The sequence below is a fragment of the Akebia trifoliata genome, chromosome 8, assembly GCF_017979445.1.
Source record: "Akebia trifoliata isolate Shusen 1 chromosome 8, ASM1797944v1, whole genome shotgun sequence".
NCBI classification, from domain to species: domain Eukaryota; kingdom Viridiplantae; phylum Streptophyta; class Magnoliopsida; order Ranunculales; family Lardizabalaceae; genus Akebia; species Akebia trifoliata.
In genome coordinates this window covers 10,736,575-10,797,593 of record NC_141382.1, presented here as the reverse complement: position 1 = coordinate 10,797,593, position 61,019 = coordinate 10,736,575, and the positions used below count along the sequence as shown (strand labels likewise).

The following is a 61,019-nucleotide window of genomic DNA, read 5'->3' as shown; positions in this document are numbered from 1 at the left end:
GTGCATGGTATGCTTAATGTACCTTCTCGAAGAGCATTATATCCATCATTTGTTTGCAATTTGAGCCACTAATCCTTATTAAGATAACTACCAAATTGAAGTAATAATGAAGATGGTGGTGGTAAGTAAAAAAATTTACTGTACTTTTACATGAAAGTGTACACCATTTCACTTAATGACTTAACCATTAACGAAATAAAATTTATCACATTGATTAGGTTAGAGTCTCACTTTGGTTCAATTTTGTTAATCTACCTTTGTTAGATAGTTTTTAATTAATTTTTATTTTTATAAAATATAATAATAGATAGTAAAAAAGTTTTTTTTTTAAATATATTTTTCATATCTGCCATCTCCTAAAACGAATCCAAATTAGATATGTCATTTTATAAGATAGTTGTATGACTAATCATGTTTTATGGAACTGAATGTTGGACAATCAGGAAGTGTCACGTTCACAAATTGAATGTAATAGAGATGAAGATATTAATATGAATGTGTGGAAAGATTAAAAAAGATAAACTTAGCAATAAATGAATGCATTAGAAAAATATAATACTGGTAACTCTAATAAATAATAGATTAAAAGACAGTCGATTGAGATGGTTTAAACATATTCAAAGAAGATCTGTTACAATCTCAATTAGATGAAAATTACAAGTTGAAAATATAAAAACAGCGAGAAGGAAACCGAAAAGATAATCGAGACAGTGAAATCTATATGAATTCACTCTCATTATGAGAAAACTTGACTTTGGACAAAGTAAAAAGGTGGACTATGATTTGTTTAGCCACTTTATTGTTATTGTTGTCACGGTGGTTATTATTTTTTAGAATGATATACAAATAGCCTAAGATTTACTTAGCTTGAAAGATAACTGTCAGTTTTTCTATATAAAACATTGATTTCTCTACTTGTCGATCAGATGAAGTCATTGTGCTTCGTTTGTCCAAATTGTTTTTTCTTCCCTATCACATGACTAGATTTAAAAGATCGAAAACACCAAGAAACTTTAGAGAGAAAGTCTCAAAGTGTTTGGTTTTAGACAGCTCTATTTGGATTGATTTTTATCAATAATAATAACATAAAGTGCTAATCCACTTTCTTGACTTGAGGGGGATTTGATTAGAAGGGTGTGAATTTCACATGCTCTTCCGAAAGGTTCATTTTTCATAATTTGCAGGCATTTTTTTGTGTGTGTGCATACATTTAGAGATTAAAATGGTGGATATTTAGTCAAATATTGGGGAGAACATGTAAGAATTAAAGAATGAAGAAATTGATAAAAAGATTCTTTGGATTATATACAATTCAAACATAATCAATCCTACTTCATAGGAGAAAAAAAAAAGTGTTTAAGAAGAAATCTTAGAAAATCATAACACAGTTAAACTAAATTTTCTTGCTTCAGTTTGATTGTATGTCTGTCTGTGAACTTCGATTCTTGAAGCTCATATATTTATAGGTCTCAGTGTCTTATAAAGATATCTTCATACATTCTGTTGGATTTGTCCAAATATTCATGTTCAATTACACATTAATAAACAATTGATACACGTGCAAAAGGGAAAATGTACCCCAAATCCATTACAGTCATGTATGATGGCAATAGTGGCAGTAGTCAAAAGAACAAAAAATACGATACATAGTTCACAAATGACTCAAATTGAGGTGGGTGAGTCAAGTTCTAAATTAATATATTGATAGGACTTAAAATGGGATGGATTTTATCCGAAATTCGAGTGCATTGAATCCAAATTTAGAGGGTTTGGTGTCACAAAGTATGTATGAATTAAAATATAGTTCGGTTATGGATTGATGTCCCTTGATTTGAGTCAGATCTAGATTGGATACATATCCATTCTTATATCCGTCAAGATCTGAATGATATATTATTTTGCAAGTTATATTTTTATATTTTTCAAGTTATCTTCCTTTAACCAACAATAATTGATTATAGTGATTAAGATTTCTTTTCAAAATGGAAATCCTTGAGTTTAAATCATTATTTTACTATGTTTTTTCAAATAAAATAATTTGACATTATTCGACCTGAATCAATTAATTTAATCGGATTAGATCTAGATATAGATGAAAATAAAATAATTCGGATATGATTTTAACTATTAGGATTTGAGTTAGATCCAGATCTAGATATGAATTCGAATAAAAGATTTAGATATGGATATGAACATACTCATATCTAAATCATATCCAATCTGTTTTAAGCCCTATACATTGATGGTACAAGCAAACACACTATGAATCAATTAAATCAAAATCTTAAGAATGGCTTTCTTAAACATTAAAATCTTAAGAACGGCTTTCTCCGATAATTTCTCATCTTGTTTGGCCTGATGAATTTAATAATTTCTCCAACAGGCCAAGACTATGAATCAATTAAATCAAAATTACCCTAAGTTCAGCAATATATATATATATATATATATATATTGATGCTTTGATGCTTCTATGCAAGTTCAAGAGAAAGATGGGAGTGACAGCCCATAAATGTGCGCACAAGACATTTTCAAGGTGACCGACATCGAGTTTTTAGTGGTGATGGCATAGTTATTTTCGTAAAAGGGGTCTCGTCAAAATTATTCTCATTTACTTGGATCTATATATTTTGATTTAAAAATATACAAAATCTGATCACCTTATGATTATCAATTTTTATGACTCCTGCGACTATGTAACAACTACAAAATATAAGTTGGATGGTATACAAATTAAAAGCAATTCTAACAACAAAAGATAGACTAATATAAGACTCCTTTGACCTCTTAATATAAGACACGATCGATCCTAAAAATATTCAAAGAAAATCATGTATTAATTCAAGTAAATCCATTTGAAAACTAAAATTAAATCAAATAATAAATAATTTTGAAAGAATATTATCAAGTATATTCTCCTACATAAATAATTGTGCATGATAATATATCATCATTTAACTGTTTTTATAATATTTCTTTTTTCTATTGATGTTAGTCGAATATTTGATTTTCTGCATCAATTTATTAAAGGTCTTTATCTATATAGATAGTAGATAGATACATGCACCATAATAACCCACATAGTCCAAGTTCTTAACCAACTTTACCATTGATGATGCAATAAAACATAACTTATTATCATTCATCGTTGATGCACCGAATCACTCACACACAGACACAGAAACAAATACAAATAAAAACAACGCAAACACGAAGACCTGGTCAACACAGTCCACTACGTACAACTACTGATTCAGTAAACGAAATGAGGAGACACGATAACGTCGTCAAACAACCACATATCCAACGACGACTCCGATTCACCACTATTTGATGACTCGCTCGTGTTAGTCTCTAACTCCAGAAACGATTCCAAGCTACATATCCGCTCCTTCAGTTCAACATCACTCCCTTGTTCACAAACTTCCTCCTTAAATGGGAAACCCATCATTGATGTTGGTCCAGTGGGTTGAAAACTCGGACGATTCGACTCGGAATCCAAGCGAAGTCGCTTGGGTGGAGGTGATTGTGGGTTTTCAGAGAAGTTGAGCTTAGCTTTGTTGCCTCTTATTCGCTTGGCGGCTTCATCATAAGCTTTCGCGGCTTCTTCAGCCGTGCTATAAGTTCCGAGCCAGACTCGGACCCCCTTCTGTGGGTCGCGAATCTCAGCCGCCCATTTCCCCCAAGGCCTTCGTCTGATTCCTCTGTAAACGTTCTTCCGAGTTCTTTCTCCTTGTTTCTTGCATTTGGGTTCTTCTGAGACGACTCGGAACGCACTTTTAGCCTTCTCTTTCGTTATCTAAATAACAATTCCAAAAAAAAAAAGACCCTAAAATTTAGAACATTAGCCAAATTTATAATTTAAAAATCTCACCGTTTTTTAGATTTAGGGTTGGAAAAAACCCACCCTTTTATCCATTTGTGTTGTTGGGTAGTCTTGATCGTTGATGAAATCATACCCCAGGAGGTTAGAAATGGTGTCTAATTCCGACCAAAGTTCTTGTGTCGTCAGTTTCCGGCCACGTTTGGCCGCAATTAGACCAGAAATTATCGCTCCTCCACACATCTTCCACACTTAAGAGAGAGAGCGTTGCAGAGACTCGTCTCACACCGTCTTGTGTTTTTATAGAGAGAGTATTGGTCATAATTCACACGTAATCATAGTAAAACGGACAAATCCGTAATTAACTTATTTTTATTTTTTTTATTTCTATTATTAGGACGGTGAGGAGGAGAAAATCAGTAAAAGGAAGATGTGTGGATGTCGACATTAAAAGCGACAGTCACCGTACGATTCTTGAGATTTCGAACGAAAGAGAGAGTGGGCCCACTTTATGTCTTCATTTCCAAGTTAGGTCATAAAGTATTCCTGTGGCAATTTTCTGTTGGTTGGAGTTCTGAGGGAGTTATATCGTGTTGCTGAGCAGCTGTTGTAACGGACGTCCAAGTCCTTCCAAAATTTAACGGCTAAAACAAGAAGAGAGACACTTGTCACTTCTTTTTTTTTTTTTCTTTCAGAGAGTTCTTATTGCCCCACCAACTTTTGCTAACGTCACACCACTGTGTGCAATTCTTTAAACATTTATATAGGAATTGGTGTGGCATTAGTAAAAGTTGGTGTGGCAATATAAGCGCTCTTTCATCGAAATTGCGCTGCAATTTAGGCGGGTCAAACCCGAATCCTCTAGGTTGAACCTACCGTAGGTTTGGAAAATAAAAAAAATGTACCTAACTCAAATCAGGTTGGGTTTGGGCATAGGTAGGGGCGGATTTACAGTGGGGGCAGTGGGGGCAATTGCCCCCACAAGAATTTCTAAAATCAATAGGGAGGTATTAATAATTTTAAATTTTTTTTAACATTCTACTGCTTTGCCTCGACAGAAGTTTTGAAAAAAACTTTATTTGTAATTTGCCCCCACAAAAAATTTTAACATTCTACTGCTTTGCCCCCATTGAAAATCAGAAAATTTTTCTATTTGTAATTTGCCCCCACGAAAACAAAATCCTGGCTCCGCCCCTGGGCATAGGTACCAACCATCCGATTTGTCTAAACCCGAATTTAATATGGCTAACAGTATTTCAAAATGTATGCTTTTGTTTATTTATATGTCAAAAATAATGTGTGATTATTTTCATTAAATATATAATTGTTACGATATTAATGCTTTTGTGTAAGTGTAATTCCTTATTGTCATATGATGATTATATTAAAACTTTAAATGCTTTTCTTTTGTTGAAAATTACTATTATCTGTAAAAATGATTATTTTAGTTAATCTTTTTATTCTTCTTCTCTCTTCTTTAATTTGTTTATAATTTTATGTATAAATTTTAGGACAAATAATTGTAAATTTTAAACTTTTACATGTCACTTATCTTTATATAAACCCTTTCAATACTAGATTAACTAGTATTAATGAGGAATGAATTGGACTAACCCGACTTGAGTAGGATTTGGGTTGAGTATTTCCTACTTGAGGTGGGATTGCGTTAGGGTTGGATGCAAGTTGATCCCCAATCTGACCAAGTTAAAGCCCTCCATCGAAGTATGTAAATTACCCCCATATCTTTTGGCTGAAAAGCTCCTTAACCATCATCTTAAGAATAAGAGTCATGATAATCCAGCTTACTCACGTGGCATACTCAATCGACACCTCTGACATGACAGGCTCGAAAACTGTAGATGTGTTTTCCTCGGGATTCAAAACCACACCTTTTTAAAAGGTACCGCAGTTTTGTATCCCGAGGAGAGTAGATCTACAATTTTTGAGCTTATCACGTCAAGGGTGTCAATTGAATATACCACGTGGGTAAGTTAGATTATCACCATTCAAATAATAATGATTTTCTGATGCTCCCTCTGACACACGCCCCCTAATGAGGTATGTGCTAGAACCATAAATTCTTTCTTTGGGATACACAATTGCACATATTTTTGGGGATGTACAGTCGTATATCCCGAGAGAAAAAATCTATGATTCTAGCCCATGTCACATGAGGGAGTGTGTGAGAGCGGGGACATTCAAAAATCACAACTCTTGTCCAAATTGATTAACTAATCCTTGTATGACTTTTCCCCTAAAACGCCTCAACTTGTAACCTAAAACTTTACCTCATTTTCAACTTAAAGTTTCTATCCTCTTTAACCATCAAATCTCAAGAAGAAGATCCAATTTTGGGGAAGAAAAATTATGGACTTTATAAGAGATTGAAGATTATATGTCAAAGACAGGTTTGACGAGGTTCAAATAAGTTAAAGAAAAATTATCTTAGAAGTTGAAGAAACAGGCTTTTGAAAGAAGAAAAGAAAAAAAAAAAAAAAACCCTTGAAATTTAGGACATTTTGATCATTTTATGCTAATTTCTGAAACTAGACTGAATTCAAGTGATTATGACATCAGTTTGAAAACATTGGAAGGTCTCTTTACTTTTCAATAAGGCTGCAACAACCCAGGCTCAACTCAATTGAAAGAACCTTAACTTTTGAGCATTGAACCTGAGCTCACTAACCCAGACTCAACCTCAATTGAAAGAACCCTTAACTTTTGAGCATTGAACCTGAGCTCACTAACCCAGACTCAACTCATGTTGTGCATAACTTGGCCCAGGCTCGCCTATCATACGGTTTGAGCTCGGGCAAGCCCGCCCAAGTTGCAGCCCTAATTTTCAAACAAGGTTCTTCTATTGCTTTATGTCATCTTAATTTAATCTTCGAGTCGTGATACACCCACTCAAAAAAAAAAAAAAAAAAACCTCATAGTTGAGGAAAAAGATCAATGGTCTTGTGTACATTCCACGTCAGTTGAGCATACAAGTATGTTTTTTTTTTTTTTTTTGAGTTTGTTTATCATTATTCTTAATCTTTCCCTCCCTACAATCCTTTTGAATAGATTTTTTGTTTTTTTTTTTTTTTTGAGTGACACATAGCCCTTAGAAGTATCAAGAACAGAAAGGGCAAGGGCATTTTGGAAATAAGAGGAGCAAAACGAGGGTGTTGTTTGGGAGAGAGCATGAATTTGGAAGGATCTAAATGAAAACAGGGCTTTTAAGAAGCAGCCATAAAAGAAAACGTTTTCTGTTTTGTCTCCCCATTCCTTGCATGTCTTCTTGTGGAGAAACCAACCAAACACTTCTGGTCATCTGATGATCTCTAGTTTATGCAACACAGCTTTGCTGCGGCCCCCACCCCCCTTCTCTCTCTTTTTTATTTATTTATTCTCAATCTGCGTGGTTTTTGTCGATCCAATGGTTTGGATCCTCCCCACGCCCCATTCGGCTCTAATGCCATAGAACTTAATCCCTTCTCCCAAAGAAATCTTCAAAGAAACATCTTTTTCGAAACATGATTACTAGAGTGCACCCAACTCTTTAAAAAAAAAAACGAAAATGTTTATCACCCCTAACGAACGAAGTATACCAGCGAGAAATCTATTGAGTCGAGTCTACATACGAGAGTTACGAGTATGTAAGAGAACTTGGAACCACATGTTATAAATGAGGCATCTGTGAGGTGTAACTTTGCTGTTGGCAAGCTCTATCAATCAAGAAGGAAAATAAAAGAAGCCTTACCACATTTCCAGTCCTATCATACCCATTGATCTACTACTAAATCCCCTCCTCCCTCCTTAACACACTACCAGGAGAAGAAATCTTCCATGTCATACCTCATGCCTTGAGCTCACCACAACTATTCCAAGACTTAGCCCCTGAATCTGTAAATTAACAATAATACATATTATCAATTAAAAACATTGCAAGAGGGAATAAAAACGGTTGAATTACATTTTCACCATTGTACAACTTTATGACCTGACAGATTCTATGAAGATGGATTGGATCATTACAAACTTGAACTATCAGAGAAATCATGGGTGTTGATGTGCAAAACCCACCAGACAATAAGATAATGCAAGAACACGTTATTTTTTTGTCTTCCTATCGCACTTTTAAAACTTTTGCAGGTTCCTTAGAACTGGGATTGTAATCAGCCATGCTGCATGACCAAACCATTTCAATCAACTTTCTCTTCATTTATCATATATTGGGCTACTACTACATTTTCATTAACACATTTGTTTCTAATTCTATCTTTCTTGCTCTTTCCACCATGTTCAAGCTATGAACATGTTTCTTGATGACTGCTCAACATTCAAGTCCATAAAGCATAGTCAACGTTATTCTTGTCTTGGGCAAGAGTCGAATACGTGGTACCAAGTAGTATACCTCCACTTTAAAATGTTAAAATATCCAAAAGGAAAATCCCATACAAGCCTCACTCTCTCCTAGGTCAAATGGTCAGCAAGTCCAATAAAATCATGTGGTAATGTGAAAAAATATAAGATGATTAATGAGAATGTAGTGGTTTAACTCTAGCCCATGAAAGGTTTTGTGGATTCAGGCTCCATATGCTAGAAAAGAGATGATGCTAAAACTAGCAATGAATAAACAAACATGAATTACGCCACAAAACCTCTACTAGACCCCATAACCCACAACGTCATTCTCGCAGGTTTACATAAGGTATTAACAAGCTCTCTGACACGTGCTACAAATTCTAAAGCTTGTTGAGGGAGATGGTATACATGTGGGAAAAAAGAAAGATAGAATGAGAAGACAAGAGATTTGAAAGGCTTTGACTATATTTATTAAACTAATAAGTTGCATATACTATTTGTGAACGATATCTAATTAGACTCATGTTGATTATGGATGCATAAAACTACACTTAATTTCGACCGTACATACATTACCTCGAGATATATAATTCTGATTCTAAAACAATTCCCCCAAGATAGAAGTTGGAAACCAATATGGACATGTCTCACCTTGAAATGTTTGTTAATGTTAGCTAAAGCCAAGATTAAAAATCACATCCTCTTCTAGACTGTCAATGTAGCAACATCTAATGCATGCTACATTGCACTTGGACACAAGGAATGTATGAATTATAATCATCCAAACATGATAAAATCCTGCTTTTGGTAAGATCATTAGTATCCCTTTATTTACCAAGAATTTTATACTAAATAACCCCCATCCCAATGGTGATGGGAGAAGGATGGGGAGGTTTGTACAAAAAGAAAAAAGATAAAAATAGAAACCAGCCAATGGCTTGCTTGGAAATGTAGTCAGGCTTTTTCAACATATCTTGTAAAGGAATCTCGTTGACTTTCTATTTCATCAACATTATTGAAAATTGAACGTGTTGAAAATCTTGAGTCACTCAATGACTGCCTTCGGGATTTTTGAACCTATGTTTTGATACTGTCTAGTAGTAAGTAGAATAAGAAAACCCTCCTCCAAATGATTCTACGATGGATATTTATGTAACTGGAAAGACGTGATGTGGTTCATAGTCCTTTCCTATTAAAAACATTGACTTGATATTCATCATAGCACGGGAACATGATAATAACAGTTCTTAGCCTTCCAATAATGTTCAGATTTAATTCATATCAATAGTTATTATAAGACCACCACAAAAACGACTTCAAGCCTTGACCACCACACCCCATTCATAAGCAGGTTGTAGAAGGTTTTCTAATTGAATTCCCATAAACACCATCAAAATATGGATGCAAAAAATATGGGAGCCGATTGTCAAATGTCTCAAGATTTTCTTCACATCAAAATTCCAATCATTTAAATAAATAGAATGCTGGAAAAGAAAGAGAGAAGAAGGACGAGATATTTTCGTATGAGGTTCATCAGAACTCTAACTACATCCCCAGGCCATTGGCAAATTTCCACTACCATATTGTTGTACAAAGTTTAGCCCTACAAGGAAATATTCTCCATTCATGTGATTACACTAATCTTCTTAGCCAATGTAACTATCATACCTTAATAGTTCCAATTCCCAAAATCTTACCTCATCTTCAAGTGACACGTGATGTCCAACAAATGGTGACACGTGGTCGATCTAGAAAAAGATGTGATTCCTAATCTCAGCATCAAGCATTTGCATATATCTCAAGATGACACATGTCCATCTCAGTTTTTGACTTCTATCTAGGAGGGTCATCTCACGACCAAAATTTTGTATCTCGAAGTGACACATGTACGGTCCAAATTAAGTGCACTTTCATGCACCCATGCCCATGACCTCCTTCCTATAACCAAATTAACTATAAAGCTAGACAACAATTCTCCGCACATCGTGAGCAAACCTAACCTACCCCACATTGCTTCTTTAGGGTCTCCTCCGAATGTTGTTAACACTTTCTACTAAAACTTACTTATCCCAAAAAAAAAAAAAAAATGCCCCCCACCACCTTCATCAACTGCAAACATTGATTAATCTTCCCCCAAAACAGAATGTCAAGTCTCAGTGCATCAAGAAGTAAAGGACATCACAAATGCATGAGGCAGCACTGTCTCCACAAACCTTAACACCAGATCACTATAGAATTGATTCCCTGATGAGAAATCCTCGACTTGAAGGCAATATGTAGTATATTTTTAAGAGTATTCAAGCAGCACACGTCAATGTCCCATGAAAGAAACCACATCATCAATATACATCGATAAGTGAGCTGATACATCATGGATCCAACTAAAATCGCATCCCAGATAATAAGTTTTTAATCTTCGAATTCTTGATACATACAACCTACTTCTTAAGTGAGCAAGTTCACCGCAAAGCCAAAAAAACACACACCGTTAACAGAGTGCGAAACCATCCGTCACCTATGAGCAGAAAATGAGTACATAGCTAAAATCTCACATGCTATCACATAGATAGAATTCATTTTCTAGTTGTCATCTATGAGAACATTTATCTCTTGCTTGAATTTGAACTTCATTGTTATTTGAAACTCTTTCTGAGGGAGGAAACTGTAACACATACTTGGAACTTGAGCATCTATGGAAGATCTTCCTTGAGTCTTATCATGAATTCTCATTTTTCAAGTGGAAAAAAATAAATAAATAAAAAATTGCACAAGACTTCAGAAACACCTCTACTTTGAAAGGAATTAAATTCTAAATCAACAGATAGGCGGAAAATCTCCAGTGAGAATACTGTATTTTATTTAATTGGCAGATTATAACCTTTAAGCATTTAAAACTTTAAACTAGGTGAGATGGGTTGACACTTGATAAGAGCAGATACTAAAGAAGGTGCCAACTTAGCTAAGTTGGTAAAGGCATGTGGAGTGTCAATCCCATGATCTAGGTTCAGAACTTGTTGACCCACCTTCACACTGACCTCTAACCACCCTTATTTGCCTGGCAAAAAATAAGAGCAGGTACTGAAATCCAGCTTTTGATAGATAGTAAAGATTACTGAAAGGTAGACTAGGACTTTTCATGCTCAACTTGATGATGGATTTCAAAGCATCAGGGTTTTTCTACATAATGAAACACACACACGCATACCAACACATACAATAAATAAATAAAACCAATTTCGGTAGCTTCTTTTACTAATGAAGAAGTGAAAAGCAATCAAAGTAATCATGAAAATTTACTAAAGCAATGAAATTTAACTAACAACACACAATACTACAGTAATATTAGTAAACTTAGTATACTCTTAAGTGCATGGAATGAAGACAACGGTGGCTCCAAGAAAACTGATATTCTACCATTACAACATACAAACCGTCTAACGGACCTATTGAATTCTAATGGGTCCATGAAAAATGCATTTTAATGCTAAGATGGAACAAAACCAAGAATAACCTACAGTTTCCAGTCCATGTATAGAAACTTGAATAGTGTGACACAGAATGATCTAATTAATATTCACATTTCTTACCTCCAACAAGACATTTGATATAATAATAATGTCAATGAAAGGAAACAAGTCCTTGTCTAACAATATAGAAGTCAAAATTCACACAAACCTTAGTTCACTTCTCTATGTTCTCATTTGATAAGTTGAAAGTGAAATCTCATGCACTGCCCCTACCAAATTCTGCCTGATTAAGAGATGCATCTCTCTCTCCATCCTTGAATGAATCTTGTCTACCCACAATGGTTGGTTGAGATACTGGGCCACTCCGTTCTTGAGCCCAACTGTCTCTTTGCATTGGTTCTCTCCTCTCAACCTGCATTGTTTCACGGCGCCTGTCGTACCGTGGACGAGGCCTGCTTCTAGTTTGCTGCCTCTGATCAAAACGAAATTGCGGTCTATGGATGACTTTCCCATCAATAAATAAATCCCCTAATAAAATCAATAAAATACAAATTTTTAAAGCTTTATCAATAAAATTAAACACAAATAGTTAAAATAAATTCCTTTTGAGGAATTACCCATTAACCCACCTCCATAATCTTTGTTGGGAACGTCGAGATATGAATCGGGCAATACCCAAAGAACACCAGGCATACCTATTCATCCAAGAAAACCCATGAAGACAATAAATGAGAGTCACCAATTTGCTTAACTATCATTTAAACCCTAATGTGGGACGGTTTTACAACAATTTGGGTATTTTCATCTGATGTGGACTAGAGTTTCAAGGCTTGGGTTTGGGATTAAACTTGGGTGTCTTTTGTTGGAATATTATTATTATTTTCTTGATTAAAACTATTTGTGACCCTTTCACATATACAAATTTTATAAATACTGGATTGTAATTTGTTCAAAACATAAAGGGTAAAATTGAAAATCATGCTTGTGGTCTGGCATTGGTTACCAACATCAAATATGATAGGTTAGTGAACATACTATCAAAGTTTAAGTGGTATTCAACTAATACAAGAATTCTACGATGGGTAGAAAACCTAGTATCCTCTTTTATAAATAAGTGGTCGTCCCCTCTTTCTCTACACACAGATTATTCTATTATTGAGATAAAGATTCCTAACTGTCACGGCCGTGTTCTTTCGAAGCGAGGTCGTGCGGTGCAAGGGGGTGCTAATTCATAAGTAAGCCTATAAAAATAATTGTACACTACAAACGTACCAAGCAAACAAGATAACGGAGCAACACGAGGCAAAACTTGGAGGCAAGTTTGTTGATGTAATATTGATTACATGGGGTAACACGTTACAAAAGCAATAAGGTGTGTTACAATGCAACTGATGATCCTATGACACGCGGGACTTCCATGTAGGTTGGCGCAAGGGCTCGAGTCAACGCGGGTATAGGTCAGGGATTGGGAAACACTAGACACCCTTCCTACAAAGAGTACGCTAAGTCTTTCCTAAGTTTCCAAAAGGAAACATCAAAGGTGGAGGCCGGTCATACTCCCTTATTACTAAAATGCCACTAAGCTAACAGATATGCCCTAGCACGGGACTGATATGGCTTCATAGTGAGCCTTACATAATGTTACATGGGTGCTCCCGGGTGACTCCGAGGCGAGCTATACCTAAACTCTAGGTGTCAGAATTTATGGCTGTCACAGTCTCCCCCACCTATTCTGCAGACGTCATCGTCGCATTGCCCTGAAAAACTCTTCAATCTTCTGCTTGGAAGGTAGTAGGTTCTCTGCACTCTCCTATTCAAAGGTGTAGGTAGAGTTGGGGTAGTACGCCTATTCTTCGCAGATCAAGATCAACGTATTCTTCATGGATTATTTGAAAAGTGAATCCAAGTATTTTACATTTATTTTTTATTCAATTATTATGTTTTGTTCAAGATCAAATCCTAGATCCATGTTTATTATATTTATGGTTTTTTCCCAACAATTAATATCAGAGCCATGATGGATTTATTCTTGTTCAAAACCCTGATTAAAATCTGAGTTGAACTAGATCTATTTTGGTTTAAGAAAATTTTCTTCAATTTTAAAGCCATTTTATTCCAAAATAAATTTGCGTTTTTTCTTCTTCAAAGAACATTAAAACCCCTGCTCAATCGATCGAATAACGAATCAAGGAACTTAAATCGAAAAAGAAACAATAGAAATTGACTTCTGTAAAGTCTTCTCTATAGAAAAAAAAAAAAAAAAGGTAGAGACAGACACAAACTTAGATCATCTTCTATAGAAAATAAAAAAAACCATATTAGTTTTTCCTAAAAAACACAACTCAGTTCGGACTCTCATCATTTTCTCTAATTTTGGCAACTTGTGAGACTTTAAAATTTTATGTTAAAATTTTAGTTGTTACTATTATCACAAATGATTGTACCCACATTCAAAACAAAAAACAATTAGAAAGTAAATTTACATATATTAGGGTATAAGTTTTGCCTATAGGGGTTTAGAAAGATACTTTGAGTGATCGTTCAAGAAACGTGATGGAAATAGGATAGTAGTCTGCCTAAAGGTGACCGTTCTATGATAGTTACGGATTCTTGAATTTTGAGACCTAGTATCTCACTAAGATCATTTTGTAGCACTCTTTTGCATGGAATCACTAACTTCTGCATAAAGGTGATTTAGGGATGTTTGTGTAAATCGAGTAGAATAGTCACAAATGTGAAAGAGAGATAAAGATAATCCTCTTGCCTAAAGCTGTGAATAGTGTATGGATCAAACTGGAGTATGAGCGGCTCAGGTCTATGTGCATACTTCAATGCAATTTTAGGGAACATACAACATATTGAGATGTTGGCCTAAAGGATGAGTCTTGATGATGCGACTTGTTCGTACTTGCAGAGTGGAAAATTTTACCCTTAATAAAATACTCTGAAACGATTTGACCAAAACCCCTAGTACAAATTGAAAGAATTAAATCCCACAGTATATATTAATGTTTGACTATATCTTATTGCAGTTATAGATGGGTCATTGATTCAAAAGAGTCTAGCAAGGATCGAGCCTCTTAATGGCTTTAATTACTCATCCTAGAGGATGAATATTGACATCTTACTAGGATGCATGGATTTAATTTTATTCTTTTTGAGGACATGCCACCGGCTCCACTACTAGATTCTACGGAGTTGATGAGGACCCATTTTGCTAAATGAGAAAAGGCTAACAGATTGTTTAAGATGATCATTCGAGCGCCTATAAGTGAGACTTTTCAAGGTGGTATTCAAACCACAGATACAACTAGATAACTGTTGCAGATCATCAAGAAACAGTTTGTGAGAACAAATAGATCTATTCAGTATGAATATTTTGGTCAGTTAATAAATCTAAAATATAATGGTAACGAAAATGTGCGGGAATACATTCTTAAGATGTCCAAGCTTGTCATTGGTCTCCGTAAACATGAGATTACTTTTGAAGATGATCTTCTGGTTCACATGACAGTTTTATCTCTGCCTAAGTCTTATGACACTTTTAAGGTCAATTACAGTGCACAAGAAATTAAATGGGATCTGAATCGACTGATTTCCCTTTGTGTCACTGAGGAGATAAGATTGAGAGGTTCGAAAGTTGAGTCAGCACACTTGGCAGTTCACGCAAGTAGCAATTTTTTTTTCAAGAAAGGCGGCAATAAGACTTCAAACAAGGAAAGGAATTCAAAGGTTTCAAGAACCAGAAAACAATAAAAAAAAAAGACAGAAGTTGGGAAAACAGATAATGAAGAATGCTGGTTCTGTAAGAAAAAGGGACACATGAAGAGGGATTGTTTCGCTTATAAGAACTGGTTGCAAAAGAATCCAGGAAGTACTAATTCAATTCTAGTTTGCCATGAGTCCAATTTAATTGATGTTCCTTCAAACTCATGGTAGATTGATTCAGGCGCATCTGTGTATATTTTTCATTCTCTACAGGGGTTTATCAGCAGGAGAAACCCCAGACTAGAGGATAGACTTTTTCTTGGAAATGAAGACGCATTGCAAGTTAAGGCTATTGGAGCTTATCGCCTCATTCTCGATACAAGACATTATTTAATATTAGAAGACACTTTTTTCATCCAGTCTTTTAGACAGAACATTATTTCCATTTCTGAATTGGACATTGTTAATTACGGTTTTACTTTTCGTGACAGTAGAATGCACATTCATGACATTGTTGGACATGATTTTTTATTAGATGGTTTTTATCAGTTATCTTTGGATAATACGTTTGCTTTTTCTCTGTTATGCTTATCTGTTAATTCGTATGCTCCGGGGTCTAAGCATCTAAGTTCATTAAAAAATTCTTCCATGTTATGGCATTTGAGGTTAGGTCACATTTTCAAGAAAAGACTAGAATCCTTAGTTAAGGAAGGAATTCTAGGTCCTCTAGATTTCTCAGATTTTGATGTCTGTGTGGATTGCATTAAGGGTAAGATGACAAAGCAATGGAAGCTTGAAACTACTAAAGCCACTGATTTGCTAGGATTAGTTTATATAGATATTTGTGGTCTATTTCTAATTCCTTCCTGAGACAGTCAACGTTATTTCATTACTTTCATCGACAATTATTTTAGATTTGCTTATCTATATCTGATCCACCATAAGGATGAGGTATTAGAAGTTTTCAAAATCTATCAAGAAAAAGTGAAGAAGTAGTTGGATAAGAAGATCAAAGTTGACAAATTTGATAGAGGTGGAGAATATTATGGGAGGATAGATAATAATGGTGTTAATCATGAGAAGTTTGTGGAATATTTGAGGGAGCAAGGAATAGTTCCTCAATATATTATACCTAGAACACCTGGGTAAAATGGAATTGCTGAAAGAAGAAATCAGACTTATTGAGAAACTGTTTGCAGTATGATGAGTCACTCAAACCTACCAAACAACTTTTAGGTTGAAGCCTTGAAGACGGTAGTTTACATTCTTAATAGAGTTCCCTGCAAAGCAACTCCAGAAACTCCTTTCAAGTTATGGATTGACAGGAAACCAAGCCTCGGCCATCATCATGTGTTGGGGGTGTTTTGTCGAGACAAAGTTATACAATCCAAATCAGAAAAAGCTTGCTCCTCGAACGACGCCTTGTCACTTTTTGGTTATCCCAAGAGGTCGAAGGGTTATATATTTTTCTGTCAGTCAAAACATATGGAAATTGTTGAAACCAATCGTACTAGGTTTCTTAAATATGATCAAAAAAGTGAGAGTGAAAAACGAAGTAAGGTTATATTTGAAGAGAAACGTAGTGATCCACCAATATGTTTTATTCTGCAACCTTTACCTCATTTGATAGCTTCACCTATCCGTACACTCGTTGCAGAAGAAGATCCAATAATCCAACCAGAACCCAATCCTCAAGCAGTAGTGGTCCCAGTTCCACAACCAATCATTCCCATTAGAAGATCTATCTGAGAAAGCAGACCCGTTATTACAGATGATTATGAGGTATACTTTTCAGGAATGAGCCATTATCAAAGGTGATGTAGATGATTCTTCAACATTTAAAGAAACAATGAACTCATATGAATCTCAATTCTAGCAGGAAGCAATGAAAGAAGAATTGAGATCTATGGAAAATGATGAAGTATGGGAACTAACAACACTTCTAGAAAGGTCGTAAGATAATAGAATGTAAATGGGTTTTCAAAACTAAAAGAAATTCAGAAGGTAAGGTCGAGAGATTTAAAACGAGGCTTATAGCGAAGGGTTTCAGGTAAAAGCTAGGTATTGACTTCATTGAAACTTATTCCCCAGTTTCTTCTAAAGATTCACTGAGGGTTATCTTAGTGATAGTGGCGCATTATGATTTAGATTTACATCAAATTGATGTAAAAACTGCATTTCTGAATGGTGAACTAGAAGAGGAGATTTATATGACACAATCTGATAGTTTTAAAGTTGATAAAAGAAAACATCTTGTCTACAAGTTGAAAAGATTAATTTATGGCTTGAAACAAACATCTAGACAGTGGTATTTAAAATTTGATCAAGTGGTGACTGGATACGATTTTAAAGAAAATGTCGTCAACAAGTACATATATCTTAAGATAAGTGGAAGTCGATTCATCATTCTTGTGTTCTATGTTGATGATATATTACTGGCAAGCAATGATGTCATCTCTTGTGTGATTCAAAGTTTTTTCTGTCAAAATTTTTTGACATGAAAGATATTGGAGATGTTCAATATATTCTAGGGATTAAAATTCACAGAGATAGACAGGCTGGGTTTTTGGGTTTGTCATAGAGGGCATACATTGAAAATGTGTTCAAAAGATTTGGTATGGATAAATGTGCCCTTGGTGAGGCTCCTGTTGTAAAAGGAGATGTATTCAGCCGAGATCAGTGTCCTAAGAAAAAGATTGAGAAGATGGAGGTCAATGCATTAGAATATGCCTCAACAGTCAATAGTCTTATGTATGCAATGATTTGCATTCGACCCGATATTAACTACATTGTTAGTATGCTTGGGAGATATCAGCAGAACTCAGTATTACTCATTGGAGAGTAGTAAAGAAAATACTTCAATATCAATATTTACAAAGAACAAAAGACTTTATGTTAATATACAGAAGATTGAGTAAGCTTCGAGTTGTTGGTTATTCTAATGTGGATTACGTTGGATGTTGTGATAGTTTAAAATCTATTTCAGGTTATATTTTCATGCTTGGGCATGAAGCTATCTCATGGAAAAGCTCAAAACAGACCATTCTGACAAATTCGACCATGTATTTATAATTCATTGAAAAATGCTGCGAAGCAACCCGTCAAACAATTTGGTTGAAGAATTTTATCGGTAAATTAAAGATTGTGAATTCCATTGATAGACCTATTATTGTGTATTGTGATAAAAATGCTACTACTGATATTGCAAAAAATGAAAGAGTGACCAAAAGTAACAAACACATTGAAATCAAGTATCTTTTAGTATGTGAAAAGGTTCGTGAAAAATTGATCAAGATTGCCAAGATAGATTCTACCAATATGATAGCTGACTCTCTCATAAAAGGACTTCCTCTAAAGATTTTCAAAGAACATGTTATGAGAGTTATCATGTCATTTGTTCAAGTTATTTAAGTATTGTGCTTCTTTTATGCTTGTTTTGATTTATTTATACTTTTGATAGATTATTTATTGTTGCTTAAAGAAATTAATTATGACTAGTCATTATTTATGCATTATTGTGTATACATGTTATCTTTACCTATGAGTAGATGCACTTGTAAAGTGTTGAAAATGCTTGGGATAGACGTAATTTGGCATCACGTTGATCAAGTCTTCATTCTGGATAGAAAGGTGATGGAACATCACATGATTGGTTGCCAGTAAAATATCAGAATGATATACGATGAGTATGCAGTTGGACACCTAGGGAATGTACATACAGACTACATTGAAGAGTGTACATTGTCTTAATACCACAAAAAGTTTACGTAAAGATAAATTCCTGAATTCATTGATGATATTAGTTTTGAAACCATGGAAGTGTCTTAGGGCTGACAAAGAAAGTTCATGTAAAGGTAAATTCCTGAATTCATTGATGGTACTAGTTTTGAGACTATGAAAGTGTCTTAGGGTAGACAAATGAGCACTTTTTTACATTCATGATCCATCATTAATGGTATCTTTGAATGAAGGTGACAGTTAAAGATTATCTGAATTATTTTGAACAATTATTTTTTTAAAAAGTGCACTCAATTATTCAAAAGGTAACAATCCAGAGAGTTGTTTTAAACAAAAGATATATGTGAAAGTCAAATGGGAAATAGTTGGAATATTATTATTATTTCTTGATTAAAACTATTTGTGGACTTTTCACATATAATTTTTTTTATAAATATTGGATTGTAATTTATTCAAAATATAAAGGGTAAAATTGATAATCATATTTGTGATTTGACATTGGTTACTAACATCAAATATGATGGGTTAGTGATATCCTATCAAAGTTTAAGTGATATTCACCTAATACTAGAATTCTACGATGAGTAGAAAACCTATTATACTCTTTTATGAATAGGTGATCGCAGTTATCTACACAGATTATTCTATTATTGAGATAGAGATTCCTATCACCAAAGGTGTAGGGAGAGTTGGGGTAGTACATTTCTTCTTCGTAGATCAAGATCAAAGTATTCTTTGCAGATTAAGATTAAAGTATTCTTCACGGATTATCTAAAAAGCGAATCTAGGTATTTTACATTTATTTTTTATTCGATTATTATGTTTTGTTCAAGATCAAATCCTAGATCCGTGTTTATTATATTTGTAGTTTTTTCCCAACATCTTTCTTGTACTGTTCTCCTTTGATTCTCATAGTAAAGAAGATCGAATTATTCCCATGGAAGTAAATTTCAAAGCCAGACCACATAAATCTTGGCGATCTTTAGCTTCGATCTTTGTTGTTTTTGCTATTTCTATTCATCATTTTGAACATTTTAACTCCAAAAATCTAAAAAATTATACCTTTAACTTTGAGAGACAACTCTTCCGAGATCAAAGCACCAAAACCAGTATAAGTTGACGTACAAACCGAGTAAATCTTCTTCTTTGCTTCCTCTTCGCTGAAAACCCAATAATCAGAAACCGATAAACAACTTTAAAAAAATCAAAACTTAAGAGCTAAAACTTGAATTAAAACAGTATAATTAGAGAAAAAAATCGAATCTAACCCTCCAACAACAGCAGAGAGAGTTCCAATATAAGAAGAAATCATTTCTTCTTCCGAGGGTTTTGGGTCATTGGGAAACTCCATTACGATGAGCCAATGTTCGTAATCGCAACCATCTAAGAGTATTGTTTCCTTGGGAGGTCTGTTGCTCCAGTTTGGAGAAGAATCATTCAAGGGGGAGTACCCTGACCCGGATGTTCTCGACCGAGTTGGGATTTTTCTGGACTCAGGAACGATTTGCTGGAGATGTTTGTCGAGGATTGCGAGTGTGGATCGAGAACGAAGAGAGGTTGAAGAAGAATATATAGTTCGAGAGAGAAAAGCAGAGAGAGTTCTGCGGGTGAAGAGCGCCATGGCTTGAGCTTCACTTGCTCTGTTTTTTCACCTCTCCTTCTTGGTTTCTTCGTAGTCTAGTAACTTTAACCAGTATGAGTTGACTCATCCGAGTCATCATGGTTTTGAAACTTTTTGTGTCTCTTGATCTTTAAACGAACGATTTTCTCTGCTTCAACCATCAACAAGAAGACTTATATTTTTGGGAAGCCCAATGGCATTCAATAAATTCTCTAAAAACAGAAAAATTTTAAAAATAACTTTTTAATTGTTTAATTTAAATTTTAAGATAGGAAATTCAATGATGGTCCATTTTCAAACCTTTGATCTCATTAAAAAAAAATAGAATTTTTTTAGGCTGTGTTACGAAAACATGCACTGAATTCATTTTAATTTTGAAAATGGTAAATTATTATTTTCAGAATTAAAATATTTTAATTAAAGTGGAGAAAATATATTGTTAATGAAATGGAATTTTTTAACAATTTACTATATTGTGAAAAAATATGTTAATTCATGTTTTTCACTTTAACCAAAATGGTTTAATTCTGAAAACAATAAGTATTTTAATTATTGTAAAATACCAAAAAGGGAAAAAGGTGTTTTACCAAAACAGTAAGTATTTTGTCCAAAATACTGTCCAATCACAATTTTCAAATATTTGTCAAAAGGATTATATACCCATTTTGGTATGTTATGTTTACAAAAATGGGTATCAATATTAAACTGAATTTATCTTTAAATTCTCCTTCAAAATTCATACCAAGGAACTGATTTTTCAAAGAAGGACCCATATAGCTGAATTTTCCTTTATATCTTTATTTATTATTAACCTGAAATAAGTCCTAATTCAGCTTTCATAATTTTGTAAACATGGTCTTTTATTTGAGATTCACTCCAATACTTAAAAAGTAATAGCAAATGTATTGTGCTTTAGACGCCCATTTTGATAAAAATAAATAAATACCAAAATGGGTATATGCCTCTTCAGATAAATATTGGATTGTTATATTTTACAACAACATAACTTTTTTGGTTTATATTCATCGTACCCAGCCCAGACAAAAAAGCTTGTTGAGAGAGAGAGAGAGAGTGAGTAGGTGTGTATGTATCTGTGAGTGTGTGTGTGTTACAAGAAATAGAGGACATGGCATATCAATCTTCCTTTATACTGTAGGAATTTTACATATTTACAAAACAAGAAAAAGAGAGAGAGAGAGTACATAACTTATAGCACACAGAGGGCCTAATAAGGCTTACAATGTGTCTTCTTGTTATGGTGATAATCTACAAACAACGTGCCACCATACTTTTGGGCTGCCTGATTAGACAAATCTATGGCTTCTTTTCTAAGTGGAATATGTGATCGAAGTTTGAAGGGTTGAGGAGGCCACACCTTGCGCCACTCCTCCACCATCCCCAAGCCTTCCATCCCCAATCTTACAAGCTCAGCCATTCTACACACACTAATAACTTAAACCTTTGGGCTTAGCTTTTGTTACACAACTCCCTCTCTATATATATGCTTCTTTCGGGTTGGTTTGTGTCTCGATCATTATCAAATCACAGAAAATATACTTTACTTATCAGGACCGAATACTTCAGATCATGGAATGCTTTTTGTGATTTATATTGGATACTAGATGCCCATCACTTTCCACACAATTTGAACAAGTGAAGAGATCATATATATAATCAAAGAACACATTCCAACCGCATCCTTTTTCTTTTTTCTTTTCTTGAATAGGACCTCTATTGACGAGAATCAAGTCCAGCTGAAAAAATATCTGCCACTAGTAGATATTTTGGTGTTCAAGATTATGAAGATTGTAATAAGGTGTATTGTGATATTAATACATGGTATATATATATATATACACTAGTGGATGCCCATGCTTACAACCCAAGTCATTTCGTGCATTTGTTCCTTACATGTTGAATGTTTCTTACACATAAAATTTTTAATTAAATCGATAAACTCATATGTAAAACACGAGTGTTTTTTGGCTCACAGTCCAACAACCATTTGACATATAGTGCAAATGACATTAGCAATAAGAGAGAAAATTTCTCTCTTCTGGCCATGGTGCAAAATCGAAATTTCCTAATCTGATTATCTTGTGGCAGCCAAAAACATGATCTGATTCCACGGTGTTGTAGAGGATGAAATTCTCTGAAGTTAAAATAAATAAATTAATAAAAATAAAAATGAAAGAAAAACCTTTATTTTTCATTGTTGAATTTTAATTTTAAGTTTGGGTACTCGGTAGATGTTCATTTTCAATTCCATGGATCAAGCTCGAAAAAACTTTTCGTTTTTTTGTTTTTGTTGTTGTTGTGAATATGAGTGTTTTCATTAAATTAGAAGAGTGTGGTATTATATTGACAATGTGATAATCCATGTAGTCTCAATGACTCATTTTAAATCTTAAAATTGAAATTTGTGGGGGTAGAGGACGATGTGCTTGCAGGATAGAGAAATTTTCTCTCCATTACTAATGTCATTTACGCCACATGTCTAACCAATGTTGGGCTGTGAACAAAAAATCTTTCAGGAAAGAATTGAGATAATTTGATTATCCTACATGACAAACTCAATCGACTATCTTGACGTGACAAGTTCGGGAATTGTAGATCAATGTTCCTTGGGATACACGATTGCACTTCCCCATAAAAAGTCTATCTTGAGGGAACCATGTATCTCGAATAGCGCAGATCTACGATTCCCAAACTTGCCACGTGGGGTAGTCATTATCATGACTCTTCAAGAGAACACTAGCCTCAACACACGATTTAAGTTCTCCATCAAACAAACGGTTGAGATGCTTGGAATTCTCAAGAAAACAAATATCCCTAGTCGTTTATTTGTCTAATGAACCTCAAATATTGGGGTCAGAGAAGTCCAAAATAAAATTCATATCAAAGGTAAGAAATAAATATGTCACATCTCCTTAGAATAAGATTAGTATTCCTTCTGTTACGTTGAACTCGACTTCGAATTATATTTTCAAAAAGATTATCCACACACACTTGTCTTTTCTTGCTTTTAATTTCCTTCTTAGTTAAGCTAAGTACAATATCTTCAGGATCGCTTAAAAGTAGATTATTCATCTTTTTGATGACATCATCTTTTGATATTATCATGAGTCACAATAAAATGATGTCATTGACGTGGTATGCATAGAACCATAGATCTTTTTCTTCGGGATACACAAGGAAAAGATCTATGGCTCTGTTCATATGCTATGTCAACTGTGTCAGTTTTAGCAAGTCAATTTATTATTATCCTATTATCATGAATGATATCTCATCTTGACATCATGCCAATGATGCCATCATTTAAGATTATTAGCATGTGCCTTAAGGGTACATGGTAAGGCACATTAAATGCATCTTAAAATTTTAATGGAAAAAATTACTTATAGGTTCTTGGTGGAGGATTTCTTTCTATATAGTCCACTTGGTAAACTTTTTATTTCTTACTAGTTCCTCATTATTGACGAGGTCAACACTTTTTATTTATTGTCGAAGTCGACATTTTTATTGTCAAAATGAACACCTTTTATTGTTGAGCTCACCACTTTTATTGTCAAATTCAACATTTTTTTTATTGTTGAATGCCACAATTTTTAAAAAATGTCAAACTTTGCAATAAAAAATGGTGAACTTGACAAGATAAAAAATGGTAAATCCTACCCATATTCGTCTTTTGAGCTTTTCTAACAAAATAATATGGAAAAATTGACTAAAAATCTGAGATAACGATTTGTCTAGATGATTTCAAATCAAAAGAACTATCCTTGATCCATGCTCATCCAAAAATGAAGAAAAAAAAAACCCTATTTTTGTGCTTACATTTCAAAAAGTTTTTAAAAAAAATCCTTAAAAATATTTTCTTCTTCCTTCTTAAAATCCTTTCCACTAAAATGGAGTCTTCGAAACATGATTGGGATGCCGAAAATATTTTCTACTTTTTTGACAAAAAGAGATGAGATCAAACGGTCAGGGCATTCAATCGTGAGATATGTGGTGAATGGGATTTAGGGACTGATAAGAAAAAGAAAGTTTTACTAAATGAACTACTAAAAGAAACCATAAAACTTGGGGACTAATTAGATAGAAATCCCTTTGCCAAGTCCTCTGAGTAATTTTCTGAATTTAATTGCATACAAAAAATGCCCTAAAAACTTCCTTACCCAATATACAATCAAATGCTTATTTCAAAGGTATTTTTAATTCACCTTAACGTGTGCCCTTAGTGGACATGTTAATAAAAAACCCTCCATTTTAACTCTTATTAATTCTGATTCTATTTCTCAATTCAATGTAACCAAAATTGAAATCATAAAAATATAAATATAAAAAAAAAATTAAAAAAAATCTTTAAATGATTTTGATTTTGATTTTTTATTTATTTTGGCTAATCGACTAAAATAAAAAGGGGCCCAAACCATCTCATTGATCCCGACTCCGATTAAATAGGTATCCCATTGACACCCCTGGGTATAAAGGATGATTTAGACATATCCCCCTCCAAGTTTTGGTAAATATTTGAGATGCCTTCCCGTTTTCAAATCGATGCAAATAGGAGTAGTGACAATCCTCTCTTGGTATATGTTATAGCTAATCTTAAGGACATTTTATGGTTGGGGCTGCCTGACCCACCCTTGTTCACAAGACCTACCAAGATTTAGAGGTTTGGACCATTGTTTAAGAAAATGGGCCATCATAAAAATCATTATTTAATTTGTAAATTAATTTTTTTTTCAATTTCATTTTATTGATACATTCCCCACCCCTTAATGTATAGAACAGCCAGACATGCTTTGGCCAGCAAGGGTATTCCTCTTCCCCACAATCAGGGGATGTAGCGCGCATCATAGTGTTGTTTCTTTCAGGACCACCATTAAATCCAAACCTTCATTATAAATCCACAAAGTCATCTAAAATGAGAATGTGTAAGATATGATTGTCAACCTAGCTAAAGGTTTGGCTAGCAATTGTATGGCTATTTATACTTATAAATTATTGAACATCAATTATCAACTTGTTTTTATATCTTCCCTTACTAGGTAAAAATGTTTCATGGGAACCTCGCAGAGAGAGTTGCTTGATTTGCCCCTCTGCACTTGAAGAGATGCCAAATTTCAAAAACTTGGTCTAAAATAATGTCGAATCAGATTCTGTAAGAAAGTCGACTTGGGATACGTGATCAATATTGTTGTATCTCGAGATAATTCTACATGATCTTAGAGATAATTACTGTTTGACCTTAAAATACGTACCATCCTATTTGATATATCTCTCTGGCATACACACATCTCAAAGTATATTGTATTCAACCAAGGTTAATTGCATGATACAATAATGTATCATCGAAAAAGACCCCGAGCTATAGACTTGTACCCAAAAGAGATTGAGAGAGAGAGAGAGAGACAAGCAAAATATAGTTGAACACAAATAATTACATAAGGCAACAAAGTCGTATCCCAAATATTTTGGGGACTATGGCTTACAACTAATGAGCAACGCTAACATCCAAGACCTCATGGGTACCTTAGCATTTTCTAACACATTTTTTTTCTTCAATAATACCCCTATCCAGTTTATCTTTTAATGAAAAATATAAGGGTATATTGGTCTTTTATATAATAGATATTTGTTTGCATTAATTGGCTACAAGCAAAAGATTTAAGGAAAATGCTGGAATGACATAGGGGATTTACTGCGATTCTCACAAGTCTGACATGGATGTACACATAACCATAGATGTTTTCCTCATGATACAAGTAAAAATCATCTACGGTTATGTATGCATCTCCACGTCAAAATTGTGAGAATCGTACTAAATCCTGTGTCATCCCAGCACAGCTTAAGATTTAAATCTAAAGAATAAATGCCCTTTAACATTTAATATGTAAGAGAAGTATTTATTATGTAAAAAGACATATATACCTTATCATTTTTCACTAAAAGAAAAAATAGGTAGGGTATTATTGGAAAAAAAATTGATGGAAAATGCTAACATTCCCTTGAGGTCTTGAACGTTAGTATTCCTAGTATATAATACAAGATGCATAATTACAATAAAGCCTTATATATTAATAAAACTTTGGAAGTTGTTTCTTTTGACAATAATCTACAATCAAGATACCACCATACTTTTGGGCTTCTTGTTTGCAAACTATTCCATCTATTGGGGAGGAGGAGGAGGCATTCTTTTACATAGCTCATCGACCTGAGCAAACGCTTCCTTCTTCATTTTTACAATGTCTGTCATTCTAAGCTAATAACTCAAATCAATATTAGTAGGCTTCGTTTTGGATACAAATTCAAGAGAAGCCTCTAACCCTTAGTCTAACAACCTCACACCATGTAAACTTTTATATTTTTTATTTTAATTATAAAAGGGTTTTGTTAATATGTGTCCTAAGGGCACATGTTAAGATCCATTAAAAACACCTTTGAAACAAGCATTTGATGGTTTTTTGGTAGAAATTGCTTTTTGAAATCTCTTCGACCCTTTTTCACTAAATAATTTAAAGGAGTCCGATTTGTAAATGAGGGTGTTTTTGAAAAATGAGAGTTGCCACCTAATTTAAGTTTATGAATAAAAAATAACTCTAAATGGATATGGATTGATCCACGGATAAGAGAAATAGGCAAGGAGTCAGATTATAGGTTTCAGAAGGTGTTAGACATCGAACCCGCTCGATCAAGATGATCGGTCTCTACCGCAATCCTAAACTATCCTATGGTCAACATACAAAGACTAAAGTCAAACTAGAGTTCAATCATCATGTATCTATATTGAATTTGCTAAACGAATCTTATAGCTAAAATCTCCCAATTATTTAGATTATTCCTCGAATTTCACATAAAAATGGAGAATTTATGAAAAATCCTCTTATATCCCATGATCTAAAGCCAATTATAAACCTACATGCAAATATTTTCCAAATTAATAACAATGGGAGTTTGGAAAAAATTTCTAAATTAAAAAAAATTAGAAATATGAAATTTCTAAATTGGTAACTTATGAGGTTTCAAAATTAGGAATATGAAACTACTTAAATTAGAAATTTACAAATATGATGAGTTCTCAAATTAGAAATTTATAAAAATAATTTTTCAACATTGAAAATTACCAATATGATGAGACTCGAATTAGAAATTTGCAAAATAGGAATTTCCTAAAATAGGAGGTTTCAAAAGAAAGCGAAATTCCCGAATTCACAAATTGTAAATCAACGTGGAACTTCCAAAAACACAAAACTCCTAAATTGAAAAAATAATAAAAGAATTTCTAAATTAGAAATTGATGGGTATGAACTTTCTCAAGATAGAAAATTATGAAATCTTTACATTAGAAAGTACTAAATATTAATTTTCTAAAATAGAAACTTAAGAACATAAGTTTTTCAAAATAGAAAATTTATGAATGTGAGTTTCCAAATAAGAACATATAAATGCATGACGAATTAAAAAATTAAGAATTAACAAAATAATGATGTACGATTTTCACATGTGAAAAATTCCATATTCTTTTGATTTTCAATTTAAAAAAAACAGACACATGTACACAATCTTTCATTCTCTCAAAATAATCATCACCCAAATATGCTATTTGTCAAGTAAAAAAAATACGCATCATTATACGGAACAATCATCACATATTCCTAACCACAAATTCAAGCCATCACGAACCCACACAAATCAAATTAAGCATTGGATTATGATATCATTGCAAAAAAAAAAAAAAAAAAAAAAAAAAAAAAAAACATAAATATTTTCTAACTCTAAAATAATACAAAGATCTTAAACTTCTACCATCATAAGTCATACAAATTCAATTTGAGCACAATGATTATAAAATTTTAATAAAACAAAAAAATATTCTCCTAATCCCATTAACATGCAAAAAAAATTAAAAAAGAATGCATCTCCCCTATTGTGAATTAATCGAAACATGATAAAACATTACATAGCATTGCTAACATGAAAAACTTTCTTCATAATGAACTCCATGATTATCATGATAACAAAATTAACATAATATATCAATAGAGGGCAGATACAACTATAAGGACACATGAAAACAAAAGAATGAAAAAAAAAGTTTGCCATGAAGAATACGTAGAAAAAGAATAAGACAAAATTTAAAAAAAAAACTTACTTATAGGTCGAGATATCAGCGAGTTGATTCCTTTAGATACGACCCAAGAGGCGTGTGAGTATTTGTTGTGATTACTGCTGCTATAAGAAGATGCTAATGCTAGTTGCTACTTGTTGTAGCTGTGGGCGTTTGTGTTGCGGTTTTTCAAAAGAAAAGAAAATAACGGATGGGTAGGGTGTTGGATGAAAGAGAAGAGGTGGTTGAGGCATTGGTACAGAGAGAGAGGGAGCTTGACAGAGAGATGTGAGAGCTGGGGTGTTGGTCCAGAGAGAGAGAGGAAGTTGGGGCGTTGGTACAGAGAGAGAGAGAGAGAGAGAGCTTAATGAAGAAAGAAGGGTCTGGACATAGAAAGGATGTAGGTCTGGGGGAAGAAGATGTTGCAGCAGCCAAAAAAGAAGAAGATGTCCAGAGAAGAGACCTCTAACAGAGGGATGTGAAGAAGAAAGGGGTCTGAGAGATTTAGAGAAAGGGAGTAGGTCATCAGAGAAAGAGGAGAGTCCAGCCAAAGGGGAAAATGTGAGGAAGAGGGAGAATGTCCAGTTGAGACCAAGAATGTGTGGAAAGTCAGCCCTTTTATAAAAAAAATTATTTCCATTTTACGTTTCTTCCCACTTATTTTTTATTTATTTTACTTTCTCTTCTCTCACGTTTTTAGAGGAATGGGAGTGGTGATCTCATGTTATTAACATCTTAACACTCCTCCATCAATTAAGTCATGATTGGTCAATTTTTATATCCATTTTTGTTTCAATTTTAAATGATTGCTTCGATTTTAATTTCCAATTTTGTGAGTTAGTTGATTTTTAATTTGAAATTTTTATTGGTCGATTGAATTTTAGTTTCAATTTTGATTATTTGTATTTTACTTCGAATTTGATTAGATTGGTCAACTGAATTTTAATTTAATATTTGATTAGTTGATTTAATTTTTGCTTGATTAGTCAATTGAATTTTTAATTTTTATTTTATTGGTTAATAAATTTTGATTTGAAATTTTAATTGGCAATTCATTTTTAATTTGATTTTGATGAAATTAGATTGCTTGGTTAAATTTGAATTTGATTTTGATTTAAATTTTAATTGTTTGATTTTTTATTATTATTTGAGATTGATTTTTAATTTAAATTTAAATTTGATTTTTTTATCATATTTTTCTAAGGATCAGGGTCTTTAAGTCAGAGTAGGACATTGAGGGGCATTTTGATTATTTTGTTGATTTCTCATATATTTCTCTGTTTTCGTTAATTTGGATTTCATTAGACTCGAAATCATATTCTAAGTGCAATGAAGGTACTTTCGAAATTTTTTGGATGTCCGAAATTCATTAGAGGTATTTTTGTTATTTTGATAATTTTTGTAAATTTTTATGAATTTTGGCATGAGGTTTCTTTCAGTTTCAACGTGATTATTTGTAAGTCCCGAGATTATATTTTCCTAGTGTAGCGAGGTCTCTAAGTTATCGAACTATGTGGTGAACCTAAGCGTACATGCTTGCTAAATCGGGTGTAAGTTGTCAATTTCTATGTCAAGTCGTAACGAATAAGGGAGATGAAAGGATTAGAAATGGGAAGATTGAGGAAAATACTCACAAGTCTTCAAGTTCTTTGCATTCATCACTAGAAATTCACCATAATCGATGGACGAATTATCGAATTAAAGATATGCAAAAATGGGTTGTCTACACTTTTAGGGCATTTTGGGTAGGAAAACTTATTTCCAAGATGCATTTAATGCATCTTAATCTTAACATTATAAAATTAAGGGACAATGACCTCAAAGAACTATTTTTTTGGAAATATGTACCAAAAAGTCTTTTCTTAAAAAATATGGACTCTTTAATACTCATTTTCTCAAATATTAGTCTAAAAAAGATTTTTGAAAACGAAAATGTTGTAATTATCTTTTCAACAAATATTGAGGTTTAAAGAAACTTGTTTATTTGAGAATATTAGAAGTAATCCCATGTTTTAAAAATTAGTGACATGCCCCTTGACTGTAGTCATCTCTTATATAGCAATTAAAAAAAAAGATCTAAAGTAAGAAAAATAAAAGAATTCCTTGTTTCCCTTTTCCCAAAACTTGTGACTTTTAACACACATAAATGATTATGATGATGGAGATAAGTATGGTAATGATCCTCATCAAACTAATTTGATCTACATATAATAGATTTATTAAAAAAATATAAATCTTCAAAACATTATTTTAGAAGTCGATTTGAATGTTCATAGAATTGATTCAACTAAAAACTTAGCAAATCTATTTAAATAAATAAAATAAAATAATATGAAATTTATAAATAGATTTTAATAAATACAAATATTTATTTTTTATTTGCATAAAAATATTAATAACTAAATAAATTGTCCAAATTTTTTATTTGACTCCATGTATTTTTAGATAAAACCACTTCATAAAATTGTAAAAATGTTATTTCAGGAATTTTTCATAAAAAATCTTCCTAAGATCCTTAATAGGTGAATATTTTATTAAGTGGGACTTAAATGGTTTGTATTTTTTTCTAGGGGACTAATCGATACATATTCTCAATAAAGAGTCCCTTGCAGTCATTGTCCCTAAAATTAACTGCAATTATTTTGTCTTCTTGACTGAGTTGGGATTTTTCTGGACTTAGGAACGATTTTCTAGAGATGTTTGTTGAGGATTGTAAGTGTGGATCGAGAACGAAGGGATGTTGAAGAATATAGAGTTCGGGTGAAGAGCGCCATGGCTTAAGCTTCACTTGCTATGTTTTTTCACTTCTCCAGCTTGGTTTCTTCGTTGTCTAGAAACTTTAACCAGTATCCCGAGTTGACTCATCCGAGTCATCATGGTTTTGAAATTTTTGTGTCTCCTCATCTTTAAAGCAAATTATGATTTTCTATCCTTCAAACATCAACAAGAAGATTTATATTTTTGGGAAACGCAATGACATTCAATAAATTCTCTAAAAAAGAAAATTTTTATAAATAATTCTTCATTGTTTAATTTAAATTTTAAAGCTGGAAATTCAATGGCCATCCATTTTCAAACCTTTGATCACATAAAAAAAAAAAGAATTTTTTAGGCTGTGTTACAAAAACATGCATTGAATTCATTTTAATATTGAAAATAGTAAATTATCATTTTTGGAATTAATATATTTTAATTAAAGTGGAGAAAATATATTGTTAATGAAATGGATTTTTTTAACCATTTACTATATTGTGAAAAAATATGTTAATTTATGTTTTTTTTTCACTTTAACCAAAATGGTTTAATTCTGAAAACAATAAGTATTTTAATTAGTGTAAAATACCAAAAAGGGGAGGGTGTTTTACCAAAACAGTAAGTATTTTGTCCAAAATACTGCCCAATCACAATTTTGAAATATTTTTCAAAAGGATTATATACCCATTTTGGTATGTTATGTTTACCAAAATGGGTATCAATATTAAACTGAATTGATCTTTAAATTCTCCAAAATTCATACCAATGAACTGATTTTTCAAAGTAGTACCCACATAGCTGAATTTTCCTTTATATCTTTATTTATTATTAACCTGCCATAAGTCCTAATTCAGCTTTCATAATTTTGTAAACATGGTCTTTTATTTGAGATTCACTCCAACACTTAAAAAGTAATAGCAAATGTAATGTGCTATGGACACCCATTTTGATAAAAATAAATAAATACCAAAATGGGTATATGCCTCTTCAGATAAATATTGGGTTGTTATATATTACAACAACATAACTTATGGGTCTATATTCATGGTACATAGACGTCTTGCACTCCCAGCCAAAAAAAAAAGAATAATTTACCAAAACGGTAGAGTTTTTGAAATTAATTTCGAAAATGGTACACTGTAGCAATTAATTCCGAAAATGGTAAATTTACCGTTTTCGGAATTAATATTTTTTACCAAAATGGTAAAAACAGTAAAAAAAAAACTTATACCGAAAATACCCTTTTTTTGTTTTACATATATATTTACAATTTTAACCTTAAAAAAATGAAAATCCAACTAAAAAGATCGATTCACTCTCTTTCGGTAATCCAACAATCATACGTATTTTTATTTTTATTTTTTATCGAAATCAATTTTATTTTTGTAATTTCAGTCAAAAAATAAAAAAGGGCATTTTTGGTATTAAAAAATACATTTTACTGTTTTGGTAAAAAAATTAATTCCGAAAACGGTAAATTTACCGTTTTCGGAATTAATTGCTACAGTGTACCGTTTTGGTAAATAAACGAAAAGTTGTGCATGTTTTGGTAAATCTGCCAACAGAGAGAGAGAGAGAGAGTGTGTGTGTGTGATACAAGAACTAGAGGACACGGCATATCAACTTTTGGAAATTTACACGTTTACAAAACAAGAAAGAGAGAGAGAGAGATTACATAACTTATGTACCCAGAGGGCCTAATAAGGATTACAAAGTGATTTCTTGTTATGGTAATAATCTACAAACAAGGTACCACCATACATTTGGGCCGCCTGATTCGACAAATCTATGGCTTCTTTTTTCGGTGGAATATGCGATCGAAGTTTGAAGGGTCGAGGAGGCCATACCTTGCGCCACTCCTCCACCATACCCCAAGCCTTCCATCCCCAATCTTACAAGCTTGGCCATTCTACACGCACTCACTCACACACTAATAACTTAAACCTTTGGGCTTAGCTTTTGTTACACAAATCCCTCTCTCTATATATGCTTCTTTCGGGTTGGTTTGTGTCCCGATCACTATCAAATAACAGAAAATATACTTTTCTTATTATCAGGACCGAATACTTCAGATAATGGAAAGCTTTTTTGTGATTTATATTAGATACTATATGCCCATCACTTTCCACACAATTTGGACAAGTGAAGAGATCATATATATCATCAAAGAACACATTCCAACTACATCCTTTTTCTTTTTTTCTTTTCTTGAATCGGACCTCTCTTGACAAGAATCAAGTCCAACTGAAAAAATATCTGCCATTAGTGAATATTTTGGTGCTCAAGATTATGAAGATTGTAATAAGGTGTATTGTGATATTATTACATGGTTTTTATATATGTACACACACTAGTGGATGCCTATGCTTACAACATGAGTCATTTCGTGCATTTGTTCCTCACACGTTGAATGTTTCGTACATGTAAAATTTTTAATTAAATTGATAAAATGTCAAATCAAATTAAATCGAGCAATTAACAATAAAAAAACAAAATCCCTCTAGATTTCTCGTGCATGTATTCCTTACGTGTTAAAATATTGAGTCATTTTAGTTAGCGATATTTCAAATCTTATTAAGGATCAGTGGCCCACATGGAATGCCACATTGGCAATCCCAAACCACAATCCTCTAGATATCATAGAATAAAAAATCAGATTTGAAAAAAAAAAAAAAAAATCAGATTTTAGTCGTGAACCAAGGTTTTAAAATTGTACGGCCAAAGAACTCTTAAATTCAATGGCTGAGATTTATACATGTCCCCATAACACATTTCAAAATTACTTATTTCGAGGATAAATCTCAACCGTGCGATTTTGTGTTTAAATAGTTAACTCCATACTTATTAAATATATAAATTTTTACTATAATTATATAATACACGTATAAAGCAAATGCTGCATATTTTTTGTTTATCAAGACTTTTGACTTAATTTTAGATTGGATTTTTGCAAACCCAAAATCGACTAGAACTCAATTTTTCATGAATCAATTTTTTTTTCGTATTTTGAAAGAAAATGACAGATTGCCTACATTGGACACTGCGTTTGACTGTCAAATAGACAATTTTTTTAACTTATATATCGAGGAAAGAAATCTATGGTTAGCTGTGCACTGCCACATCAACACACTGTTGAACACAATGTCTACCTCAGGCAGTGTATCACGACTCTATTTTGAATTGCTTACAAGGATAGCAACATCATCTCTTGATATATGTTATAACAAATCATAAGGTCCCACCCTTGTACACAATACCTGCCTAGATTTGAGATTTGGACCGTTGCCTAAGAGAGCAACTCCAATTCATATATAGGCATAATTGTGGATATTTTATCGTAGAGAACAACTATGCCTATTCAATGGATTTGCACTCCAATGGTACAAGTCAGAATTGCTCTTCAGAGATATTTTAATATTTCTTTTAGGTTTCCAAAAAATTCACTACAATAAATCGGCTCAGAAATGCCATAGCTTTTTTCCGTCAACAAGTAGAGAGAGAGAAAATCACTCTCTTCTTTTGCCTCTCCCACTTTCTCTCTCTCCACAAAAATTTGAAGTAATGAGCCAGAGCCCGAGTGCATTGGAGTCCACCTTGAGTTCTGACTCTTCAAAATGGCCATTGGGAGGGTATGCCTACCATGAGCTCGAGTGCGTTGGAGTTGCTCTATGAAAAAGTTCCATTTTAAAAGTACAATTATTTAATTTGAAAATTTAAATTTCATTTTTATTTTCAATTTCCTTTTTGAAATACTTTGACATGCTTCGGCCAACAAGAGTATCCCCCTCCCCCACAATCAAGGGATGTAGCGCATTGTGTTTGTTCCTTTCAAGGGCCACCATTAAAACAAAAAGCATTCATTGGACGTAAATCCACAATGCCACCTAAAAGAGAATATGTATCATATGATTGTCAACCTAGCTAAAGGTTTGGCTACCAATTGCATGGCTATTTATACTACACATTTTTTAATATCAATTACCAACATGTTTTTATCTCCTGCCTTGCTAGATTAAAATGTTCACTCGTGGGAACCGTTGTAGAGAAAGCTCCTTGATTTGCCCCTCCACTTGAGGGCATATCAATTTTCAAAAAATTGGTATAAAATGATGGTTCACTCTTTGCTGTGTTAGATATATCAGATTTAGTAAGAAAGTTGGATCTGGATATGTGATCAATATTATTGTACCTCTAGATAATCAATCCCATAGGACCTTAGAGAGAACTATTGTTTCACCTTAGAGTATATACCATCCAATTTGATATATCTCTTAGGTATACGCACACCTCAAAGTATCTTGAATTCAACCAAGTTTAAGTGTAAGATACAATAATTTATCAACAATTAACACCCAGAACTATAGTCTTGTAAGTGAGATTTACAAGGAAAATATAGCTGATCTCATCTAATTACATAAGTCAACAACAACTACAACAATCTATATATAATACGAGATACATAATTACAATAGAGCCTTATTAATAAGACTTTGGAAGTTGTTTCTCTGGACAATAATCTACAATCAAGACACCACCATACTTTTGGGTTGCCTAATTGCAATAATAGCTTCTATTCTAGGTGGAATCTGTGGTGAAAAGTACTGATAATCTACAATTGGGATACCACCATACTGTTGGGCGGCCCGATTGCAATCTATTGCTTATATTCTTGGTGGAATTTGTGGTGAATGGTACTAATAGTATTGACGAGGAGGAGGAGGCCTCCTTTTGCATAACTCATCGACCAGAGCGAACGCTTCCTTCCCCACTTTTACAAGGTCTGCCATTCTAAACCAATAAATCAAACCACTACTAATTAGTAGGCTTTGTTTTGGTTACAGATTCAAGAGAGGCCTCAAGCCTTATTTATATACTTAGTCCAAAACCTCCCACCACCTTTTTTTTTTTTTTTTAATTATTAAATTAACTGCAATTATTTTCCATGTATGTATTTTCTTCTATATCTCTAGTTGGGTGGGGCAAGCTCTCTTCTTATCCCGTATGCCTCTGTCTCTCATGTGTTTTTTTTTTCTCATCCTGCTTAATATCCTACTTGGATAGTTGTGGTGTCAAAAGATGGTCAATGTCAACATCCTTTTTCTTTTCTTTTTATTTTCTGCTTGGTTCCATGTTGGAACTGAATATAGTCTGGCCCATTGTGGACTACATTTTGACAACATTATTAAGTCAATTTAAGTTATGGATCGAGTTAGGCCCAATGAAGAAGAAATTGAATCCACAGCAACTGAAGGTAAACAACCAACCTGCTCTCGTTTAGTGATGCACTACTACACTACATTTTGACAACATTATTAAGCCCATTTAAGTTATGGATCGAGTTAGGTCCAATGAATATGTAGGTCCGGGCTCAAGTTTGGGAGCCATATCCTTCAGTGTAGTCCATAAATAAGTCCAAATGCTTGCAGACCGGTTGGCCTTTTACGTAGGCTTTTTATTTGGCTCGACCTTACCATTAAGCAGATTGAATTTTGGCATGGATTTTGAAGCTTTATTAACATCGGGTAGGGCTTAACATGGGTTGGATTTTATTTGAAATTCGAGTAATTTGAATATGAATTTAGCGGGTATGGTTCTTTTAAGTATATCTGAAATAAAAATAGGCCGGATATGGGTTGAAGTCCCTTGAGCTGAGTCGGATCCGGATCTATCCCTATATCCACCAAGATCTAAATGATATATTATTTTGTAAGTTTTATTTTTATATTTTTCAAAATATTTTTCTTCAATGAACAAGTGTTGGGCATTGTGATCAAGACCTCTCTACAAAAAAGAATAGATTTTGAATTCAAGTCACTTTTTGGCCAATTAAACTATTTTCCTTGAAATAATTTTGAACTGTTTAAAATTATTCAACCCAAATCAGTTAATTCAGTCAGGTTAGATCCGGATATAAGTTTAGCAAAAGCAAAATGGTTCGGATATGGTTTGAACTAGTCAGATCTAAATATGGATTTGAATATGGATATACGCATATCCAACTTGAACCCGACTAGTTTTAAGCCCTACCATCGGGCCATACCCCTAGGGGGTTGTTCGACAATAACACTAGCAACATAGGTTTGTTCCATTTAATTGTGCAAGTATTCGAAATTCTCTGGGCTCCTGATTTTCCCTATTGCACGTTGAGAAACTTCAATGGTATCAGAGCTTGTGACCCATTAGGACTAAGCCCACCCCAAAAGGTGTGGAGATACCCTGTGTAGGGGTGTCAATGGATAGCCGAAATCCGAATTCGAATTCGAATTCGAATTCGAAAAATCGGATATTATCCGAAATTTTCGGATATCGGATTCGGATTCGGATATCATTTTAAAATTTGAATGAGTTTCGGATACGAATTCGGATATCGCGATATCCGATTCGATAATATCCGCTCCGATATAGTATATGTATTATGTATTTATGTTTTATAACAAAACTTTTATTTATGTTATATATGTTATTGTGTATTCGTGTTATATAACAAAACTTTCTTTTTTAAACTTATCTTCTCTGTCTCTCAACCACTTTAATGGCTAAAACGAAGAACCAGTCATCATCGTCGTCTTCAATCATCCGTCGTCGTCTTCAACCATCTCAGGCAGCGGCTGAACTCTTCCTCTTCATCGCGGCATCGCCTCACGACCTCAACCCTCGCAGTCACTAACTCAGGCAGCGGCGAAGCTCAGATCTACAGATCCGTCGTCGTCTTCAACGAACTGTCGTCGTCTTCAACGATTCAGGCAGCGGCTCATCTTCCTCTTCATCGCGGCATGGCCTCAAGACCTCAAACCCTCGCATTCACGATCTCAGGCAGCGGCAAAGCACAGATCTACAGATCTGTCGTCGTCTTCAACGATCTCAGGCAACGGCTCATCTTCCTCTTCATCGCGGCAACGGCGAAGTCACGACCTCAACCCCTCGCAGTCACGATCTCAGGCAGCGGCGAAGCCCCTCATCGCCTCACCTCTTCCTTACGACCTCTACCATCGGGATACTTTTCGAATAATTTTCGAATGGTAAAAAAAGTTTCGGATAGTTTTCGAATCGGATAATATCGGATATCCGATAATTTATTCGGATACGAATTCGAATATTAATTAATGATATCCGATCGGATTCGGATTCGAATTCGGATATCACTAAAAAATTTCGGATTCGGATTCGGATACACCACTATCCGATCGGATACCTATCCGTTGACACCCCTAACCCTGTGATAGCGAATAGAAAAAGAAAAAAAAAACATTGTCCATCTACAACTTGATCTCGTTTGTGATATTTACATGACTCACTAAATAGTTCGAAAAGAAAAATGCTTTCCTTAGGAAAGTTTCCTGACTGCACCTCCTTGTGACATCCAAAACGGATTGAGTGCCACATGGATGTAAATTTTTTTTTTAAAATTTTCCAGAAAAAAATTGAAGAAAAGTTATTTTTCACTGTTGGATTTTAATTTTAGTTAGGGAGTTTAGTGACTATCATTTTCAAAGTGTTGGACCTTGTTAAAGAAAGTTTTTAATTTTTAATTTTTCTAAATTTGATCTACAACATATACTTTTGAGGACTAAGGTGTTATTTCATATTTGGCCAATATAGCAGTCCGTTTAGGGAAAGGAATCTATGATTCTCTATGCACTGCCACATCAGCACAGTGTTGAATGCAATTCCCATTGAAGTTAGTTTAGCATTTCTCTAATAGGATTTTAAGGTTGTCAAACGAGCCTCGCTCTTTTGAAAACAATTGATTAGATTTAATGTTTAAAAGATCGTTAACAACTTAAATATCGATTGGGACCTTTTCACTCGTGGAAAAAAAAAACTCATGCAAAAATTAAGAGGAAAACACGAGTGCTTTTTGTCTCACAGTACAACAGCCATTTGACATGCGGTGAAAATGACATCAGCAATAACAGAGGAAATTTCTCTCTTGACCACGATACAAAACTGAAATTTTCTAATCCAATCATCTTGTGGCATTTAAAAACATGATCTGATTCCACAGGATTGTAGAGGATGAAATTTTATGAAGTTAAAAAAAAAAAAAAAAAAAAAACTTTATTTTTCATCGTTGAATTTTAATTTCAAGTTTGGATACTCGGTAGATGTTCATTTTGAAAAGTGTGATGTTAGCTTGACAATGATATAATCCATGTGGTCTCAATAACTCATTTTAAGATTTTAAATCTTAAAATTGAAATTTGTGGGCAAAGGACATGTAGGAGAGAGAAATTTTCTCTCCATTGCTGTTGTCATTTATGCCACATGTCAAACCAATGTTGAGCTGTGAGCAAAAAATCATTTAGGAAATAATCATGATAATCTTACTATCTCAAGTGGCAAACTCAATCGATTATCCTAACATGACAAGTTTGGGAATCGTAGATCTGTATTCCTCGGGATATATGACTGCACTTCCCCATAAAATGTATATCTTGAGAGAACCATGTATCTCCAGTAGTATAGATCTATGATTCCCAAACTTGCCACGTCAGGTAGTCAATTGAGAATGCCATATGGGGTAGTCATTATCACGACTCTTTAGGAGAACACTACCCTCAACACACGATTTAGGTTCTCCATCAAACAAACGGTTGAGATGCTTGGAGTTCTCAAGAAAATAAATATCCCTAGTCGTTTACTTGTCTAATGAACCTCAACCATTGGGGCTAGAGAAGTCCAAAATAAAATTCAGATCAAATATTCGAAATCACTCATTACACGCACTCACTCACACACTAATAACTTAAACCTTTGGGCTTAGCTTTTGTTACACAACTCCCTCTCCCTATATATGCTTCTTTTGGGTTGGTTTGTGTCTTGACACTACAACAAAAATGGAAATTAGGAATTGTTCATAACAGTTCCTAAGACAATCTAAAACGGTTGGCAGACCGTTTCTAATCGAGGTGTCGTTAATGAAATTAAACGACTGGAAGCAGTTAGATCTTAAGATTTGGTATGGCTAAAAACCGTACAAGAACTAAAAAATTGGAATGGCCTAATTAATTTAAAAGTACTTGAACAAAAATACCTTAGACATCAGATTCTAAGACATCAGTCTATAAGACTAATGTCTTAAGTCTGAGACTTTAGACATCGGTTACAAATCAATATCTAAAGTAGTCATAAGCTGTTATCTAAACTTAAAAAAAAAAAAAGTTAATGTTGTGTAAATGGTATTATATTGACAATGTGACAATCCATGTGGTCTCAATGACTCATTTTAAATCTTAAAATTGAAATTTGTGGGCAGAGGACGACGTGCTTGCAGGATAGAGAAATTTTCTCTCCATCATTGACGTCATTTATGCCACATGTCTAACCAATGTTGGGATGTGAACAAAAAATCATTTAGGAAAGAATTGAGATGATTTGACTATCCCACATGGCAAACTCAATCGACTATCCTGACGTGAGAAATTCGGGAATTGTAGATCAATGTTCCTTGGGATACACAATTGCATTTTCCCATAAAAAGTGTATCTCGAGGAGTGTAGATCTATGATTCCCAAACTTGCCACGTAATCAATTGGGTATGCCACGTGGGATAGTCATTATCATGACTCTTCAAGAGAGCACTAGCCTCAACACACGATAAAGGTTCTCCATCAAACAACGGTTGAGATGCTTGGAATTCTCAAGAAAACAAATATCCCTAGTCGTTCATTTGTCTAATGAACCTCAAACATTGGGGCTAGAGAAGTCCAAAATAAAATTCATATCAAAGATATGAAATAAATATGTCACATCTCCCAAGAATAAGATTAATATTCCTTCTGTTACGTTGAACTCGACTTCGAATTAAATTTTCAAAAAGATTATCCACACACACTTGTCTTTTCTTGCTTTTAATTTCCTTCTTAGTTAAGCTAAGTACAATATCTTCAGGATCGCTTAAAAGTAGATTATTCATCTTTTTGATGACATCATCTTTTGATATTATCATGAGTCACAATAAAATGATGTCATTGACGTGGTATGCATAGAACCATAGATCTTTTTCTTCGGGATACACAAGGAAAAGATCTATGGCTCTGTTCATATGCTATGTCAACCGTGTCAGTTTTAGCAAGTCAATTTATTATTATCCTATTATCATGAATGATATCAATTTTGACATCATGCCAATGATGCCATCATTTAAGATTGTTAGCATGTGCACAAAGGGCAAATGTTAAGGTGCATTAAATGCATTTTAAAATTTTAACGAAAAAAATTATTTAAGGGTTCTTGGTGGAGGATTTCTTTCTAAACAGTCCCTAAATTTTTAACGATAGCTTGATAGTTCATTTAGTAAACTTTTTATTTCTTACCGGTTCCTAATTATTGACGAGCTCAACACTTTTTATTTATTGTCGAACTTGACATTTTTATTATCGAGTTCAACATTTTTTTATTGTTGAATGCGACAATTTTTAAAAAATGTCGAACTTTGCAATAAAAAGTGGTGAACTTGACTTTGGTAAATCCTACCCATATTCGTCTTTTGAGCTTTTCTAACAAAATAATATGGAAAAATTGACTAAAAATCTGAGATAACGATTTGTCTAGATGATTTCAAACCAAAAGAACTATCCTTAATCGATGTTCATCCAAAAACGAAGAAAATAAAAACCCTATTTTTGTGCCTACATTTTCAGAAAAATGTTTTCTTCTTCCTTCTTAAAATCCTTTCCACTAAAATGCAGTTTTCGAAACATGATTGGGATGCCGGAAATATTTTCTTCTTTTTTGACAAAAAGAGATGAGATCAAATGGTCAGGGGCATTCAATCATGAGAAATGTGGTGAGTGGGGTTTAGGGACTGATTAGAAAAAGAAAGTTTTACTAAATGAACTACTAAAAGAAACCATAAAACTTGGGGACTAATTAGATAGAAATCCCTTTGCCAAGTCCTCTCATTAATTTTATGAATTTAATTGCATACAAAAAATGCCCTAAAATCAGAAAATATAAAAGCATGATGAATTAGAAAATTGAGAATTAACAAAATAATGATGTATGATTTTCACATGAGAAAAATTCCATATTCGTTTGATTTTCAATTTAAAAAAACAAACACATGTATACAATCTTTGATTCTCCCAAAATAATCATCACCCAAATATGCTATTTGTCAAGTAAAAAAAATGCGCATCATTATATGGAACAATTCAATCATCACATATTCCTAATCGCAAATTCAAGCCATCACGAACCCATTACATAAATCAAATTAAGCATGGAATTATAAAATCATTGCAAAAAAAAAAAAATAAAAAAACAAAAAAAAAATATATATATTTTTTAACTCTAAAATAATACAAAGATCTTAAATTTCTACCATCATAAGTCATACAAATTCAATTTGAGCACAATGATTGTAAAATTTTAACAAAATAAAAAAATATTCTCCTAATCCCATTAACATGCAAAAAAAAATAAAAAAGAATGCATCTCCCCTATTGTGAATTAATCGAAACATGATAAAACATTACATAACATTGGTAACATGAAAAACTTTATTCAAAATAAACTCCATGATTATCATGATGACAAAATCAACATAAGATATCAGTAGAGGGCAGATACAACTATAAGGACACATGAAAACAGAAAAAGGAAAACAAAGTTTTCCCTGAAGAATACATAGAGAAAGAATAGAACAAAATAAAAAAAATAAACTTACTTATAGGTCGAGATATCAGCGAGTTGATTCCTTCAGATACGATCCAAGAGGCATGTGAGTATTTGCTGTGATTGCTACTGCTATAAGAAAGGACAATGAAGATGTTGATGCTAGTTGTTACTTGTTGTGGTTGTGGGCGTTTGTGTTGGGATTTTTCAAAACAAAAGAAAATAACGGATGGATAGGGCGTTGGATGAAAGAGAAGAGGTGGTAGAGGCATTGGTGCAGAGAGAGAGGGAGCTTGACAGAGAGATGTGAGAGTTGGGACGTTGGTCCAGAGAGAGAGAGAGAGAGAGATGGGGGGGGGGGAGGGCTTAACAGAGAAATAAGGGTTTGGACAGAGAGAGGACGTAGGTCTGGGGGAAGAAGATGTTGCAACAGGGAGAGAAATGTGGGTCTGGGGGAAGAAGATGTTGCAACAGCCAAAAAGAAGATGTTCAGAGAAGAAACCTCTAATAGAAGGATGTGAATAAGAGAGGGGTTTGAGATATTTGGAGAAAGGGAGCAGGTCGTCAAGGAAAGAGGAGAGTCCGGCCAAAGGGTACAATGTGAGGAAGAGGGAGAATGTCCAGTTGAGACCAAGAATGTATGGAAAGTCAACCCTTTTATAAAAAAGTTATTTCTATTTTACGTTTCTTCCCACTTAATTTTTTTTTCTTTTACTTTCTCTTATCTCACGTGTTTTTAGAGAAATGGGAGTGGTAATCCTATGTTACTCACATCTTAACACTCCTCCATCAATTAAGTCATGATTGGTCAATTTTTATATTCCATTTTTTTTTAAATTTTAAATGATTGCTGCGATTTTAATTTTCAATTTTTTAATTTGAAATTTTTATTGGTCGATTGAATTTTAGTTTCAATTTTGACCATTCGTATTTTACTTCGAATTTGATTAGATTAGTCAACTAAATTTTAATTTAATCTTTAGTTGGTTGATTTAATTTTTGTTTGATTAGTAAGTTGAATTTTTAATTTTTATTTTATTGGTTGATAAATTTTGATTTGATTTTAATTGGCCAATTCATTTTTAATTTGATGTTGATTTAAATTTTAATTTTTTGTTTTTATTTATTTATTTGAAGTTGATTTTTAATTTAAATTTAAAATTGATTTTTTTTATCATATTTTCCTAAGGATCAGGGCCTCTAAATCAGAGTAGGACATTGAGGTGCATTTTGATTATTTTCTTTATTTCTCATATAGTTATCTGTTTTCGTCGATTTTGGTCTCATTAGACTCGAAATCATATTCTGAGTGAAATGAAGGTACTTTCGAGATTTTTTTAGATGTCCGAAATTTATGAGGGGTATTTTCATCATTTTGTTAATTTTTGCAGATTTTTACAAATTAATTTTGGCGTGAGATTTCTTTCAGTTCTAATGTGATTAATTGTAAATCCTGAGATCATATTTTCCTAGTGTAACGAGATATTTAAATTATCGAATTGTGTAGCGAACTTAAGCGTACGTGCTTGTTAAATCGGGTGTATGATGTTCATTTTTATATCAAGTCGTAACAAGTAAGGGAGATGGAATGATTAGAAATGGAAAGATTGAAGACAATACTCACAAGCTTTCTAGTTTTTTGCGCTTATCATTAGGAATTCACCACAATCGAGAGACGAATTATCAAATTAGGGATATTCAAAATTGGGGTGTCTACACTTTTAGGGCACTTTGGGTAGGAAAACTTATTTTCAAGATGCATTTAATGCATCTTAATCTTAACATTATAAAATTAAGGGACAATGACCTCAAAGAACTATTTTTTGGAAATATGTACTAAAAAGTCCTTTCTTAAAAAATATGGACTATTTAATACTCATTTTCTCAAATATTAGTCTAAAACATATTTTTGAAAACGAAAATGTTGTAATTATCTTTTCAACAAATATTGAGGTTTAAAGAAACTTGTTTATTTGAGAATATTGAAAGTAATCCCATGTTTTAAAAATTAATGACATGCCCCTTGATTATAGTCATATCTTATATAGCAATTAAAAAAAAGATCTAAATTAAGAAAAATAAAAGAATTTCTTGTTTCCCTCTCCCCAAAACTTGTGATTTTTAACACACATAAATGATTATGATGATGGAGATGAGTATGTTAATTATCCTCATCAAACTAATTTGATCTATGTATAATAGATTTATTAAAAAAATATAAATCTTCAAAACATTATTTTAGAAGTCGACTTGAATGTTCATCGAATTGATTTAACTGAAAACTTAGCAAATCTATTTAAATAAATAAAATAAAATTATATTGAATTTATAAATAGATTTTAATAAATAAAATTATTAATAACTAAACAAATTGGCCAAGTTTTTTATTTGACTCCATGTATTTTTAGATAAAACCACTTTGTAAAATTGTTAAAAGGGTATTTCAAGATTTTTTCTTAAAAAATCTTCCTAAGATCCTTAATAGGTGAATATTTTATTAAGTGGGACTTAAATGATTTTTTTTTTTCTAGGGGACTAATTGATACATATTCTCAATAAAGAGTCCCTTGCACTCATTGTCCCTCAAATTAATTGCAATTATTTTGTCTTCTTGACTGAGTTGGGATTTTTCTGGACTTAGAAATGATTTTCTAGAGATGTTTGTTGAGGATTGTGAGTGTGAATCGAGAACGAAGAGAGGTTGAAGATTATAGAGTTCGAGAGAGGAAAGCAGAGAGAGTTCTGCAGGTGAAGTGCGCCATGGCTTAAGCTTCACTTGCTATATTTTATCACTTCTCTTGCTTGGTTTCTTCGTTGTCTAGTAACTTTAACCATTATCTCTAGTTGACTCAGCCGAGTCATTATGGTTTTGAAAATTTTGTGTCTCATCATCTTTAAAGCAAAGATTTTCTCTCCTTCAATCATCAACAAGAGCATTTATAGTTTTGGGAAGCGCAATGACATTCAATAAATTCTCTACGAAAGAAAAAAATTTAAAAATAATTCTTCATTGTTTAATTTAAATTTTAAAATTGAAAATTCAATGGCCATCCATTTTAAAACATTTGATCACATAAAAAAAATAGAATTTTTTAGGCTGTGTTATAAAAACAAGCATTGAATTCATTTTAATATTGAAAATAGTAAATTATCATTTTTGAAATTAAAATATTTTAATTAAAGTGGAGAAAATATATGGTTAATGAAATGGAATTTTTTAACCATTTACTATATTGTGAAAAAATATGTTAATTTATGTTTTTTTTTTTTCACTTTAACCAAAATGGTTTAATTCTGAAAACAATAAGTATTTTAATTATTGTAAAATACCAAAAAGGGGAAGGGTGTTTTACCAAAACAGTAAGTATTTTGTCAAAAATACTGCCCAATCACAATTATGAAATATTTTTCAAAAGGATTATATACCCATTTTGGTATGTTATGTTTACCAAAATGGGTATCAATATTAAACTGAATTTATCTTTAAATTCTCCAAAATTCATACCAATGAACTGATTTTTCAAAGTAGTACCCATATAGCTGAATTTTCCTTTATATCTTTATTTATTATTAACCTGAAATAAGTCCTAATTCAGCTTTCATACTTCTGTAAACATGGTCTTTTATTTGAGAGTCACTCCAGTACTTAAAAAGTAATAGCAAATGTATTGTGCTATAGACGCCCATTTTGATAAAACTAAATAACTACCAAAATGGGTATGTGCCTTTTCAGATAAATATTGGGTTGTGTTATATATTACAACTTGTGGGTTTATATTCATCGTACATAGACGTCTTGCATTCTCAGCCCAAAAAAAAAACTTGTTCAGAGAGAGAGAGAGAGAGAGAGAGAGAGAGTGTGTAGCGAGTATGAGTGTGTGTGTGATACAAGAACTAGAGGACATGGCATATCAATTTTCGGAATTTTACATATTTACAAAACAAGAAAGAAAGAGAGAGAGATTACATAACTTATAGCACACAGAGGGCCTAATAAGGCTTACAAAGTGATTTCTTGTTATTGGTGAATGGACTTTAAAAAAACAAAAAAAAATCCATAGAGTATGACCGTCAAATTTGGAGGTTTAACAAACAATATCACGGTCCTCTAATTCACCAATCACAATGAACGAAATAATATATAAAAAAAATCAGAAAAAGAAAAAACAAAAGAAAAATCATAAAACAAGCTCCAAACTAAACTAAATAACCCAAAATAAATATACATGTAAACCTATTTATTAAGATCGAAAATTCTGTCGAAACTACAAATAACTGACAATAAAGCAGTATATGATATATATATATATATATATATATACAACTATTTATGTCACACTCCTGATTTAATTTAGAACACAAAACACAAACAATTGAAGAAGCAATAATAGATTCTAAGAGATACCTAAGAGAAAGCCTAAGAAGTAACTTTATAGACGAACTGTAAGAGAACCGACTCTCCTCAATACTATATGTCCAAATCCATGGACATTAGGAATTCCATTAGTGACAGATGACCCCACCTGCCACACTTGATTCACCGTCACCCCCGCCATGTTCTTCGGCAACACCACCGTAGCATATAGCCTCATCACACCATCTACGTACTCCGCTTCCATTTCGGGCACATCGAACGCTATCTTCGACCGTTCGATGTTCTTGTAAGAGGTCACATTGAAGGTTTTCACTGTCATGGATCCATCATCTTGTTTATAGGCAATCAGAGAATCATCACTCATAAACAATCAACTTAAAGGAAATTTTTAGCAAAATAAAATTGTAGTAATTCTCATTATCGGTTGCATCCCCGCATTAGAGAAAGTTGAACACAACAACACTAAAAAGGTTAAGCTCTCTTTTCTACATAATAAATTTAACTAATAAAGTATGTGGGACCCACATACATAACATAAGGTGGGCCCCATTGCATAAATGTCCACTACGAAATTCAAAAAAGCCTTCCTAGGGGCTGTTTTGTATGAACAGAATTCTAACACAGTCAATGTCTGTAGAAGCCCACTTTGTGGCTGCTTTCACATTAGAACCCAAATAGCCATTTTTCCCAGGTTGACCCTTCTATAAATGCCCTTGATTCTCACTTAATGGTTAGATTTGAACTGGAGAGATGGTGCTGGTTCTGGTAACAAATGAGGTGAACCCTACCAATATACCAAAAAATAAAAAATAAAAAAGGTTAAGCCTAGTGTGCAAAAATCTTAGCCCACATTTCTTTGGGGAAGCTGGGAAGGGGTGGTCAGTAGCAGTTACAACACCTATAATTTATCCAATCAACCACATGGACCCTAGTTAATGGTCAACAATAAAATGAAAATTCTGGGCAGTTGCCAATTCTGCAAAATGTAACCAAAGGGGTGAAGGAAAAATCCCTAAAATCGGTTAAAAATCAACAAAGGCCAAACACAATAGATTTATTTAAAATTGGAACAAAAAGAAAACAATTGAACAGGAAATATTGAATTAATTGTGTAAGTTTGTTAGAAACAGAACAAGGGCCGATAGAAATAACTATGTAAGCTCGTCAAATCGATCATACAAGCTAAGTAGAAAATATATGTAATCAGACATTGTAGATCAACAACAATGGGAGATATTATAAGCCAATACACCATGAAAAGATTATATGGCAAATAAATTGGTGAAAATTCAAATACCCAATATGAAAAATAGAACATAATTCAATTAAAGATGACAATGTGAAATAGATTAAACAGGTATGATGTAATCTTGACTAACCTGGTGCAATATAACCACATGAACCTGTGATCGCAGACATGGATTTAGGCCCAATGCTGATCACATCAACCACTTTGGAAACCCCCAAAATCTGCCACTTGTGCACTGAACTCTCTGTCCAACAAAACATTATTTGATTTCACGTTTTGATGAACAATTGGAGGCACGCAATCATGATGCGAGTTGGATAACCCGTCCTTTACTACTATGAAGCAAATCACCCAAGCTTCTACTCGGCTACTAATTCCAAGAGAGAGAGTGTTCAATGACATTCTCATGTACCTTGTAACCCTACGATACATGGATGCACCCCTAGAAAAAACCACTGCTTTTTCTGAAAACTACAAGAAGACAAACATGTAAGTTAGAAAAACATCAATATAATCAACCACTAAGTTAATTTCAACTGTAATTAATGTTGCTGCCATTGTACCCACCAGAGTATACTCTGGTGGAGAATGTTGATCAAGTAAAGGATGGTGGCCACAATTTTACTCATTAAGAACATATTGTTTCTGGTCAGATCAGACACTCACTAACACTAGACAATGTCTAAGCACCTTCTATTTGGACATGTATCCTTAATATGTGACCCTGAAATGAGATGCAACCATGCACTTAAACTCATGAAGTTGTGTGTATAACTAAAATGGAATATCAAGTTTGATACTAGTCTGTAACTTGAGGTGTTGAACAAGCACAACTTTGTTCAACTCGGACTTACCCAATGAATCTATATGATGCATTGGAGTGCACCATATGACTTGACCACTATATTCTGAGATTGGGCACTTAAACCCGAGTTTCCTAACTACTAATACTCAGAAAAACAGAACATGAGGGCCCAATCAAAGGAATGGAGGCATTACTTACATGTTGGGTGCAATAGTCCCCTCTAGTGGCAGCAGCTAATGATCGACGCCATACCATATCTTGGGCCAGCCATAGTAATTTTCTTCTGTCATCACCATCACCATCACCACCACCACCACCCTTTTTGTTATCTTCATCATAAGTTTACTTCTTACATGGAAGCATGGTGTCTCCAACTTTAGCAGGTACACATATCTTAGATATGGGTTTTGTACCAACAGTAAGTAGTAGTGATATGAAGCCTTTCAGTTATATGTAACAACTGTAAGCTGGGGTTTAATGGGACCCCCACCTTAAATATTAATAAAGATCTTTAAAACGAGAATAATGCATATTACAATTTTTTTTAGATGTTGGCAAGGTGCTTCAATGACCTAAAGCGTGAATTTCAATGTGTAAGCCCCAAGAGCATACTTGTTTCAATGTGCAAGCGTGAATTTCTTACATGATCATACTTCATAGGATAGGGGAAACTAAAAATAAAAACAAAAAATTAAATTGTACCATATAAGCTAACATAACCCCTCACACAAGGCAACAAAGCTATCTTTTTCATTTTACATAAATTATATTTTATTTTCAAAAAATTGTTTAGAAAGGAGAAATGAGAAAATGGACGCCAAAATGGGAATCAACAGTAGGATTTGAGACAAAAAAAGAAAGCAACGAATGCATTGAATGACAAAAATTTATGATTCTACCAAAATGATGATTATACTTCTACACCCATCTTCATGGCTTCCTTCAAGGAAGATGCCCCAATAGGTAGAATCATAAATTCCTACAAGAAAAAAATGCTAATTAGAACAAAGTCCTACAACAAAAAGGTATAACTGCTCATAGCACATTGCTGATCTGAGTATTACCTGCATTGCCAGCTTATTGCCCGCATGAGAACCTCCATTGATGACATTGAACACGGGTATAGGCAACACTAAGCTTTTGTTACCGGCAAGATTGGCAATGTGCTCGAAGTTTAGGTGGAATATGTGATCGAAGTTTGAAGGGTCTAGGAGGCCACACCTTGCTCCACTCCTCCATACCCAAGCCTTCCATCCCCAGTCTTACAAGCTCGGCCATTCTACACACTCACTCACACACTAATAACTTAAAACCTTTGGGCTTAGCTTTTGTAACACAAATCCCTCTCTCCATATATGCTTCTTTTGGGTTGGTTTGTGTCTCAATCATAAACAAATCACAGAAAATATACTTTTCTTATCAGGACCGAATATTTCAGATCATGGAAAGTTTTTTTTATGATTTACATTAGATACCGTATGCCCCTCACTTTCCACACAATTTGGACAAGTGGAGATATCATATATATCGTCAAAGAACAAATTCCAACTGCACACTTTTTCTTTTTCTTTTCTTGAATTGGACCTCTCTTGATGAGAGTCAAGTACAACTGAAAAAATATCTGTCACTAATAAATATTTTGGTGCATTGTGATAAGGTGTATTGTGATATTATTACATGATTTATATATAATATCATCGTACATTTGTTCCTTACACGCCCTGAGTCATTTCGTACATTTGTTCCTTACACATTGAATGTTTTATACATTTAAAAAGTTTAATTAAATCTATAAAATGTTAAATCTAATTAAATGGAGCAATAAACAATCGAAAACGAAATCCCTCTAGATTTCTTGTGCATGTATTCCTTACAAGTTAAAATATTGAGTCATTTTGGTTAGCGATATTCCAAATCTTACTAAGGATTGTTGGCCCACATGGAATGCCACATTGGCAATCCCAAACCACAATCCTCTAGATATCATAGAAAAAAATCAGATTTTTATCGTGAACCAAGGATTTGAAACTATAAGGCCAAAGAACTCTTAAATTCAATGGCCGAGATTTATACGTGTCCCCGTAACACATTTCAAAGTTACTTATCCCGATTATAAATCTCAACCATACAATTTTTTGTTTAAATGGTTAACTCCATACTTATTAAATATATTGATTTTTACTATAATTATATAATGCACGTATAAAGCAAATGCTGCATATTTTATGTTTATAAAAACTTTTGGCCTAATTTTAGATTGGATTTTTGCAACCAAAAATCGAATAGAACTCCATTTTCCACGAATCAAATTTTATTTGTATTCTGAAGGAAAATGATGGACTGCCTACATTGGACACTGCATTTGACTGTCAAATAGACGATTTTTTTAACTTGTATCTTAAGGAAAGAAATCTATGGTTAGATGGGCACTGCCACGTAAGCACAGTGTTGAACACAATGTCTACTGCAGGCAGTGTATCACTACTCTATTTTGAATTGCTTACAAGGGTGGAAGCATCCTTTCTAGCAATATGTTATAGCAAATCATAAGGTTTGGACCCACCCTCGTACACAATACCTGCCTAGATTTGAGGTTTGGACCGTTGCTTAAGAGCAACTCCAACGCAAATAGGCATAATTGTGGAGATTTTATTGTAGAGAGCAACTATGCCTATTCAAGGGATTTGCACTCCATCGGTACGAGCCAGAATTGCTCTTCAGAGATATTTTAATATTTTTTTTAGGTTTCCAAAAAATTTAACTACAATAAATTGGTTCAGAAATGCCATAGCTTTTTTCCATTAACAAGTAGAGTGAGAGAAGGTCACTCTCTTCTTTTGCATCTCCCACTTCCTCTCTCTTCACAAAAATTTGAAGTAACAAGTCAGAACCGAGTGTGTTGGAGTCCCCCCTTGGGGCTCTAACTCTTCAAAAAGACCGTTGGAAGGGGATGCCTACCACGAGCTCAAGTGAGTTGGAGTTGCTCTAAGAAAATGTTCCATTTTAAAAGTACAATTATTTAATTTGAAATTTGAAATTTCATTTTCTTTTTCAATTTCCTTTCTGAAATACATTGACATGCTTCGGCCAACAAGAGTATCCCCCTCCCCCACAATTAGGGGATGTAGCACATCATGTAATTGTTCCTTTAAAGGGCCACCATTAAAACAAAAAACATTCATTGTACGTAAATCCACAATGCCACCTAAAAGTGAATATGTATGATATGATCATCAACCTAACTAAAGGTTTGGCTACCAATTGCATGGCTATTTATACTACACATTTTTTAATATCAATTACCAACATGTTTTTATCTTTTCCCTTGCTAGATAAAAATATTCACTCCTGGGAACCGTTGTAGAGAAAGCTCCTTGATTTGCTCCTCTTCACTTGAGGAGATACCAATTTTCAAATAATTGTTCTAAAATGATGGTTGGCTCTTTGCTGTGTTAGACATATCAGATTAGGTAAGAAAGTCGGATCTGGATATGTGATCAATATTGTTGTACCTCAAGATAATCAATCCTATAGGACCTCAGAGAGAACTATTGTTTCACCAGAGTATGTACCATCCAATTTGATATATCTATTAGGTATACGCACACCTCAAAGTATCTTCAATTCAACCAAGTTTAAGTGTATGTATGATGCAATAATTTATCAACAATTAACACCCAGAACTATAGTCCTGTAAGTGAGATTTACAAGGAAAATATAGCTGATCTCATCTAATTACATAAGGCAACAACAACTACAACAAAGCCTTATCCCAAAGAGTTGGGGACTATAGTCTATATATCATACAAGATACATAATTACTATAGAGCCTTATTGATAAGGACCGATTACTTCAGATCATGGAAAGTTTCTTTTTATGATTTACATTAGATACCATATGCCCCTCATTTTCCACACAATTTGGACAAGTGGAGATATCATATATATCGTCAAAGAACAAATTCCAACTGCATCCTTTTTCTTTTTCTTTTCTTGAATTGGACCTCTGTTGATGAGAGTCAAGTACAACTGAAAAAATATCTGCCACTAGTAAATATTTTGGTGCATTGTGATAAGGTGTATTGTGATATTATTACATGGTTTATATATAATAATATCGTACATTTGTTCCTTACACGTTGAATGTTTTATACATGTAAAAAGTTTAATTAAATCTATAAAATGTCAAATCCAATTAAATCGAGCAATAAACAATCAAAAACGAAATCCCTCTAGATTTCTTGTGCATGTATTCCTTACCTGTTAAAATATTGAGTCATTTTGGTTAGCAATATTCCAAATCTTACTAAGGATCGTTGGCCCACATGGAATGCTACATTGGCAATCCCAAACCACAATCCTCTAGATATCATAGAAAAAAATCAGATTAAAAAAAAAAAAGAAAATCAGATTTTAATCGTGAACCAAGGTTTTGAAACTATAAGGCCAAAGAACTCTTAAATTCAATGGCCGAGATTTATACATGTCCCCATAACACATTTCAAAGTTACTTATCCCGAGTATAAATCTCAACCGTACGATGTTTTGTTTAAATGGTTAACTCCATACTTATTAAATATATTAATTTTTACTATAATTATATAATACACTTGTAAAGCAAATGCTGCATATTTTTTGTTTATAAAAACTTTTGACCTAATTTTAGATTGGATTTTTGCAACCCATAATCGAATAGAACTCCATTTTTCACGAATCAAATTTTATTTGTATTCTGAAGGAAAATGATGGACTGCCTACATTGGACACTGCATTTGACTGTCAAATAGACGATTTTTTTAACTTGTATCTTAAGGAAACAGACCTATGGTTAGATGTGCACTGCCACGTAAGCACAGTGTTGAACACATTGTCTACTGCAGGCAGTGTATCACTACTCTATTTTGAATTGCTTACAAGGGTGGAAGCATCCTCTCTTGCAATATGTTATAGCAAATCATAAGGTTTGGACCCACCCTCGTACACAATACCTGCCTAGATTTGAGGTTTGGACCGTTGCTTAAGAGCAACTCCAACGCAAATAAGCATAATTGTGGAGATTTTATTGTAGAGAGCAACTATGCCAATTCAAGGGATTTGCACTCCATTGGTACGAGCAAGAATTGCTCTTCAGAGATATTTTAATATTTTTTTTAGGTTTCCAAAAAATTTAACTACAATAAATTGGTTCAGAAATGCCATAGCTTTTTTCTATCAACAATAAGAGATAGAGGTCACTCTCATCTTCTGCCTCTCTCACTTTCTCTCTCTCCACAAAAATTTGAAGTAACAAGCAAGAGCCCGAGTGTGTTGGAGTCCCCCCTTGGGGCTCTAACTCTTCAAAAAGACCGTTGGAAGGGGATGCCTACCATGAAAATGTTCGTTGGAGTCCCCCCTTGGAGTGTGTTGGAGTCCCCCCTTGGAGTTGCTCTAAGAAAATGTTCCATTTTAAAAGAACAATTGTTTAATTTGAAATTTGAAATTTCATTTTTTTTTTCAATTTCCTTTCTTAAATACATTGAAATACTTTGGCCAACAAGAGTATCCTCCTCCCCGACAATTAGGGGATGTAGCGCATATGTAATTGTTCCTTTCAAGGGCCACCATTAAAACAAAAAACATTCGTTACAGTGCCACCTAAAAGTGAATATGTATGATATGATCATCAACCTAACTAAAGGTTTGGCTACCAATTGCATGGCTACTTATACTACACATTTTTTAATATCAATTACCAACATGTTTTTATCTTTTACCTTGCTAGATAAAAATGTTCACTCCTGGGACCTGTCGTAGAGAAAGCTCCTTGATTTGCTCCTCTTCACTTGAGGAGATGCCAATTTTCAAATAATTGTTGTAAAATGATGGTTTGCTCTTTGCTGTGTTTGATATATCAGATTAGGTAAAAAAGTCGGATCTGGATATGTGATCAATATTGTTGTACCTCAAGATAATCAATCCCATAGGACCTTAGAGAGAACTATTGTTTCACCTTAGAGTATGTACCATCCAATTTGATATATCCCTTAGGTATACACACACCTAAAAGTATCTTGAATTCAACCAAGTTTAAGTGTATGATACAATAATTTATCAACAATTAACACCCAGAACTATAGTCATGTAAGTGAGATTTACAAGGAAAATATAGCTGATCTCATCTAACAACATAAGGCAACAACAACTACAACAAAGCCTTATCCCAAAGAGTTGGGGACTATAGTCTATATATAATACAAGATACATAATTACAATAGAGCCTTATTAATAAGATTTTGGAAGTTGTTTCTTTGGACGATAATCTACAATCAAGAAACCACCATACTTTTGGGCTGCCTGATTGCAATCTATTGCTTCTATTTTAGGTGGAATCTGTGGTGAAAAGTACTGATAATCTACAATCGAGATACCACCATACTTTTGGGCTGCCTGATTGCAATCTATTGCTTCTATTCTTGGTGGAATCTGTGGTGAAAAGTATTGACGAGGAGGAGGCCTCCTTTTGCATAACTCGTCGATCAGAGCGAAGTCTTCCTTCCCCAGTTTTACGCGGTCTGCCATTCTAAACTAATTACTCAACCCAGTATTGATCAGTAGGCTTTGTTTTGGTTACAGATTCAAGAGAGGCCTCAAGCCTTATTTATATGCTTAGTCCAAAACCTCCCACCACCTTTTTTTTAAATTATTAAATTAACTGCAATTATTTTCCACGTATGTATATTCTTCTATATCTCTAGTTTGATGAGGCAAGGTCTCTCCTTATCCAGTATGCCTCTCTCTCTCATGTTTTTTTTTTACTCATCTTGCATAATTTCCTACTTGCATAGTTGGGGTGTCAAAAGATGGTCAATTTGAACATCCTTTTTCTTTTCTTTTTATTTTCTTCTTGGTTTCATGTTGGGACTGAATATAGTCTGACCCGTTGTGGAGTACATTTTGACAACATTATTAAGCCAATTTAAGTTATGGATCGAGTTAGGCCCAATGAAGAAGAAACTGAATTCACAGCAGCTGAAGGCAAACAACCAACCTGCTCTCGTTTAGTGATGCACTACTACACTACATTTTGACAACATTATTAAGTCCATTTAAGTTATGGATTGAGTTAGGTCCAATGAATATATAGGTCCGGGCTCAAGGTTGGGAGCCAGGTCCTTCAGTGTTCCTCGTCCATAAATAAGTCCAAATACTTGCAGAGCGGTTGGCTTTTTTATTTTGCGCGACCTTATTACCATCAGACAGATTGAATTTTGGCATGTATTTTGAAGCTTGATTAACATCGGGTAGGGCTTAACATGGGTTATTTTATTCGAAATTCGAGTAATTTGAATATGAATTTAACGGGTTTGGTTCATTCAAGTATATATGAAATAAAAATAGGCCAGATATGGGTTGAAGTCCCTTGAGTCGAGTCAGAACCGGATCCATCCCTATATATCTGAATGGTATATTACTTTGTAAGTTCTATTTTTATATTTTTCAAAATATTTTTCTTTAATCAACAAGTTTTGGGCGCAATGGTCAAGGTCTCTCTCTTAAAAAGAACAAATTTTGAGTTTAAGTCACTTTTTAGCCAATTTAACCAGTTTCCTTCAATTAATTCGGTCAAATCAGATCCGGATACGGGTTTGGTGAAAGCAAAATGGTTTGGATATGGTTTGAACTAGTCAGATCCAAATATGGATTCAAAAAAAAACTTCGAATATGAATATATGCATGTCCGACCTGAACCTGACTAGTTTTAAGCCATACCATCGGGCCATACCCCTAGGGGGTTGTTCCACAATAACACTAGCAACATAGGTTTTTTCCATTTAATTGTGCAAGTGTTCGAAATTGGGTGGACTCCTAATTTTCCCTGTTGCATGTGGGGAACCTTCTATGGTATTGGAACTTGTGACCCATAAGGACTAGACCCATCCCGAAAGATGTGAGGATACCTTGTGATAGCGAATAGAGAGAAAAAAAAAAAAACATTGTCAATCTACAACTCGATCTCGTTTGAGATATTTACATGTGGCTCACTAGATAGTTTGAAAAGAAAAATGCTTTCCTGACTTTGGAAAGTTTCCCAACTGCACCTCCTTGTGGCATCCTAAACCAGAATTGAGTGCCACATGGATGTAGATAACCTTTTTTTTATTTTCAGGAAAAAAAAATGAAGAAAAGTTAATTTTCACCGTTGGATTTTAGTTTTAATTTAGAAATTTAGTCATTATCATTTTCAAAGTGTTGGACCTTGTTAAAGAAAGTTGTTAATTTTTTCTAAATTTGATTACGCCAAGAACTTTTGAGGAGTGAGGTGTTATTTTATACTTGGCCAATATGACAGTCCACGTAATACTACGGTTCTCTGTGCACTGCCACATCAGCACAGTGTTGAATGCAAATTCCAATGAAGTTAGTTCAGCATTTCTCTAAAAAGATTTTAAGGCGGTCAAATTAGCCCCACTCTTTTGAAAGGAATTGATTAGCTTTAATGTTTAAAAGATCCATAACAACTTAAATGCCGATTAGGATCCTTTTGACTCATGAAAAAAAACCTCATATGTAAACATTAAGAGGAAAATAAGAATGCTTTTTGGCTCACAATCCAACAGCCATTTAACGTGCGGTGCAAATGACATTAGCAATAAAAGAGAAAATTTCTCTCTCCTGGCCATGGTCCAAAACCGAAATTTCCTAATCTGATCATCTTGTGGCATTAAAAAACATGATCCGTTTGCACGGGGTTGTAGATGACGAAATTCTAGGAAGTTATTGAAAAAAAAAATAACCGAAAGAAAATCGTTTATTTTTCATTGTTGAATTTTAATATTAAGTTTGGGTACTCAATAGATGTTCATTTTCAATTCCTTGGATCAAGTTTGAAAAACTTTTTGTTTTTGTTTTTTGTTGTTGTGAATATGGGTGTTTTCATAAAATTTAGAAGGGTGTGGTGTTAGATTGACAATGTGATAATCCATGTGGTCTCAATGACTCATTTTAAATCTTAAAATTGAAATTTATGGGGAGGATGATGTGCTTGTAGGAAAGAGAAATTTTCTCTTCATTGCTGATGTCATTTACACCACATGTCTAACCAACGTTGGGCTGTGAGCAAAAAATTATTCAGGAAAGAATCATGATAATCTGACCATTTCACATGGCAAGCTCAATTGACTACCCTGACATGACAAATTCAAGAATCGTAGATCTGCGTTCCTTGGGATACACGACTACACTTCCCTATAAAAAGTGTATCTCAAGTGAATTGTGCATCTCGAGGAGTGCAGATCTACAATTCCCAAACTTGCCACGTCAGCTAGTCGTTTGAGTATGCCACATGGGGTAGTCATTATCACAACTCTTCAGGAGAACACTTTCCTCAACACTCAATTTAGGTTCTCAATCAAACAATTTAACAGTTGAGATGCTTGGAATTCTGAAGAAAACAAATATCCCTTGCCGTTTATTTGTCTAATGAACCTCAGAAATTGGGGCTTGAGAAGTCCAAAATAAAATTCAGATCAAATATACAAAATCAATATGTCACATCTCCCCAGAATAAGATTACTATTCCTTTGTTACATTGAACTCGACTTCGAATTAAATTTTCAAAAAGATTATCCACGCACCTGTCTTTTCTTGCTCTTAATTTCCTTCCTACTTAAGGACAATATTTCTAATATTCTTTAAAGGGATAGATGCCAATCATCTTGAGGATTGCTTAAAAGTAGATTATCCATCTTTTTGATGACATCATCTTTTGATATTATCATGAGTCACAATAAAATGACGTCATTGACGTGGTATGCACAGAACCATAGATCTTTTTCTTTGAGATACACAAGGAAAGATCTATGATTTTGTCCATATGCCATGTCAACTGTGTCAGTTTTAGCAAGTCAATTTAATATTATTCTATTATCATAAATGATATCTCATTTTGACATCATGCCAATGCCATCATTTAAGATTATGAGCCCTTAGGGCACATGTTAAGGCCCATTAAATGCATCTTAAAAATTTAATTGAAAAAATTACTTAAAGGTTCTTGGTGGAGGATTTCTTTTTAAATAGCCCCTAAGTTTTGGACGATAGCTTGATGATCCATTTAGTAAATTTTTTATTTCTTAATGGTTCCTCATTATTGACGAGCTCCAACACTTTTTATTCATTGTCGAAGTCGACATTTTTATTGTCGAGCTCACCACTTTTTATTGTTGAGTTCAACATTTTTTTATTGTTGAATTCAACAACTTTTAAAAAATGTCGAACTCAACAATAAGAAGTGGTGAGCTCGACTCTGGTAAATCCTACCCATCTTTGTCTTTTGAGTTTTTCTTACCAAATAATATGGAAAAATTGACTAAAAACCTGAGATAACGACTTGTCCAGATGATTTCAAACCAAAAGAACCATCCTTGATCGATGTTCATCCAGAAACGAAGAAAAAATTGAAGGAAAAAAAAAACCTTATTTTTGTAGATACATTTTCAAAAAGTTTAAAAAAGGAAAAATCTTTAAAAATGGTTTCTTCTTGCTTCTTAAAATCCTTTCCAACCGAATGGAGTCTTCGGAACTTGATTGGGATGCCGGAAATATTTTCTTATTTTTTGACAAAGAAAAGTGAGATCAAACGGTTAGGACATTCAATCGTGAGAAATGTGGTGAATGGGATTTAGGGACTGATTACAAAAAGAAAGTTTTACAAAATGAACTACTAAGAGAAACCATAAAAACTTGTGGACTAATTAGATAGAAATCCCTTTGCCAAGTCCTTTAAGTAATTTTCTGAATTTAATTGCATACAAAAAATGCCCTAAAAAATTCCTTATCCAAAATACCATCAAATGCTTATTTCCAAGGTGTTTTTAATTCACCTTAATGTGTGCCCTTGGGGCACATGTTAATAAAAAACCCTCAATTTTTTACTATTATTAATTCTGATTCTAGTTCTCAAATCAATGTAACCAAAAATAAAATCATAAAAATAAAAAATCTTTAAATGATTTTGATTTTCAATTTTTATTTATTTTGGCTAATCAACTACAATAAAAAGGGGCCCAACCCATCTCATTGATCCTGGTTCTAATTAAATAGGTATCCCATTGACACCCCTGGGTATAAATGATGATTTAGACATTTCCCCCCTCCAAGGTTTGGTAAATATTTGAGATGCGTTCCCGTTTTCAAATCGATGCAAATATGAGTAGTGGTGACATCCTCTATTGATATATGTTATAGCAAATCCTAAGGACCAGTTTATGGTTGGGGCTGCTTGACCCACCCTTGTTCACAATACCTACCAAGATTTAGAGGTATGGACCATTGTTTAAGAAAATGGGCCATACTCTTCAATTCGTTTCTGCCACAAGGTCCATTGCAGTCCCATTTGCTGCCTTCATCTTCCTTGGTGGA

The 61,019-nt window shown here is 33.5% G+C and overlaps 2 protein-coding genes and 1 long non-coding RNA gene across 6 annotated transcripts; all 3 read right to left on the bottom strand.

Annotated features, from left to right (window-relative positions):
* Positions 1 to 3,081: 3,081 nt before the first annotated feature.
* On the bottom strand, positions 3,082 to 4,114 carry LOC147396064 (ethylene-responsive transcription factor RAP2-3-like). The gene is made up of 2 exons (XM_086449878.1): positions 3,908 to 4,114; positions 3,082 to 3,799 (listed from the first exon to the last, which is right to left on the bottom strand). Exons 1-2 carry the CDS (start codon positions 4,064 to 4,066, stop codon positions 3,254 to 3,256), a joined length of 705 nt encoding a protein of 234 aa, XP_086306004.1. The 5' UTR covers positions 4,067 to 4,114; the 3' UTR covers positions 3,082 to 3,253.
* Positions 4,115 to 5,589: 1,475 nt separating this feature from the next.
* Positions 5,590 to 20,890, bottom strand: LOC147396063 (multiple organellar RNA editing factor 3, mitochondrial-like). The gene is made up of 5 exons (XM_086449877.1): positions 20,355 to 20,890; positions 20,149 to 20,246; positions 12,270 to 12,335; positions 11,849 to 12,168; positions 5,590 to 7,711 (listed from the first exon to the last, which is right to left on the bottom strand). Exons 1-4 carry the CDS (start codon positions 20,705 to 20,707, stop codon positions 11,897 to 11,899), a joined length of 789 nt encoding a protein of 262 aa, XP_086306003.1. The 5' UTR covers positions 20,708 to 20,890; the 3' UTR covers positions 5,590 to 7,711; positions 11,849 to 11,896.
* Positions 20,891 to 47,493: 26,603 nt separating this feature from the next.
* On the bottom strand, positions 47,494 to 50,948 carry LOC147396062 (uncharacterized). 4 transcript variants are annotated; one of them, XR_015180969.1, is made up of 5 exons: positions 50,684 to 50,948; positions 49,818 to 50,598; positions 49,227 to 49,278; positions 48,945 to 49,058; positions 47,494 to 48,349 (listed from the first exon to the last, which is right to left on the bottom strand). It is a non-coding gene; the product is annotated as an uncharacterized LOC147396062 (long non-coding RNA). The 4 variants fall into 4 exon arrangements; XR_015180973.1 differs by having other exon boundaries at positions 47,505 to 49,058; positions 49,227 to 49,285; positions 50,684 to 50,943; XR_015180972.1 differs by having other exon boundaries at positions 47,978 to 48,349; positions 48,945 to 49,285; positions 50,684 to 50,945.
* Between the last annotated feature and the right edge of the window lie 10,071 nt (positions 50,949 to 61,019).

What these genes read in the sequence shown, in the direction of transcription:
- LOC147396063 (XM_086449877.1), bottom strand. Translation starts at nt 20,707, where the DNA reads ATGGCGCTCTTCACCCGCAGAACTCTCTCTGCTTTTCTCTCTCGAACT. An exon ending in CTCTCTGCTGTTGTTGGAGG is followed by an intron (nt 20,247 to 20,354) that starts GTTAGATTCGAT and finishes TTGGGTTTTCAG; the next exon opens with CGAAGAGGAAGCAAAGAAGA. An exon ending in GTTGTCTCTCAAAGTTAAAG is followed by an intron (nt 12,336 to 20,148) that starts GTATAATTTTTT and finishes TTGGATGAATAG; the next exon opens with GTATGCCTGGTGTTCTTTGG.
- LOC147396064 (XM_086449878.1), bottom strand. Translation starts at nt 4,066, where the DNA reads ATGTGTGGAGGAGCGATAATTTCTGGTCTAATTGCGGCCAAACGTGGC. An exon ending in CAACACAAATGGATAAAAGG is followed by an intron (nt 3,800 to 3,907) that starts GTGGGTTTTTTC and finishes ATTGTTATTTAG; the next exon opens with ATAACGAAAGAGAAGGCTAA.